This window comes from Gossypium raimondii, chromosome 13 (genome assembly GCF_025698545.1).
Source record: "Gossypium raimondii isolate GPD5lz chromosome 13, ASM2569854v1, whole genome shotgun sequence".
Taxonomy (NCBI): Eukaryota; Viridiplantae; Streptophyta; class Magnoliopsida; order Malvales; family Malvaceae; genus Gossypium; species Gossypium raimondii.
Window position 1 is genome coordinate 39,791,891 of NC_068577.1, and position 72,089 is coordinate 39,863,979.

At 32.6% G+C, this 72,089-nt stretch overlaps 2 protein-coding genes and 1 non-coding gene across 3 annotated transcripts; all 3 read left to right on the plus strand.

The window, feature by feature from the left end:
- Window positions 1–19,888: 19,888 nt before the first annotated feature.
- Window positions 19,889–21,569, plus strand: LOC105783689 (aspartic proteinase CDR1). Its single transcript, XM_052627050.1, has 2 exons — window positions 19,889–20,643; window positions 20,678–21,569. The coding sequence occupies exons 1-2, from the start codon at window positions 19,967–19,969 to the stop codon at window positions 21,291–21,293; spliced, it is 1,293 nt and encodes a 430-aa protein (XP_052483010.1). The 5' UTR covers window positions 19,889–19,966; the 3' UTR covers window positions 21,294–21,569.
- Window positions 21,570–35,126: 13,557 nt separating this feature from the next.
- Window positions 35,127–36,820, plus strand: LOC128031941 (aspartic proteinase CDR1-like). Its single transcript, XM_052627049.1, has one exon. It carries the CDS (start codon window positions 35,336–35,338, stop codon window positions 36,611–36,613), a length of 1,278 nt encoding a protein of 425 aa, XP_052483009.1. The 5' UTR covers window positions 35,127–35,335; the 3' UTR covers window positions 36,614–36,820.
- An 8,234-nt stretch (window positions 36,821–45,054) lies between these two features.
- Window positions 45,055–45,161, plus strand: LOC128036289 (small nucleolar RNA R71). The gene has a single exon (XR_008193087.1). It is a non-coding gene; the product is annotated as a small nucleolar RNA R71 (small nucleolar RNA).
- The last annotated feature ends 26,928 nt before the right edge of the window (window positions 45,162–72,089 follow it).

Here is a 72,089-nt window from a genome sequence, read left to right on the forward strand (position 1 = left end):
CTATTTACTTATGATCATATCAAAGCTGTCCACTCAAGTCATCATCATTAAATTATCTATATCTTGAGGTACTGAACTCTGAATTAAGATCCGCCAAATTTATTTGAAACTAGACTCACATATATTCTTACCGTAAAATTTTCAAAATTTATGGTTTAGCCAATAAGTATATTTTAATCTTTAAAGTCGTCCCTATTCTGTTGTCTGAAAGTTTCGACCCTTCTTCACTAAAAAATTATTATCTCCTCGCATAGGATTCGGATGATGTTTTTGTTTGTTTCTATTGAAAATAGACTCATTTATAATTTTAAACATATAAATTATAACCCAAATTTATTTTTATAAAATTTTACGGATTTTCCAAAATTAGAATAGGGATTCTAAAATCACTCGACCCTATCTCATAAAAATTTAAATATCTCATAATATGAAATTATTTTGCTTAAATCGTTTCTTCTATACAAAACTAGACTCAATAATATTTAATATTATGTTTTATTTAACCTCTAATTCAATTTCCACAATTTTTGGTGAATTTTCAAAGTCAGACTACTGCTGCTGCCCAAAACTATTTTAGTGAAAAATGTTGATAACTAAGTTTATAACACCTTCACTTCCTTTCAATTAAACCCTATACATGTCATATGAACCTTAAGATGTACAATAAAATTTACCGAAGTAATCTAAATAGTGTGCCCTGATGTGTTGATCCGATCCACCAATTTGACATCAATATACAAAGAACATTAAACACACAGGAGTAAGCTTATGTAAGCTTAGTAAGATTTTATATATAACTTTAACTCTTCTAAATTTATTTATTTTCATTTGTATTTCTTTACTTTCCACATTTATCCCATATGCCTAAAACACAAGTCATAATCATATCATTCAACCATGGTCACAAGCGAGTGCATTTAACCAAAGCCTTTTTTTTTCGAATTGATCACATGACAAGTCATTTCATAAAAAAATTGCATAATTTAAACCTTACCACTTTTTCATGAACACCAGCATATTTTCACTTAAATACATACCAATTCAATGCATTATATAAATAATCATATAACCATTCCACCAATGGCTTGGCACTTGCTTATGCATCAAGCAACCACACTGGTTAGCGTACTTGCACATATTATATATAAATTCAACTTTGATAAACTTATTTTCTCGACATGTCACACTTGAGTTTATTACAACAATCATATCATATTTCATTTGTTTCACAAATATCTCAATTCTCATGCTTGCTATATAAATAGCTTTTCACAATTTATTTCACATTTCATTATACAATTGCAATATCCATTCCATAGTCATTTCATGAGTATATAACTCATATATTCCATATATTTGCAATATGTTTCACATTCTATTTTCAATTTACTATTTCATATTCTTAGCCCAAAGTAGACTTTATAGAACACACCGAATATACGGAACAAGTACAGATGTGCATTATTATGAACTAATGAACAGAGAGCACTAAAGTGCTATACAGAGAGCACAGATGTGCTAATCGGAGAGCACTAACATGCTAATAATCAGAGAGCACTGATGTCCTAATAATCAGAGAGTCCGCTAAGGTTCCTTAATGGCATGCCACTAATATTCTAGTAGTTCTAATCTCGTCTACTTGGGCAAATTATATTATGCACATATATCACTTTTACACTTTTCGTAATTCAATATATTTTACTTTTAATAACACATATAACATAATTCAATACTAACATATATTTCTCATTCAATTCAAGTTTCTAAATTCAATTCAATAAAGTTACTTACCTTAATATTTACTTAATTAAACTCAATATCAAATAATAATCAATTTCAATTTCTTGGGTCCATTTATCGCTTACTTTTCTTAATCAATTTAGGGAACGGTTACGAAATTGAGTATTTCGTTTTCACAATGCCATAGTATAACTATGGTCTTGCACATAATCACATATCACACACCAAAGCCATAGCCCAACCATGGTCTTACACGGAAGCATATATCACACCGATGTCATAGCCCAGCATGGTCTTATACAGAAATCGCATATCACATATTGCCATGGTCCAACCATGGTCTTTTCCGTCAATGCATATGAGTCACTAAACGAAAGTACTCAATCCAATGTTTCACTAAATTAGAACTTTTATTCAAACATTCATATTTTCACAATTATCTCAGTTTAATAACATTCATATACAATAACATACCATAGCATTGATGAAATTTTCATAACAACTCATTAAATTTAGCCATATGAACTTACCTGGGCCAATCAGTAATATTTGTAAAAATTTAGGGACTAGTTTGATATTTTCTCTTTTCCGCGTTTATCTTCGGATTCCTGATCTATAATATAAATTTTCCATTAATTAGCATCTAATCCAATACTAATTCACTTTGCAATTTATGCCCTTCAATTTTTGAAACTACACTTTTACCCCAAAATTTATAGTTTTTACAATTTAGTCCCTACTCAATTAACACTTCAATTGAACTAATTTTTCCTCAAATAACACTTTATCTAATCATTTTAGGCTATTATACAGCCTTTTATATTCAAAACTTTAGTTCAAAACTCCAATTCTGACTTTTTCACAATTAAGTCCTAAAAATCATTTTCTATTAAAATCACTTAATAAAATCATAATATAATGAAATTAAATCTTCAAATCTATGATAATTCATAATAAAATTCCAGTAATCCCTCATGGTAACTTTCAAAATCATTCATAGAATAAAAACAAATGAATTCAATAGTTGGACTTAATTGTAAAAGTCACAAAACATGAAAAGTTACAAAGAAAACGCAAAAATTGAACTTACATGATGAAAAATATGAAAAAATAGCTTGAAAAATCTCTCCTATGGCGTTTTGGCTGAAGAAAAATGATGAAATCTCTAGATTTTTCAATTTTGTCTTTGTTTTATATGTTTAATTTGCAAAATTTCCAATTTTGCCCTTGTTTCTCCTTATTTTCTTGCTGATTTTCTTGTCCAAACCGTCTAGACCATGTAATTTGGGCCTAATTGCCTTTTAAATCCATCATTATTAGTCACTTAAGCTATTTAATCACAATTTAACAATTTTTCACTATTTTCAATTTAGTCCTTTTTAATTAATTGACTATCCCAACGTTAAAATTTTCTAGCGAAACTTTAATACTAAATCAATGACACTTCATAAATATTTATAAAAATATTTATGGGTCGGCTTATGAATTTGAGGTCTCGATACCTCGTTTTAGACCTAATTTACCTATTAAATTCTTTTTAAATCACAAAATACACTAATTCAAATATTCTTCTAAATTCACACTTGACCCATAATTATTAATTCATTAAATTTTCAAGCTTACTTGTCGGATTTAGTGATCCCAAATCACTATTTGCAACACTACTGAAAATTGGGTTGTTACATCAGTAGTACCTCATAAGTATCTTAAAACCCACTGATCTGCTTTCCAATATTCTTTACCGGGATTAACCATGTATCTGCTAACTGCGTTGACTGCATATGATAAATCTGGACGTGAACAAACCACAGCATACATGAGAGATCCCACTGCACTAGAGTATGAAACATGTGACATGTACTCAATCTCATCATCTGATTGTGGAGACAAAGCCGTTGAAAGTCAGAAATAGGCTGCTAAAGGAGTATTAACAGGCTTAGCATTCTGCATATTAAATCTGCAAAGAACTTTCTCAATGTACCACTTCTGACTTAGGTACAATTTACTTACTTTTCTATCTCTGAGAATCTCCATACCAAGTATCTTCCTTACTGGTTCCAAATCTTTCATCTCAAATTCTTCACTTAGTTGGGCATTGACCTTTCTTATCTCTCATTTATCTTTCGCTGCTATCAACATGTCATCAACATAAAGGAGTAGATACACAAAAGAACCATCACTGTTTTTCTTAAAGTAAATACAACTGTCAAAGCTACTTCTTTTAAAATCATGAGAAGTCATAAAGGAATCAAACCTCTTATACCACTGTCTTGGTGACTGTTTCAAATCGTAAAGGGACTTTTTCAGCAAGCAAACATAGTCCTCTTTTTCTGAGACTGTAAAACCCTTTGGTTGTTACATGTAAATATCCTCCTCAAGTTCTTCATGCAAAAATGTAGTTTTTACATCTAACTGCTCAAGCTCTAAATCATGCATGGCCACAATACCAAGCAAAGCTTGAATCGAACTATGTTTCACAACTGGGGAGAACACATCTGTGAAGTCCACTCCTGGAATTTAACTGTAACCCTTTGCAACAAGCATTGCTTTATATATGGGTTCTTCAACTCCTAGAGTCCCATCTTTCTTCTTAAACACCCATTTACAACGAACAACCTTTTTACCTTTAGGAAGTTTTACAATATCCCATGTTTTGTTTTTGTGGAGTGATTCCATCTCCTCTTGTATAGCAAACATCCACTTTTCTGAGTCTTCACAACTAACCGCCTCAGAATAATTAGATAGCTCTTGGTTTGCATCTATATCTTCAACCACATTTAAAGCATAAGCAAGTAGATCAGTCTCGGCATACTTCTTTGGAGGTTTAATTTCTCTTCTAGTTCTATTTTTGGGGATAGAGTATTGTGGTGAAGAAGTAACTCTATTTTGAATTTTTGTACTGGCTTCAGTAGTCTACTTTGTTGTAGATTCTGGATTAATCTGATGCTCCACCTATTTTTTATTTTCTTTATTGGAAGAGTCTTTAAAATATAAGTTTGGTAGCATAGCAGTTTCATCAAAAACATCTCTACTAATCACAACTTTTCTAGTTTTAGGACACCATAACTTATACCCTTTTACACCAGCTTTATAACCAAGAAACACATTTAATGGATCTCAGTTCCAATTTTTCATTATCAACATGAGCATACGCAAGACACCTAAAGATCTTTAATTAGAATAGTCAGCAAGATTACCAAACCATACCTCTTGTGGAGTCTTTTTCTCAATGGCAACTGATGGAGATCGATTGATAAAAAAAATGCAGTAGAGGCTACTTTAGCCCAAAATGACTTTGGTAAGTTGGCATTTGACAACATACATCAAATCTTCTTCATGATCGTTCTGTTCATTCGTTCTACAACACCGTTTTGCTGTGGAGTATGACGAACTGTCAAGTGTCTCACGATCCTTTCTAACTTGCACAGTTTAACAAAATTCTAAGCCATTGTCTGTGCGAAGGTATTTTATTTGTTTTCCCATATTTTTTTCCATCATAGTTTTTCAATACTTAAATGCGAAAAACAGATAGCTTTTCTGCTTTAGGAAGAACATTCACACTTTTCTAGAAAAATCATCAATAAAAGTTAGCATATAATTAGCTCAACCTCTCGAAGGCACTCTAGATGGCCCCCTACAGATCAGAATGAATATACTCCAACGTTTCCTTCGTGTTATGGATTCTTCTGGTGAATCAAACTCTCTTTTGCTTCCTAAAAACGCAGTGCTCACAGAACTTCAGTTTGCAAATTCATTTCCCATCAAGAAGTTCTCTTTTACTCAATTTTGCCATGTCATTCTCACTCATATGTCCTAGGCGCATATGCCAAAGTTTAGTAATATCATCATCTGACAAGGAAGATGATGCAACACCTGCATCACCAGTAACAGTAGAACCCTGCAAAACATATGTAACAACTCAGTTTTGACCCTATCGGAATAGTGGTTTCGGGACACAAATTCGAGTTAGAAAAATATTTTAATATTATTTTTAGTGTTTATTATATGTTAAGTTATAGGTGTGAAAGTTTCGTGTGGAAATTTAATCGTTTGAAGGTTCAATTCGATGAAAAGGGTTTAATCGCGTAAAATAAAAGTTAGAGGTTAAATTTTAAAAGCATCTATTTGTTGTTGTCTTTTTAAGTGGGAGGTCTAAAGATGTAATTAGACCAAGATTTAGTTAATGGGTGGTATATGACAACATTGCCCTTAAGTTATATGATTTATAATTTATTTAATTAAGGTTAATTTAGTCATTAAGTAAATTATAATATTATAACTAAAAATAAGTCATAAAAAGATGAATATGTTCATCTTTTTTAGTCGAATATTGGAAAGGAAGAAACCATCCATGGCTTCTTAAGTTTCAGCACTTCCATAGCAAAATTAAGGTATGTTTTGGTTTCAGTTTTTGATAATTTTTATGTTTTTGAGATCGTTGCTTTGTGTACTACAAGACCTATACTTTAATTTTAGAATTTGATGGTGATTTTGAGATATGCCATTGATGAATGCTTGAGCTTTGTGATAGTTGATGATGAAATATGAAAGATATGTAAAGGATTAACATGTTTTGTCTTTGAATGTTTAGTGAAATTAAGTAATTAGGGTTAAAATTGTGAAAATAAATTTTTGAGGGACTAAAATGTGAAATAAATGAAATGTGTGGACTTGTATGAAGCCTATGAATATTCGGCCCTAGCATAGTGTGGGCAAATTTTGTGTATTTTGTGTTTTGTGCAAAAAGGACTAAATTGCAAAAAGTATAAAATGTCAGGGGCAAAATAGTAATTTTTCCATTTATGTATTTTTGGATTTAATTTAATATTTTGATGAATAAAAAGGTTAAATTTGAATATGTTTAGACCAAGAAACGAAGAAAACGGAATTGGATCGGGAGAAAACGAAAGTAGTCGAGTAGTCGATCGTGTCCGCTGGTATCCGAGGTAAGTCTATTAGCTATTTAATGTTATTAAATCGATATATAGGTATGTAAATGTATTGTATTTTGTTGAACTTAAATTTAAAAGCATATTGATTGAAATAAAATAAAGTATGAATGATATACATGTATTATTAAAGTTCGAATATATATATAGGTTTATACTTATATAAACCTTTAAATTTAGTTAAAGTATAAACGGTATATAAGTATATACATGTATAAACTATTAGATTAATCAAAGATATGTATAAGGTATATGTATATATATAAGGTTCGAATGATTATATAAGTATATTTATATATAAACTCTTGGATTTGATTTGTGGTATATGTATGTTATAATTGTATATATAGATTGAATGAGCATGCGAGATATACATATATGTGTTGTGTATTGAATTTAGATATGTCATATATATATATATCTATATATGTATAAGTTCTTGTTTTGAAATTGAGTATGAATTTATATATTTATATGGTATATTCTAATATGTATAAATGTACATGTATAATTTCTTGAATTGAAATTAGGTTTGGAATTATATATGTATACATGAAGTCAAATGTGAACGTATATGCAAATGTATAAATTTTGTATTGAATAAATGGTACGAAATTATTAGCTTAGATTATTTTAATATGTTCGAATGTTAAAGGCACATAGTATATTATAAGTTAAATCTTATGATATTAGTAGTAGAATCAAAAGTATGAGATTATATAAACAAATATGTTTTGGTTGAATTATTGAATTATCAAGTTAGATTTGGTGATGGAGATTTATATATCCATGTGTTTTAAAAATATAAGTAATGAATTTTGAGCTGAATCTCTATGCATGGATTTTATATACTATATATATAGTTTGAAAATAAGATGGTTCAGACTTTACGTCTAGGAGGCTTGATGCCGATGAAATGTTTCAGACTTTATGTCTAGCAGGCTTGATGCCGGTGAATTACTTCAGACTTTATGTTTAGCAGGCTTTGTGCCGGTGAAATGTATCGGGCTTTGTGCCTAGCAGGCTTTATGCCGGTGTTTTATACAAGTCTTTATGTTATAAAAATCTTATGTGAGCAATAGTAAAAGCAAATAATGTGTTAAGAAAGCTAAATTATTCAGGTATGTGTTAGCCATTTGCTTAATTAGTGTTAAGGTAAGTTGATTGTTATAATTTGATAATAGTTTCAAATGAAATATATAGTATGAGTTTACCATTTGAGTATAAGCATGTTTTGGCATAATGATTTATTGAATATTTGGCTTTGCTAAATATTTATGTGTATTTGGCCATATGGTTTGTTTATATGAAAATATAATGTGATTTTTATTAAAGTGTTAGATGGTACAAAATATTAGGATATTTGGTTTATTTTATCTTAATGATGGAATAAGTATTAGTATATATATAAATGAATTTTTGCTTATAACTTACTAAGCTTTAATAGCTTAATGTGTGTTTGTATTTGTTTACTCTATTTTATAGATTTTGGAGTCGCGTTCTGAGCTCGGGATCATCAAGCATAGTCTATCACACTATCATTGTCTTTGGTATTTTATAAATTTTGAATTGAACCTATGGCATGTATAGTCTAGTTAATATGTTTAATTTTGGGATGTGTGAATATGAGCCATGCGAAAATGGCTTATTCATTTTGGTTAAGTTTGGTTTTATGTTTGTGATCTATTTGGTATATATATATATATATATGATGTTTAAGCTTATGCAAAATTTCGGTTATTTATATGGAAGTGTGATGTGTTTAGCATATTTGTCAATAGTTCTATAAATTAGTTATAGTTAAGCCTAATTTGAAAATAATATTTGTATTATATGTAGTATAGTTAGTAAATTGAAATGAAATAAATGTTTGGATAATTTCTTGATTTATGATATTAAATTTTGATCGGTAATGTCTCGTAACTCTAATCCGTCGATGGATTCGGGTCGGGGTGTTACAACATATAACTTGACAGTCTTTCTCTGCCATTTCATCACAATGAGGGAACCTTTGGAAATCTTCAAAACCCCACTTTCAGCTGTTTATTTGTACCCACTTTCAGCTGTTTATTTGTACCCATTTGAATTAAGAGTACTCAACGAAATTAAATTTCTCTTCAATTCTGGAACATGTCGTATGTCACTAAGTCCATCTGTGTAAAAATTGTCTGCATCTTTATCTTCCACAACGCGAATCTAGTGTTGCGATCCAACAGCGGAATTTCATACTTCAAAGACGCCATTACCGTGATTGAGATGAACAACCCGAAAGCTCGGATACCAATTTGTAAAAAATAGAATGTCGGTAATGACAATATATCACAAAGAAAAGAGAAATAAAAATAAAGAACACACAGATTTTTACGTGGAAACCATTTTAGGAAAAAAAACCACGGGCAGAGTAGAAGAAAATTTACTATGTCGAATTTGAATAATTACAAGAGGAGTACACTATGTCTATTTATAGGCTTGTAAAACCATATTCTAATAGGAGTGTAGTAAGATTGAAACACCTTATTCTAATCAATATCAAATAGATGGAGTTTAATAAGGTTTAAAAACCTTATTCTAAAATAAAATAAAAGAAGTATAGTTCTACAGGGATTTTACTTTTATTTTACCACTGTATTTTATTTAAATAAAGATTCAGGTCACTTAATTCTAATATATTTACTAAAATAAATTTTAGTCCAAAGCTCCGCCATAAATTTTGTGACCTCCGCTTTAATAAATTCCCAATGTAGGATGAAGCCGTCAATCTCTTGAAATTGAGACTACCAACTATAATTCCTCTCTTTTCCAACAACTCGACCATGTATTGTTCCCTGATTGGCTGAAAAGAGGTTTATTGATTTGCTTGAAAATGTTTAGAAAATCCTCTAAATACTAAATATTATTTATCTTGAATGGAAAAGACAACAAATTGGCTGGAAAATAAAACTACTAATTTGGCAAAACGAAAGAAACTAAATATTATTCAATTAGTTCAAATATTACCAAAGAAAGGTAAGCAAGAGGCTTATTATTAGTCCAAAATAGTCACTCGGCTTATTAGATAGAATCTCATACTCATTGCGTCAACTTCAGGCCTTGAGATGAGCGTGGGCTTAGGTTGTGTTCTAGTCCATTTAAAAAAGCTCTTTTTGAAGTTTTTCTTGATAAAACTCACATACCTTTTGCAACAGTAATTCATTGCCATGCATACGTCACGATTTTAAAGTTATGAACTAAATTATAGAGTGAACGCCCATGATCAATAAGTTACATATTAAGGGTTTTTTTTTAAAAAATTGTATCAAAAAGAGGTTTTTAAAAGTCTTAAATGAAGCTTTTTTATTTTAAAAAGAATATTTAGACTAATCTAAACTTGGTCCTTGCCCATCCCCTTCAACCATGTTTATTTGTGGGAGCTAATTAATACAAAACCCAAAACTCAAAGTCATAGTGGCTAAGAGAGCATGGACCAAATTGGTTTAGAGTCGATTTTCCTCCAGGTCATAATTAATTAAAAGGGATTTTGAAGTTCTGCACAAGAATTTGCAACCCAGAAAGTATGCCTTGTTCACATTGGAGAATTTCGCCTATATATGGTAACAAATAATAAATATATAGGCTTGGATTATCGAATAGCCTATATCTATATGGTCGATAATGTCTATGGTCTCCAATTTGGATTTGAAAAGCTGAAGATCTGAAGCTTAGCCGTGTATGTCCTGTGGTCAATAACATTCCTCAATTGGTTTTACGTCCCAATCAAAAAGGGGACCTCCCTTTCCTCTGTCTATCCAATAGGTTCGCTAACACATGTATTCTTTTTCTAAAAACCTACTTACACGTCTAGGTCGCAAACGGACAGGTTCGAATCGATTTTTTTTTTCAACCTTTTTTTGAATTTAGGTTTTTTTTTGCTCCGGCCCTTTTAAATTTGAATTTTTTTTTTAAATTTAGACTTAGACCAAGTCAGACTCGATTTTTTTTCAACTTTTTTTTTAATTTAGGTTTTTTTTGCTCCGACCCTTTTAAATTTGATTTTTTTTTTAATTTAGACTTAGACTAAGTCAGACGAGTTCTCTTAGATTTAAATAATTTTCAATTTTTTAAGTTATAAATATTTTAATTTTAATTTTAATAATTCATTTTACTTTTATTTGAAAGTTTTTATTTAAATCACTAGGCAGTTAAGTTTTTCCTTTAGAAAAATAAATCTTACTAGTGAGCATGAAGCGCCGATTCAACGATCAGTATGGTAAATCAGTAGTCATCGACGAGTAGAAAAACATGCTTTAGATCCAAGTTAACCTGACAGTCAATGTCGAAGATTGAATAAGAAAGTTGTTTAGATTTGAGTTCACAAATTCGTGACATTCAAAATTGTTTCCTGAAAAAAAATTTGATTTGTCAAAAAGAATGGGAATCAAAGCTTTTGATTGGTGCAGATGGTGCGAGCAGAGAAGGCTATGCAACAACGATTTTAATAGCCTAGTAACTTAAATAAAAACTTTGAAATTATTCAATATCTATTTTGTAACTTTTAAAAGTTAAATGATCAAAACATAATATTACTATTAATGACCTTAAGTGTAGTTTACCCTTGCAAAATAGGAGTACAATATAATTAAAATTAATTAAAATATAAATATGCAATATATTACAAAATAAAATAATACCAATACATTAATGCTTTAAAATTTAAATAACTTCCAATTATAGATCATTTAAATCTATATTATATATTTTACTTTTAAAATATTTAAGTTTATAGGCATAAAAAGCCCTTAAGAAAAAATTCAAAAATTAAGTTCCTTCAGTAAATAGTTTTTGTCTTTGATCCCATTAATAGTTAAAATCAACTAATGGATCAATTAGATAAAGACACATGGCAACCCCTAATTTAATCTTCCATTTTATAATAATAAATAAATCATAAAAATATTACAAATTTATAAAAGATATTAAAAGTTTATAAAATATATTAAAAATCGTAAAACTAATGAATATTATAAAACTTAGAAAAAGTTATATAATGTTAAAATATATTATTAAAAATTCATTTATTGGTTCATTATTTTTTAAATTAAACCCCTAAAATCATAATGAACAGTGGCATCAAACCAACCGTTGGCTAATGAGAATAGTCGTTATTTCATGTTGACATCTACTAATATTTGCAACCGTTGGATAATGAAATTTTGATTTTCTAGTATCTAATCATACCAAAAATATTTTATAGCTTAGTAAACAATTTTCCACTTTTAGTGTCCAAACTATTATACTGTAATTAAAAAATAGAGATAAAAAGTTTAAAAATAATAAATAATAAATTATCAATAAAAAGTAGAGGTTTCCACAATTGTCGTCTTATTCGTGGAAGATTGAGAACATTTAATCAACATGAAAATGACCCCAACCATATGATGATTATTCCCATTATCCAAGCGTTGGTTTGATGCCACATGTTCATTATGATTTGAAGGGTTTAATTCTCAAAATGATGAATCAATGAATTACTTTTTTATTATTTATCATATTTATAATTTATTAAATTTTTATAAGCTTATATAAAAAATTTATATAAAATTTTAATATTTTGTTAATATTTCACGTGTCCTCGTGTAATTAATTTATCGGGTAATTTTAATAATCATCAGAGACAAAAAAAAAAAACCCATTGATGAAAGGACCTTCTTTTTTTTTTTTTTTGTTAATGGCTAATTTTTTAAGGATTTTTTACACCTATATTTATGATATAAAAAAAAATGAATACAATATCAACGTCCTATTTAATTGGACTGGTATGACGTCTTAAGGCGAGATGGGGCCATTGAAGGAACTTTTGCCTCGATTGCCAAATCGTTTTGTTTTGGTTTTTTGTTGAAAATTTTTATGGGAGAAATGTATGCCTCAAGTGTCAATTTGTTTTTCTTTTAAGATTTTTATAATCTCGGACCGTACAAGATATTCTTTTTAATGCTCGGTCTATCCATGGAAGCAAGTACGTATGAATCTTGATCTCTCGCAATATTATTTAGATAAATTCGCAACCTCATAAACTTAGTGTGTAATAATTTATCAACTATAAAACTTTATTTAAATGAAGTTAATCATAGAAGGAAAAAAAATTAATTAAAATTAAAAAGAGAACAAGTTAAAAGAAATCTATTTGATGTTTGAATTTTTTTTCTCATTAGAGTCTAGAATGTTATATTAAAAACTGTGAAACTGCATCTAGTTTCTAACTTCTATTCTTCCCTGCATTTTAGAGTTTTCATGAAAAAGGTTTACTTGATTTTCACTTTGAGGAACAAAAATAACGGCTGAATTAGGCATACATGCTGAAAAAAATATTTGGTAAAATAGGTTGGTTTTTTTAAAAATTTAAGGAAATAAGTTGAGCGCATCTAACTGAGTGTGCTTTTCTTTCTCTCTCCTCGGTCCTTTTTTAGGATTTTTAAGGCCTTTTGTTTTAAGCTTAGGGTTTTTAGGGTTTAGAGTTTTTAAGATTTAGTTTAAGGTTTAGGGTTTTTTACTATTTCAGGATTGAGGTAAACACTATAAAAGCCTAAAGGTAGATTTGAGTTGTCGGGGATGCGATAATGCTCGGAGACACACACATTTCATTTGTCGTGTCGATATGAGACCATTACCTTAGAAGCTCATCCTATGAAAGTCAAATTTTTGGGTGATGGTGCTTTGTATGGTCACGGGTTGAAGTGTATGTAAAGGACCCAATCGATGACTATTATGCAGTCACGGGTTGGAGTATAACTAGGGGGCCAATTGACTGTTATTATGCGGTCACGAGTTCAAGCTTTTTGGATACTCAGACGTGGTGGCTTATAAACACCATATATAATTGAGGTCATAATCATAAAAAAACGAAGGGAATTTTCAGTGTAATTAGTATAATTTTTTTCTCCATCTAAACCGAAGGCAGTATCTTTAACCTTCATTCTTAACTGAAGCTCAACACCAAGGTGGATGCAAGGGGACTGTCAAGCGGAGAACGGATTTTTTGACGGAGTAGAGGTAAAACTCATGTCAGCGCGGCAGTGGTTGTACTTATTAATGAGTTGTTTAATAACGACAACCGTTATTGACCTGAAAGGAGCTTCACCTTTACTCCACCATCATAGCTGCTCCGCCCCTGGGAGTCCCCTTGCATCCAACTCGGTCTTGGGCTTCAAATAAGAAGGAATGTTAAAGATACTAGTTACGATGGAAATGGAGAAAAAGAATAAGCTAATTATATCGGGAAGCCCCTCAGTTTTTCCCTATGATTATGCCCTCAAACTTATGTATGGGATTTATAAGGCATCATCTTTGGGTATCCAAAAAGCTTGAACTTGTAACTGCATAACGACTGTCAACTAGCCTTCCAATTATACTCCAACTTGTGACTGCATAACGGTTGTCAACCTGTAACACCCCCTAACCCTTATCCGTCGCCAGAACAGGGCCACGAAGCATTACTAGACTTTTCAGATCAAATATGAACATTATATAATCATCTAGCATACACATCATAATTTAATCATATTGTCCCTTTTATGAGTCTTCGAGGCTCAAAACATGTGTTAGAAACAAATCGAGACTAAATCGTGTACTCCAGGAATTTTTTCCGAAAACATCAAAAAATTTCAAAGACACAGGGGACACATGCCCATGTGTTAGCTGTGTGTCTCACACGGTCCAGTCACACGCCAGTGTGTCCGGCCGTGTGGACTCAAAATGAACCTTAAACATCAAGTTTACCCTTCCCTGCAACCTTGAACACCAAGCAACTGAAAAACCAATCGTTCAATCACTTTAAAACACAATTTCATACCTTTAAAACATGTCAAAAGAATCATCCTAGTTCCCTAACTAATGTACCCTCATAGGTACTTCACATATATTATCAAAAAAATCAAATAAAACACCATTTAAGTCAATTCCAAATTCATACCAATTTCAACCCAAATTTGCCCATATCACTCACTTATGCATCAACTTAAACATTCCATATTAAACCTCAACTTAACACGTATAATCATGTATATAAGTAACCAATATCATCTTATAACATCATTTACATTCACTTCCCAAAATGACAAGTATAAGACATCCTAGGTACATGCCGACACAAAAAGAAATATACATCACCATGTTTTGAGTTCGGAATCGTTGATGGATGCTGAATCGGCAATCTGACTTTAACTTAACCTGCGCACGGAAAACAAACCGTACGTTGAGTATAAACTCATTAGTATTTCTATAATCCGAATGATTAAAAGTAAAATAATATAATATACAATAACTATAGTCATACAATTATTCAATTCATAAATAAGATATTTATAACACATTCAATTTTTATCATTTGCTATCCCAGATAGCTTTTCACAATATGAACACAAATTATTTGAACAACAATATTGTTCATTCATATTCAATTCATAAATACACAAATCATGTGTCTCCAACCATATTTCAAATCACCACTCAATATAAATCATAACACTATTTTATTCAATAACCCCTATTAACATGACACGGACTCGGACGAATACACGGATCCAACCAAAACACACCTGTTTGGCACCGAGTGCCTCATTGGATAATTCAAAGCAATAAGTTGACACCCAGTGTCTCATTGGCCATGCCGAAGTAAATTGGTACCTATTACCTCATCAAATTTATCCGAAGTAATAATTTGACACCCAGTGTCTCATCGACTCGAAGTCGAAGCATCCCTAAACTCTTCCAATCCTATGGCATGCCATCTATATCTGACTTAGCCCGATACAGTTAATAGGGTTTCAATTCACTTTTCAAATACAACCAATATTCATTTCAATTCAAATAATCAATATATATACCAATTCAATCAATATAAATTTAATAAATTCATCACATACTAAATCAATCCAATTCAATTGCAAAACACAATAATTCTCACCTCAATACTTACCATATACATTAAATTGAATTATAACAATTAACAACTAAATTTAGATTTTCAAGCTACTCCTCGTCGACTTTATCTTTTCCTTTCTTAGTCGAAGTTTCCGGTATAGCGTTAGCTACAAAAATTAAAACAATTAACGTTCATCAATACAATACAATATCACATTTAATAATTCAATTTTTATTCAACTTTTGTCTAAATTCCAATTTAGTCCCTAAACCAAGACTAACTTTATTTCTTCAAAACTAATTCCATATTTTCATTCAATTTCCACTTTAGGCTAAATTCAACTATCTAATTTCACTCAAATCCCTAAATTTAGAAAATTTTCAAGTTAGTCCCTAATACTCAAAACTTATAATTTTTTACAATTCAATCCTTTTTCATTTCTAACTTAAAATTATATCAATTTAATCCCAAATACTTCAATTATTCAACATGAACAACATTTAAAAATTTAATATTTTCTAAAATTTCAACATAGGTTAAGTAGTATTTAATACTAGGATTCTAAAACATAAAAATTACAAGAAAATGGTCTAAATTGACTTACCAATTAAGCTTTGAACCCTTGAAAACTTTAGTTTTTTTTCTCCTTTTCTTTTTGTTTCGTTCTACTTTGTTCTTCTTTTCTTTCATTTATTTTATGTTTTAATTATTATAACAATATAATTTAATGATATAATAATATTTACTTAAATAATAAGTAAGTAATAATTATTATAAATGTATGTATTTAAATGTTACACATGTCATTATCAATACCTTGTTTATTTGAGGTTTAATTGCTTATTTAGTCCCTCCACTTTTCTCTAATCTATAATTTAACTTTCTCCCTATATGCAATCTAATCCTTGCACCTAATTACTCTTAAATTAAGCAAATTCACCTAATCAAAATCTAATTAAGTAAGTAATAAATATTTTTATTAAATATTTATGAATCCGTTTTTTGAAAACGGAGACCCGAAAATACACTTTTCGATACCCATGACTATCGGGTCGTTACACAACTGGGACCCCTACTTAGACTTCGACCTGTGACCGTATAAAACACTACCACCCCAGAACTTGACTTCCATAGGATGAGTTTCTAAGGTAATGGTCTCATCCCGTCATGACATATGAAATGTGTGTCTCGGAGCACTATCGCATCACCAATGACTTAAAAATACCTTAAAACTAGCACACTCTCTACCTCAAATAGAAATAAATATTTTCAGCAAAAAATTTAAACACTGAAGCCAGAGGAAAACTGAGAGAGAGAAATTTTGTAATGGGGAGGGATGGTGGCCGAGAGAGATGATGGAGTAAGAGGGAGAGCCCCCCCTTTATAGGTACGGGGGAGAGGTGAGATTGAAAGAAAAAAATAATGCGTGTTTGAAAACACGTCTTCTAATACGCATTTTCATTGAATAATAACTTCAATTCAGCAGAAAACTTATCCATGATTCTCGGGGCGCAGGGCATTTTCCAACCATTTCATCTCTATCCAGACACCTGGAAACTTGTTCAGCACCTGTCTGAAAAATTCCTCACAAACGTCTTCCTTATCGGGATTGACCACTGCCCTCATAACGATCGACCCATCTATTTATAAACTGAATTGTAAAGTTACGTTCTCGAGTGTGATTGTACACTCACCGCGTGGAAGATGAATGTGCGTGTGTTGGGTCTCCATTTTTCCACCAACACGCTAATAAGTGTGGGATCCTATTTACAGCCCCCGAGCATATGAGACGCATGTATGAATCTCGCATCTTGTAAATGACAACGAATTGCATTTGGTGCACTCTTTGATAAATTGTGTATGAACCTCTCCAAAACTTGATCATCCGCCTATTTATATCAACAAAATAATTTAAAAAGTTTTAAAATTTTAAAACTTTAAAATTAACTTAATTAGAATTAATAAAAAAATTCTTTACCATTATCAATTGTGCGATGGAAATGTGCTTGTTGTCGAAACGAATAAAAAAACTTGTTATTCATAAAAAACTAATCAAAATGAATAAATTTACGAAATAATAAAGTAAAACTAGAATATTTTTATACAAATTTATCGGAAAGTTTGGAAATAATCTTGAGAGAATAGAGAGAATGGAGAGAATTGGGTTTGAGTGAAAAGAGTGGAAAATGGCCTGGGTATATGTAGGAAAAAAAGTTACCATTGGGCCATTTATAATTTTACCGTTGGCTGAATTTGAAATTTGACCGTTGGGAATTTACTATTGAAAGAAAGCGCATGCAGCTGGACACATTTTTCTGTCAACTAAGAGGAAAATGCATCTAGTTAGGCGCGTTTTCTAACCAACTGTGCAGAAAGTGCACTTAGCTAGACGCGCTTTCACACATTTTCTCCAAAAGTTGCCTATTTCTCTAAATATAAAAAAATGATATATTTGGCCAAATATTTTTATTTTTGTCATATAACCCTAATTTAACCCAAAAATAACACTCTAAAAAAATAAGGAGGTAATTAAGCTAATTATGAAAAACATAAAATAAATATTATTTTTAAATATTTTGTTTTTAAAGATTTTTTCATAATTTTTAGAATTATAATTTTATTTTATTATTTTTATAATTTTAAACCATTTGTTAATGTGACATATAAGACATAATAATATGTCGGCAATGAAGAGTTGAAAGCCAAATTTATAAAAAAAAATATACGAGTCAATTTAAATAAATGTATAAAGATTGTGAACTAAATTTATTATTATATTTATTTTTATTTAGAACAACAAAATAAGCCTTAAAGGACATAATTTTAGTGGAAAGGCTATTTTGCTGTTTTATCTGATATTTGAAGACTAGTATGTTCTTTTCTTCAATGGAGAGAATAAACTGCAATATAAGATATAATATAGGGGCTGCTATAATAATTTTACCAAAAGGTGAGATTGGAACTAATAAAAAAAGGAAAATATTTGATTCATCATGTGTGAATAATAACATGACACCTCATCATTAAATAAAACAAAAATAGTAGACTTATAAATAAATACTAATAAATTCATAACATGATTAAATATTAATTAATTATAAATGAATGTTACAACCCTAAACTCTAAACTCAAAATACTAGGCCCAAACTCAATACCCTAAACCTTTAAACATAGTACCCTTAAATTCAAGATCCTAAATTTGAGAATAATTAATATTTATTTATAATCGTTATAATAGATGTCTAATTATGTTTAAATAAATTTATTAGTATTTATTTATAAATCTTTCATATTTTTATTTAATTTAATGATAGGATGTTATGTTATTAATTATTGATGACGTATGAAACTTATACGTCATAATACATTAGATTTATACGTATTAAATATATAGATAATGTGTCAATAAAACTTTTAAAGTTATTTTTTTTAATTACATGTCCTAATCAATATTTACACAGTACCATAGAGCGTCACTTTTTCAATGAGGAGGAGTGAAGAGTAGTCTTCGCAATCGCCGGAAAATTTCCATGCCCACGGGATTTAAATTAAATCACTATGCTAGATCCAAAATATCATTTTCAGCTAATTTAATTAATTGAAAAATTATTCTAACGTCACTATCTTAATTTTTTTGGAATCTAATAATAAAACTACTTTTTCATAAACATGACAAAATTATAAAAATATCAAAATAAAATTAGATTGATTTTATTTTGGTTTAAACTATGAGCCTATTAAACTTAAAGAAAAATCCGCTACTTGCTTCCTCTTCTTATGTATAACATTTTTTACTTCAAATGATTTTGATTGTTACTTCAATTTACTTTTTAAAAATAAGTTACTTTTCTGATTTCATTTTCAATCTCTCTTTCCCTTTTAAGTATATTGATCGAAAGCTTTAATTGTTTTATTGTAATTTGTTTATAATTAAAGAATGAGGTATTATTCTTTTAATATGTTTCCTCTCTTTTATATATGCATAGTTGTATTATATGTAAAATAAATTTGAAATAAATTTATTGTCAAATAAAATTAAAAATCAAAATGAATATTTATTTTATATTTAAGTTAATAATAAAGTTATTACGAAATATTAAATAAATGAATTTCGTCTTTACAATAATAATCATCATTCCATAGTTAATATAATATTTCAAATGTATATTAAATATTGTAAATTATATTTCACTGAAATGATAATTCTTTGTTTTTCTCTTTGAAAGTAACAGGAAATTGCTGCAACGATTTCAGACTACCAATACAAGCATATATAAAATGCTATAAATACATCCTCAAACAAACCAATTTATTCATCATATCATCTATTCATAATCCTTTGATTTGTATTTTCTTTTTTCTTTTTTTCTTTTTGGCGAAATGATGCATAATCCACTTTTTCTTGTGCTTACTGCAATATTCTCCAGCCTGGTGGTTCAGCCAGTAATGGGAGCAAAGGGTTTCAGTGTGGAGCTTATTCATCGTGATTCGCCAATATCTCCTTTCTATAATGCTTCTCTCTCCTCATCACAGATCCTAAGAAAAAATGCCCTCCATTCCATGGACCGTCTCAAACACTTCCAATCCTTGATTAATCAAAGCGCCATCCAATCTGCAGTGACTCCAAATGGAGGTATTTATCTGATGAAACTCTCCTTTGGAACCCCACCAGTTGACTACATGGCCGTTGCAGACACTGGAAGCGACCTTATATGGATACAATGTGTTCCATGTCTTCAATCTCAATGTTATCCACAAGGTTCTCCTCCTTTCGATCCTCAAGCATCTTCCACCTACAAAAAGATTCCTTGCGATTCCGATAGTTGCCAAGCTCTTCCCCGGTATCAGTGCTCCAACGACGTTAATGACTGTCAATACTCGTATAGCTATGGAGACAAGTCATTTACGAAAGGAATCCTCAGCACCGATACCTTGACTTTTGACGACTCCAATGGTCAAAAAACAGCTTTCCCAACATCCATTTTCGGTTGTGGGCACAACAATCAAGGTAAATTCAGAAGCCCAAGTGCTGGTCTTGTTGGCCTGGGAGGAGGGCCAACAAGACCAGCACTTGGGCTTCTGAATTTACCTTTTGTCACTTGTTTCTCAAATAAGCACTCAAATTGATCACAGATTTTCCTACTGCTTGGTTCCTCTCTCTGCGAGTTCCAGTAGTAAACTGCTGTTCGGCCAAGAAGCAATAATTTCTCGTCCTGGGGCCGTTTCCACTCCATTGGTATCCAAAACCCCTCAAACCTACTACTACCTTAGTCTTGAAGGTGTTAGCATTGGAGACAAGACCGCACAGGCAGGTTCGAGCCAAGGGAATATCATAATCGATTCTGGAACAACACTCACATACCTAGAATCGAGCTTCTATAGCAGCTTAGAGACCATAGTGAAAGACGCCATTGGAGCAGATCCAGTGCAATCTCCTTCAGAATCATTTAGCTTGTGTTACGGGTCAGAGACTAACATCAACGTCCCGGAAATGGTGTTCCATTTTAGTGGTGCCGACCTTCGTTTGCAACCTGTCAACACGTTTGCTAAATTCGATGACAACTTGGTTTGTATGCTGATAGCTCCAACTCCAAGTGACCTTCCCTTATCTATATTTGGAAACTTTGCACAAATCAATCTACAGGTGGAGTACGATCTTGAGAAGTGGACTGTGTCCTTTGTTCCCACAGATTGTACCAACCAATAAATTTGTTAGTTTCCAATTGCATGCATGGCGGCGGCCACGGACTAGAATAAATATCACTAAATAAAAATCCCAAACCCCGCTCAGCTTTTTAAATTCCTCACTACCTTATATACTTTTCTTGCTTAATTGTAATATCCATGTCAGTCCACCGGTGACATGAAAACATCTTGCAAGATGATATTATGGCTAATTAGTACTGAAACTAAAAGTTTCTGGCTGCTGCAAAATTTAATTGCTGAATTTTTGCTTCAGATGAAAGACAACAGTTTACAGGCATATATGAGACATTACCAACATCTTATCTTTTTATTTTTTGGGATGCCCTGGAAACAAATACTAACCTTTTCCTGGTTAAACTTACATGTTATTTATGCATTGTATAAGATGCTTTTGAGCACTTCTATAATCTTGTTAAAGTCTTTTAACAAAAATAAATGAAAGAAATAAAAAGGAAATTTCCTTTTGTAACTAATAAAATCTAGTCTCTTTGACACGTTCGGGCCCAACTTAGCGAATTCAATGGAGCTTGACGATGGGCCTGGCTAATCAATTTCTATTCAAGCTACCCAGCAAGATTAGTTATTCGTTTATTGATAAATAACATAAATTTGCCACTTATGAAGATGATATAATTATATATATAAAAGGCTAAACTCTAAAATTGTTCAAAGTGATGGGTTCAAATAGCTTTTTAAAATATATATTTAATATTTTGATATATAAAAAAATTCATATTAAAATTTAAAGGGTAAACTACAAAAATAGTCATCCAACTATAAAAATTTCATTTTGGCATCCAAAATAAAATGTTTGTAATTTAAGCACTTATGTTACATAATTTGATCATTTTGATCATTCCCATTAAAATCACAAATGACAAGTTTAGGGGCAGTTAAACAAATCGATATAATAAAAATTTAGCCATCAACTTTTATTTATTGTATCAATTTAGTCATAATTTTAAAAATTAAATCTCAAAATTTACAAATAATCTCAATTTGATTGTAATTCTAAAAATTTCAAAGAAACAAGTTATTTATTTGTATCCATTTTCATTGCCGCAGTATAGTTTGGAGGGTTACGAAAGAATGCTCAAATAAAGAATTAAAAAGAAGAAAAACAATGGAAATTTTTATTACAATTTTACATCATTTGACCAACATTGTTATGTAATGGTAACCAACTTTGTTCAAATATCATTAAACTAATGATATTTTTTTCTCAGAAATCTTAACCAAAAATCTAAATGGTTTTGACGTCAAGCTTCTTCAGTTCCACCTTAGGAACAATAACAATGGTAACCCCATTTTCCATGGAAGATTTAACTTGATCCATCTTCGCATTCTTAGGCAACTTGAATCATCTTGAGAACTTGCCACTGCTCCGCTCCACGCGACGCTACATCTCGTTCCGTTAGTATAACTAATTAACAGTTAGTTAGTTATCAGTTGTTAATAGTTAGTTAGATGGTTAGTCTGATATAAGCCTACTACTATAAATATGAGTACTGTAAGTATGTTAATATGTGTTCAATAATAAAAATACTTCTTTTGAATATCATAACATGGTATCAGATTTTCTTTCTTTTTGGTAGATCCTTGAGGGCCTGTGTTCTTATGGCTTTTCCTACTAGTCCGTCTCCTGTGCATTCTGATACGCCTGGAATGGCTTCTCATATCTCTGAAGCTGCTGTTGACAGTTGATTTGTTGCTGCCAAGAAGATTAATATTTTGTTTGATGATACTAATTACCTGCTATGGCGTCAGCAGGTGATTTTGGCTGTTAAAACTCACAATCTACAACAGTTTCTTGATTCCAGTACGACTCCCCCTCCTCGACAGGTTCTGAGTGAAGATGGAAGTCTTCAGGATAATCTTGCGTTTTCAAGATTTCAACAGCAATATTTTGCTTTAGCTTATTGGCTGTTGTCATCTGTCAGTGCAGCTGTTTTACCGCATCTCATTGGATTGGAGTCTTGTGCCAAAATATGGAGTGCAATTGTTGCTTTGTACGATAGCAAAACCACCTCTCGATTGATGTCTTATCGTAGAGCTCTCCATTCTCAGCGGAAAGGTGAGTTGTCCATGAAAGATTTCTTGATGAAAATTAAAAGCTATTGTGATAGTCTTGCTAGCTGTGGTGAGGTAATTAGTGATCAAGAGTATATCACTGCCATTCTTAATGGTTTACCACCGGATTATGAAGCAGTTATTGCTATTATTACTGCTAGTCAAGTGCCTTACAGTATACAAGGAGTAACCACGATCTTGCTTGATGCTGAAGCCAGACAAAACGTTATTGTGCGTGAAACTCCTAGCTCTGCTAATCTTGTATCTCATCAAGAGTCAACCTCGATGCCTGAGACTGTCAATGCACCTACCTATCGTCCCTCATCAAATGGTAGAAGTAGAGGGCGTGGTCGCTCATTTGGATCCCGTGTACAGTGTCAACTATGTGGTAAATCAGGCCATCTTGTTGATCGGTGCTATCATCGATTTGATGCGTCGTATAAAAATATTGGTTCTAGACCTCCTATGGTTCCTCAAGCAAATCTTAGTGTGTTTGGACATGGTGCTACAACTACATCATGGCCAACACCTGTACCTGCTGCTTATGGCCCTAGTCAAAGTCCATCACCGAGTTGGTTGTGTCCACCTGTCTTAACTAACAAATGGAATAACCCGTTTGATGCATTTGCTTTATTACATGCTGGTATGTCTCCCAGTGTGTCTTCTACTACAGCTTTAATGTCGCAAGCCTATGTTGCAAATCCTGCAACGGTTGCAGATAATAGTGGTATCCCGACTCTGGGGCTACACATCATCTGGTGAACTCAGCATCATCCTTAGGTGAACCTTTGGCTTACAACGGTCCAGGTAAAGTGTATGTGGGCAATGGTACTGCTCTACCAGTTCTTTCTATGGGTCAGTCCACATTGTCTACTTCATCTCGACCTTTATATATGAAGTCGTTGTTACATGTGCCTGGTATTACTAAGAATTTGCTATCTGTTTCTAAATTCACAAAGGATAATCAAGTAATGGTTGAGTTTTATCCTACTCAGTGTCAGGTTCGTGATCTCAAGACAAAGCAAGTTCTCCTAAGTGGTTCAGTGCATGACGGGCTATACAAGTTGCATTTAAAGGGTTCGGGTGCACCAATGACAGCTGATGGTTCTTCTCAATGTTTTACTGCTAGTACAATGGTCCCGTTAACTGTGTGGCATTCTAGATTAGGTCATCCATGTGATGTAACTCTCAAGAAGGCCTTAAATCATTGTAACATACAATTTAAAACTAATAAAAATGTTTCTTGTTGTGTTACGTGTCACTTGGGCAAAGAGCGTAAGCAGCCTTTTTCTCAATCCTTGACTGATTATACTACTATTTTATAGCTCATTGTGGCAGATGTCTGGGGGCCAGCTCCGGTTGTGTCCAATGGATTTCGATATTATGTCGCATTTACTGATGCTTACTCCAGGCATACCTGGCTATATTTCTTGCAGAAAAAGTCTGATGTTCTTACAGTATTCCCACTATTTCATCGCCAGGCTGGACGTGTCTTGGGGTGTAAACTTCAAATTTTACAGACAGATGGTGGAGGTGAGTTTCGTGCCTTGAAGCAGTATGTGTCTCAGCAAGGAATTGTCCAGCGGTTTACCTGCCCGTATACCTTACAACAAAATGGTCTTGTTGAGCATAATCATCGACAGATTATTGAAGTTGGGTTGTCCATGTTGGCACATGCAGCTATGCCAGTCACATACTGGAATGATGCATTCAGTAGTGCGGTTTATTTGATTAACAAGTTGCCTACGTCTCCCTTGGGCATTTCACCCTATGAAAAACTGTTTCAGACTAAACCAAACTACTTGTTCCTTAGAGTATTTGGTTGTCTCTGTTTTCCCAGTCTTCGGTCATTTAACACGTCCAAGCTGTAGTATCGGTCAACGCCGTGCACGTTCTTAGGATATTCTCCAAGTTAGAAAGGGTACCGTTGTCAGGTTGCTGATGGAAGAATTTATGTCTCTCGACATGTCACATTTCATGAGCATGAGTTTCCTTTTTCAACTCTCAACTGTAAATTGACAGGAGCTATACCTAATGCCACTCAAAAGAGTTCTAAGCTTCTCGTGGTACAACCGAATTCAACAGGTCGAGGAACCAGTGGGGACCGTACTCTTAGGCAAAGTCCGGATGTCTAGGTGGCTTGTGATCAAGGTGTCTCGACTTCTAGTCAAAGTCAGAACGTACAATTGGCTTGTAATCAAGGTGTCTCAACTGCTAGTCAAAGTTAGGCAGTACAAGTGTCACGTGAACAGGCTGAGTCAAGTTCGTATGATTCAAATTCATCTAGATCTACTCGAAGGCACGTGTCTACTGAACTTCAGAATCTCCCAGTCAACACTCATGCAATGACTACTCGTAGCAAAGTTAGAATTTTTAAACCGAAGGTCTACTTGAGCAAGGTTGATGGCTTGGTGAATGACTCACCAACTGATATTCATGATGCTATGTAATATGATTGTTGGAGAGGAGCTGTTCAAAATGAGTTGCAGGCTCTTATTCGCAACAAGACATGGGAACTTTGCCATATGCCTGCTAATAGGAAAATCATAGGGTGTAAGTGGCTGTTTAAAGTGAAGCATAAAACTGATGGGACGATTGAGAGATATAAGGCTAGACTGGTGGCAAAGGGGTTTTCTCAACATGCAGGTTTTGATTTTAGAGACACGTTTAGTCCGGTGGTTAAGGCGACTACTATACGAACAGTTCTTGCAATGGCAGTTATAAAGCGCTGGTCCTTAAGGCAAGTTGATGTGAACAATGCCTTTCTCAATGGCATTTTGACAGAAGAGATCTATATGGCGTAACCACCAGGATTTGAAGTTGTCAGTGCAAATGGTCAGAAGCTGGTCTGCCATTTGACTAAGGCTTTGTATGGTCTTAAGCAAGCTCCTCGAGCATGGTTTCAGACTTTGAAACAATACCTTGTGAATCAACTTGGTTTTCGAGCATTACAAGCTTACTCTTCTTTATTCATTCGAGGGTCTGCTGATAATCTTGTGTTGCTTATGGTATACATGGATGATATAGTGGTGACTGGTAGTTCAGTTGCTGAAATTGACAAGGTGGTATGTAAATTGCATAAAAAGTTTGCTCTTAAAGATATGGGTAGGCTCAATTATTTTTTGGGTATAGAGGTTCACCACACAAGTCAAGGCTTATGTCTGACTTAGAAGAAATATGCTGCAGAAATTCTTACTAAAACAGACATGTTGGGTGCGTCATCTACACCTACTCCTATGGTGAGTTCTTCGAAACTTGTTGCTTCAAATGGTGAATCATTGTTTGCTGATATTCATTTGTATCGCAGCACAGTTGGTATGCTTCAATATTTGTGTGTTACACGGCCTAATATAGCCTTCTCGGTTAACAAGTTAAGTCAGTACATGAATGCTCCGAGTAAGGTTCATTGGAAGGCTGTTAAGCGAGTTCTACAGTATCTTATAGGTACTATGAGTCATGGGTTGTGCTTCAAACCATGGCAGTTTCAGTTAGTCTGCTATTCTGATACCGACTAGGCCGCCTCTATTGATGATAGAAGGTCTACTTCTGGGTATGTAGTTTACTTGGGACAAAATCCGGTTGCCTGGTGCTCCAAGAAGCAAGCAGTGGTCTCCAGGTCTTCATCTGAAGCTGAGTATCGAAGCTTGGCAAATTGTGTGTCAGAGTTACTTTGGGTTAAACAGCTGTTAGATGAGATTGGCATGGAAGTCTGTCAGGTACCAGTTGTGTGGTGTGATAATACTTCTACCGTTAGCATGGCTGCAAATCCAACTCACCATGCTCGAATAAAACATGTGGAGATTGATCACCACTTCATTCGAGAAAAAGTTCTGGATGGTACTTTTCAGGTTCGTTTTGTTCCATCAGCAAGTCAAATTGCTGATGTTCTCACCAAGGCTGTTCCACCGAAGAAGTTTGCTGAGTTTCGACAAAGTCTGCAAGTTTGTACTACTAATGAATGTTTTTCAAACAAAGAGAACTAGGAGAATGTTAGTAAACTAATTAACAGTTAGTTATCAGTTGTTAATAGTTAGTTAGATGGTTAGTCTGATATAAGCCTACTACTATAAATATGAGTACTGTAAGTATGTTGATATGTGTTCAATAATAAAAATACTTCTTTTGAATATCATAACACGTTCTTCTTTTCCTTCCCCACATTCCTTTCGATGCTTATTTGAAGCTCCTTTTCATATTCAATTTCCTCTTTCTTAAGTTTAGGAAGATTGGCTTTGAGCACATGGGCATCTGACTGTTAAGGGATAAAATGTTGTTTTAAATTTTAGTATTTTTTGTTGCGCTTTAATTTAAAACGTTGAGTTTTATTTTACTTTAGTTAAACGGGGAGTTTTGGTGAAGGAAGTAAAAATGACGTATTTTTTCATAAGGGTTGTTGTAACCGTTTTAATGAAACAATGAGCTTAGAGGGACAACTTTCCATAATTGAATTGACAACTTTGTACCATGCTCCTCTCTCTTTCTCTGAGTCGTTATATTTTCAAAATGAGCAATGAAAAGCATGCATAATATGATTTTGGACTGAAGTTTTGCCCTATTTTCTCTTCTCTAAACTATTCTCTGTTTCATTCTCTCTTTCTTCGATACAACTAGGATTCTATCTCGTAACAAGGTATCAGAGCTTGACGACCTCATGAACAGGGATGAGATTACCACACATTTGCAAAAGGATGTTACTAGTATTCAACATGATATGCTCAAGCCTCAAACAGAGGTTTCTCAATGGGATAATCGTTTGGAAAATCGACTGACAAAGTTTAAAGAAGAGTTGCGAGGAGAGTTCAAGTCAGAGGTTCAACCCTTATTTGAACAGTATTTAGGTGCACTCGTGAGTTTTTTGGGAGCTAGTTATTTAGCAGATAAGGGGAAATGGGTTTTGGGAGGAGTTCCACCAGATTTTCCTCCTAAGGAGTCAATGACCATACCTCTTCTCGTGGACGCAGGTGACTTCATTGGACCCTAGAGAATAGGTGTGATGGATACAGTAGCTAGACCCTACAAATTGGAGTGTCCATGGCTCGACAGCACAGATTTCAGGGGATAGTAGGCTAAAATGGAACAATATTTCGAAACAGATGAGATTCCACCGAACACTCGTGTCACAACAGTGATGCTTCACCTAGAAGGTAAGGCTCTTGACTAGCATCATTTTTTTGCCAAAGACAGGGTGGGTTTCATATGCTTACTTGGGAATCCTATGCACAAAACTTGAAGGAAAGGTTTGGATTTGGTGTTTATCAGAACCCGATGACAGATTTGGTAACTTTAAGACAAGTAGGGACTATAGATCAATACCATGATGCCTTCATTATCCTGTTAAATCAACTTTAATTACCCTAACAGTATGCACTAAGCATTTTTATAAGTAACCTTAAGGTAGAAATCAGCTAATACCTGTAACTTTTTAAACCTAAATGTATAGTGGAATGATTTTTTATTGCAAGGCAAGTCGAGAATATTCTTAGCAGCCCCACGAAGAAGAGATTATTGTCTGGATAGAACACATCTTCTAAAGCTGTCCTGTTACCAGTTTCAGGATCCAACTTCTCTAAGGGACCTGTTATTGTTAGTTTAGCAACTCATTATAGTGGTTGTACAGCCCAGTTATTGCCCGGGCCCAATTAGTAGAGCCCAAACGGCCCAATAAGCCCAACAGGCCCAGAACCCAGTCAGACTAGGGTTTCAGAAAATGGAAACCCTAGCCAAGCCTAGTGTCGCGCCCATCCCTCTGCTATCACCGCTCGCCTTGTCCCATCGCCACCCACCGCTACTAGCTTCATCAACACCTGCAAGAACGACAGGAAAGAAAGCAGGAGCACGCAATAGATAGTGCAGGACAGCAAAATACAATCAAATACAATGTAAATTGGCTATAAAAGCCAAACAATATCTCTTTACTTTTTTTTTATTTTACAGCGTTTTGAATTCAAAAAAGGAAAAACAGATAAAAAAGGTTGACTCCAGTTTATTCTTCTCTGTCCTTGTGTTCTTATTTACTTTAATTTTTATTTATTGTTTATTTTTTTCTGCAATTGTTCAACAAAGAAAACAGAATTGAAAAGGAAAGGAGTAAATACCTTACCGCTTTGACGAGCTGGTGTCGGAACCCCGCCTTTGCCGTCATCGGAGTCGAGCAAAAAGGGGCGTTTCATCCCTTTTCCTTTTGGTCTCACGGTTGAGAAGGCTTAGCCTTCAGGGATGCCGCAAAAGGGGAGGCCTAGGGGCCGTTCTCGCGCAACCCCGGCCATTGGCCATGGGGGCAGAGATGGTGGCCTGAGCTTAAGGGGCCGAGAGAGGCGCAGGGAGGAGAGCATTCGGGCTCTCTGTTTCCTTTTTATGTTTCTTTCATTTTTGCTTTTTTGTTTTGTTTAAAAAAATGAAGTGGAGGCTATCAGATTAGGTTTTTTTGGTCCTTATGTGATGTCTGAAACGATGCCGTTTGGAGTCTGATCAGTGGCTCCAAAACGGCGCCGTATTGAGCTCGACCCGCGCGTCGACCCGATGGACCCCAAGGATCCGCATGTTTTGGACTGAGGGTCTATTTACCCTTTCAGTCCTGCTGCTTCTGTGCTTCCCTCCAATCTGGTCCCTGCTTTAGTTTTTTCTTTTTTACTTTTCTCCCCTGGGATTTTGCTTTGCTTTTTAATTTAGTCCCTTTTTTTATTGTTTTTTTATTTTTTGAAAGTAATTAGTTTTATTACCATTATTATTATTATCATTATTGCTTTTATTTTTATTATTTGCCTTTATTGTTTACTCATTTACACTGTTTTTAGATTATGTTATATGTGTACATACCTATATACATACTTACACTTTAATACATTCTATAGTTTATATATATACATTCATATTTTTATAGTATGTGTACACATATAACTTTCAAGTTTACTTACATATGTATATCTACTTAGATATATATTATTTGTACTTTATACTTTAACATACGAATACACATATTTTATTTTTATGAATATATATACATATTTACCTTTTATTATTTTATGTATATAGCTGCATGTCTATATATATATATATATATATATATATATATATATATATATATATATTTTTTTAATTTTCATAAATATATACTTATATACTTTATATCTTATTTATTTATATATCCTTGTATACATATACTTTTATATACTTTATAATGCATACATGCACATAATATATATGTACGTTTTTATTTTTATAAAAAATATATACATATACCTACCTTTATATTTTATATATTTCATAACTTTATACATATACATAAATGTACACATACATATTTACATATATTTTCACGTACATAGATTTTTACATTTTCATAATTTTATGCACACACATATATCTTTTACTTTTTTATTCTTATTCATTTATTTATTTATTTCATTTTCATTATTGATTTGAATGAATGCTTTAATTTTATTTGCTTGTATACATTGCTATTTAGTATGTTATTGATTTATACTTTGTATTTATCTTATTTTTGTTGCAATTGTTCGTATTATTTTTGCACTATTGTATTCAATATCGTCTTGTTATGAGTATTAACATCGTGTTTTATTATTTCATGTTAGATTAATTCATTTCAATGCATAAATTACGATATTTGAATAAGCAAAATCTCGTGTTTAGATTTGAGAATGTCGTACCCTAACTTATTGGGTCTCGATTTTCACAATAAATCTAAATACACGAATCTTTTCAAACTCAAGTTTTAAATGATCTCGGGATTAAAAAAAGAATCGCATCCTAACTTACTGGTTGTGATCTCGCTTTCAAATCCGAGATAGCTAAAAATACTTTTTAAATAAGCATTTTTTTTGTATTGGGAATTCGAGATATTGTGTCCTAACTTACTGGATACGATTCTCTTTCTCGATTAACGTAAAATATGCTTCTTTTCCCAAAATTTTTAATGTTTAATACAAGGGATCGTATTTTTTAAAATTTTTCAAAGTTTTCAATTCTCGACATCAAGACATTAATTAATCTACTAGGTACCAATTTTTGGGCGTTACGAGGGTGCTAATCCTTCCTCGTACGTAACCGACTCCCGAACTCATTTTTCTAAATTTCGTAGACCAAAACCGTTGTTTTTATAAAATTAAGTTATTTATTAAAAACAACCATTTTTCGAGGTGGCCCGATCACACCTCACCAAAAAATGATTGGTGGTGGCTCCCGTTTTTGTTTTCATTTTTCAAAACCCAAGACGACCCCGTTTTTCATCCAAAAAATGGTGTCAACAGTGGTTTTGGTGGGTTAGGGGCCAAGTCAGCAATTGCTAATTCAGGAACTTAGAACAACAATTTTGGAGGATCAAGGAACCATCATAGAGGGCCTCCTAGATCCCTCTCTTCAACTGAAACCCAAGATAGGAAAAAGAATTATCTTTGCTTTTGGTGTAATGCTAAGTATAATGTGGGACATAAGTGCATTAAGTTCCAGCTTTATTAGTTAATGTTGGATCCATGCACAGAGGAAATAGAGGAAGAGTGTAGCTTGAACCAAGAAGAGGTCATCAGGTCTGAGGAAACACCAGTTGATAACGTTGTACCCACCGAGCCGGTATTATCCTTCCATGCACTTCAGGGTTTGTGAGGTGTCCAAACTATGATGGTGGCTACCAATGTTGAGAACACCAAGGTTATTCTCCTTGTTGATTTAGGAAGCGCCTATAATTTTATAAGTGCTAAACTTGTAAGTAAGTTGGCTCTACTGATTTCTCTTAAGGATAAATTGAAGGTAACTATTGCTAATGGGGTTATCTTGTCAACCAGTGAGGTTTGTAATGAATTATTGTGGTTTACATTTACTGCTAGCTTCCAGACCGATTTCCTAGTAGTACCATTAGGGGGTTGTGATTTAGTCTTAGGGGTATAATGGCTCTAGACCTTGGGACCCATCACTTGGGAATTTAGTTCCCTGACAATGAAATTTATTTACAATGGTTAGCAGTGTTTATTGGAAGGAATACAACCAAGTCGCATCTAGTTACTGGGAGACAATCAATCTACCAAATGTTTGACTATGTTGGGGAAAAGACAGGGCTTATATGCTATGGTTATCACAGACACGGTACAGGCTAGTTTGATGGCAACTAATGCTAGTTTCAACCAAGAGCTCTAGACTATATTGCAAACCTATGATGATGTTTTTCAAGAACCAAAATGTCTCCCACCTTCTCGGCTACAAGACCATAAAATACCCTTGAAAGATGAATCAGTTGTGGTTAAAATAAGACCATATAGGTACCCTGCCATTCAAAAAATAGAAATGGAAAGGTTGGTCCATGAAATGTTTCAAACATGGATCATTAGGGACTCCAACAACTTCTTTGCATCCCCTATAGTCATGGTTAAAAAAAATGGAGGATGGCGACTGTGTGTGGGTTATTGACAATTAAACCAGTTAACAATTAAAGATAAATTTCCTATTCCTGTAATAGAAGAGCTCTTGATGAACTTAGGTAGGCTAGGATTTTTTCCAAGCTAGACTTTCATTTCAGTTACCACCAAATTCGAATGTAGGAGCCTGACATCCATAAAATAGCCTTTTTAATGCACGATGGACACTATGAATTTTTAGTCATGCCTTTCAGCTTGAAAAATGCCCCCTCCATGTTCCAAGATTTGATGAATTCAATTTTTAAACCTCGACTAAGGAATTTTGTACTTGTTTTCTTTGATGACATCATTATTTTTTCCTCTTCTTGGCAAGATCATTTGAGACATCTCATGATAGTTTTTGAGGTTTTAATAAACCAATAGTTATATGCCAAATAAAGTAAATGTCATTTTGGGGCTACTCGAATTGAATACTTGGGGCATGTTATATCTCAAGGGAAGATGGCAATGGACCAAAACAAGGTTACTAGCATTATGAATTGGCTGACTCCTCAGTGTGTTAAAGAACTCAGGAGGTTCCTTGGTCTTTCAGGGTATTACTGAAGATTCATTAAAGACTATGGCACGATAGAAAGACCACTCACTGACTTGCTGGAGAAAGGGGAATGGAATTGGATTCCACAAGTTGACAATGCCTTCACCACTTTAAAAATAACCCTTAGATCTACTCCCGTCCTTGCCCTACCGAATTTCCAGCTTGTTTTTTATTTGGACACCGATGTCAGTAACTCTGGAGTAGGAGCAGTTTTACAACAAGAAGGACACCTTATAGCTTTATTTAGCAAGGCCCTCGGAATAAAGCACCAATCCTTGTCGATTTATGAAAAGAAAATGTTAGCGGCTCTTTTGGCAGTCAAAAAATGGAATCACTACTTGGTTGGTCGTTGTTTTTGCATCTGAATCGACCACCAAAGCTTGCAATTCCTAGCTGACCAGCAGGTTGTTACTCATTTTCAAAAGAAATGGGTCTCCAAAATGCTTGGTTACAACTTTCATGTGTTATACAGGAAGGGTAGCACCAACATAGTAGCCGATGCTCGTTTGAGACAGCGTATGGGGGCTGAAGGATAGTGTTTACAATTGAAAGGTAGCTCGATAATATCTAGCTTATTAGCTTGGGTGCAAGAAGCTTGGATACATGACCCTCGTATTAACAATATTTGTTTGGAGCTACAAGCCCAACCCCCCTCCCATCCAAAGTACAATTGGGATGGTCGTTTTTTAAGAAGAAATGGGAAACTTGTGATTGGCAAGGATCAAGAGCTTCAAAAAGCCCTATTATTTTTTATTTTTATGAGAGTTCCACAGAGGGCATTCGGGCATCCATTCTACGAGACAACGACTTGCAAGTATGGTTTATTGGAAAGGGATGCATACGGTTATTAAACATTGGGTAGAGAATGCCTTGTTTGCCAATGGAACAAGTATGATACCTCTGCTCATCCTGGGTTACTTCAACCACTCCCAATTCCTACTCATGCTTGGTCCAGAGTGAGCATGGATTTCATCGAGGGATTACCCCCTTCTAAGGGAAAGAATTCCATTCTCATAATAGTGGATAGACTCATTAAATATGCCCATTTTGTAGGACTCTCTTATCCCTTTACATTTGTTACAATAGCCCAAGCCTATCTTGACCATGTTTATGAGCTCCACGGGATAGCGCTAAAATTTTAACAGTTCATTTAGCTTTCTCGTCCAAAAAATAATAAATTAATTAAATTTAAAAAAATTAAGATCAAAATTTTAAAAAATAAATTTATCTTTACGGAAAACATATATTTTGTAATTTGGTGAATGGAATGCGGCATTCACACCCACTATTGTCCATAATTTTCAGTGGGAACAAAAGCATGGAAACAATGAGAACAGACACCCTTTCTTTTTACATTGATTAAGACTCCCCTTTTCTTCTCTTTTATCTTTCTTTATTTTCTATGATTGAAGTGAGAAAAGAATAGCAGAAAAAAGGCTATGGAAAGAAACCTATTGGATGAAGACAACAAGTGATTTTGAAAGTAGAAACGCGTATTACAAAACAGAAAACATCATATCAATGAGAACATACACCCATTATTTTTCGGATTGATTAAGACCTTCCCACAAGAAGTTTTGTCTGGAGGGGGCCTGGCACAAAAGAAGGTTGGGGTTAAACACTGAGACTTAACTCAGTTAATTAAGATTACAATGCAATCATCCTTAATAATTCCTCCTCTATTAAACAAAACACTGAGTCACTGAGACGAAGTAATGAGTAGTAAGCCCAAACACCGCAACTTTTATGTAGATAGATTGAAAATCACTAATTTCTATTTCTCCTTCTTGGATAGCAAATGGAAATTGCTGCAATGATTAACACACTTCCACATATATAATCTACCTTAACTTCTTCGCTACGCTAAACTATTTCCAATCTATAAATACAAGCACATCCATAGTGCTATTGCCTATAAGTACATCCTCCTCAATACCAATTATTCATCACCTCATCTACATCTTATAATCCTTCTTTTTAAATACTCGTCTTTAAAAACAAAAATTGTGAAACATGCATAATCCACTTTTTCTTGTGCTTACTGTAATATTCTCCAGCCTGGTGGTTCAGCCAGTAATGGGAGCAAAGGGTTTCAGTGTGGAGCTTATTCATCGTGATTCGCCAATATCTCCTTTCTATAATGCTTCTCTCACCTCATCACAGATCCTAAGAAAAAATGCCCTCCATTCCCTGGACCGTCTCAGACACTTCCAATCCATGATTGATCAAAGCGCCATCCAATCTGCAGTGACTCCAAATGGGGGTATTTATCTGATGAAACTCTCCTTTGGAACCCCGCCAGTTGACTACATGGCCGTTGCAGACACTGGAAGCGACCTTATATGGATACAATGTGTTCCATGTCTTCAACCTCAATGTTATCCACAAGGTTCTCCTCCTTTCGATCCTCAAGCATCTTCCACCTACAAAAAGATTCCTTGCGATTCCGATAGTTGCCAAGCTCTTCCCCGGTATCAGTGCTCCAACGACGTTAATGACTGTCAATACTCGTATAGCTATGGAGACAAGTCATTTACGAAAGGAATCCTCAGCACCGATACCTTGACTTTTGACGACTCCAATGGTCAAAAAACAGCTTTCCCAACATCCATTTTCGGTTGTGGGCACAACAATCAAGGTAAATTCAGAAGCCCAAGTTCTGGTCTTGTTGGCCTGGGAGGAGGGCCATTGTCACTTGTTTCTCAAATAAGCACTCAAATTGATAACAGATTTTCCTACTGCTTGGTTCCTCGCTCTGCGAGTTCCAGTAGTAAACTGTTGTTCGGCCAAGAAGCAATAATTTCTCGTCCTGGGGCTGTTTCCACTCCATTGGTAACCAAAACCCCTCAAACCTTCTACTACCTTAGTCTTGAAGGTGTTAGCATTGGAGACAAGACCGCACAGGCAGGTTCGAGCCAAGGGAATATCATAATCGATTCTGGAACAACACTCACATACCTAGAATCGAGTTTTTATAGCAGCTTAGAGACTATAGTGAAAGACGCCATTGGAGTAGATCCAGTGAAAGATCCTTCAGGAACATTTAGCTTGTGTTATGGGGCAAAGACTAATATCAACGTCCCGGAAATGGTGTTCCATTTCAGTGGTGCTGACCTTCGCTTGCAACCTGAAAACACATTTCGGAACAATGATGGCTTGCTTTGTATGCTGATAGTCCCAAGTGACTCCTTATCTATATTTGGAAACTATGCACAAATGAATTTCCAGGTGGAGTATGATCTTCGGAAGAGAACTGTCTCCTTTGCTCCCACAGTTTGTACCAAACAATAAATTTGTTAGCTTCCAATTGCATGCGGCCATGGACACTACATAACAATCCCAGCGTCGCTGCTAGCTTTTTAAATTCCTCACTAACTTTTATAGTTTTCTAGCTTAATTGTAAGATCCATGTTAGTCCACCGGTGACATGAAAACTACTTGCAAGATGCATATTGTGGTTAATTAGCACTAAAAATAAAAATTTATGACTGCTCCAAATTTCATTGCCAAATTATTTCTTCAGAAGAAAAACTACAGAGGCATATATTACATTACCAACATCTGATTTGGGGGGGGGGGTTAAAATTACATGTAATTTATGCATTTTATAAGAAGATGCTCTCCAGCACTTTTATTATCTTGTTAGTCTAAACAAAAATAAACGGGGAAATTAGAAAACAATTCCCTTTGTAACTTTGATAAACAAACTGAAAATTAATATTTTCATTTTTAAGGAAGAAAATTAATATTTTATTAATCTATCTTTTAAACACATTTAATAATCCATTATGGAAATTAGTAAATAGAATCTTTCCTAAAAAAAGTGTGACAAAGGTAAGTAATAGAGAATACATTTCATTATTGTTTATTTTATTTTAATTTTGAAGATTATATTATTCAAATAATTTATTTATATTCAATATTAAATTTTAAATAATATACTAAATAAATTTATAATTTAAATTTAATAATTAATATTTTAAGATTTGATTTTTAAATATTTAATCTTTTAATTTATCGAGCAAAACCTAACGAAATAAATAAAATGTAGTCTCTTGACCCGTTGTGTTCGGGCTAAACTTAACGTAGTTGGACTCTGGCTACTCTTATCTCAATTCAAGAATCAAGCAACCCACCAAGATTACTTTATTCGTTTATTAATAAATAACATAAATTACAAGTACTTTACCATTAGACCTGCTGAGTCAATATTTCATATTTTAAAATCATTTAACTTGAGCTTCGACTTTTTGGATTTTTATAGATTTTAGTTAAATAATGTTTAGGTGGAGGATTTGTAGAAAGTAGGTTTTATTTGGTAATTGGTTGATAGTTGATAGTTGATAGTTGATAGTTGATTATGGTAACTGGTTTGATCAATTGATTTTATTAGCTATTTATTTAAAAGTATTTGGTAAAACTTAGCGGATAGCTCAAAGTTAATATGTGTAGAACGACAAATAATGACATGACACATTTTATTATTAAGTATTTATTTATTTATAATACTTTAGTCTTTATTTGGTAAAATTATTGAAATAAAACATTATTACCAATGAATTAAAATATCCATTATGAAAATTAATTAGTGAAAATTTTTGAAAATTTAAATAAACAAATTTCTTAAGTTCTTTATTTGCAAATGTTAATTTTGTAGAAATTGATAAATATTAATAGTGCATCAATATAATTGTAAACTATATTCATAGTGATAATTATGTCATGTTCTTAGTATGTAAATTAGTGATAATTACATCCCACTTTAAATAAATTTGTCAAGTAGCATATTTCAATTAATATAAAGTTATATAAGAAATCATTTTACACGAGTAGATTAAAAATAAATTAATAGTACATAAATATTCAAGAAATAGATACATATGGCAAATGGAGTAATTTTTGAGCAAGTATAGTCAGTTATGTCATTTCACATATCTCATTTTCAATTAGCTGTAAAAAAAGTTGTCCATCCATGCGTTTTTTATTTTAGAGGTTTTAGCTCAACAAGCTTTTACAAACCTTTATTCACCAAACACTACAATTAAAGGGCTTGACTACTAACCGCCTCCGGACATACCAACGTCCAGAGTAGAAATCCTGCACAAATGATGTGGAAAATGATATCTGCAAGTATACGGGTCAAGTTGTAATATAGTTACAACGGAGTAAGTGAGTACTCTGAGGATCGTACCCAAGGGAGGCGAGCACTAAATTAATTCTAATTTTAACCTAAATAGATCTAATTAATACTTTAACCAGATTATAGTACGAAAAATTAAGAGAATAGTTTTTTTTTGTTTATAATAATAATAAAAGAAATAAAGGAAAATTAAATGAATTGCAAGCAAGAAACCAATTAAAGAAATATATATATCAAATCTGGGCATGGGTGATTAGCTTGCTTAGGTAATCTTAATCAATTGTCGTCTCGGTTTTTCTTATTCAATCAACTAGTCAATACCCCAGCAGGATTTTCCAATATGTCCATTGAAATACTGAGTCGATAAGGACTACTTATCTTTTGACCTTACAGTCCATGCAGGTTCAGGGTTAAGGTGTTCACAGATAGGTCATACCAATTTTGGGTTAATTCCCCACCTTGATGACTTCCTAAAGTTTTCAGGCCTAGGGTTTAGGTTCTTCTTGTCCTGAACAGCTAATTTGTTAATAAATCTCTACAAAACAATTAATTATTCATACCTCTACTCGTTAATCCCCCACAAGAGGATTAGTTCCTCATGGATCTAATAAATAATATGAACTTGAATTAAAGAATGAACATAAAGAATGATTTCAAGTATAGAGTTTAGAATAAGCCTAACTGTGTTGAATTAAAGCGCAGAATCCTCACAGAGTTTAAGAATAGTTTCAGAATTTGATTTCTTCTCAAAAACAAATAACAAGAATGGAAATAAAGTCTAACCCCTAAAAGAAAAGGAAAACTAAAGAGAAAATTATACAAAGGAAAAAGGTGTTTTTAACATGTGCTAGTTGAGCCTATTTATAGACTTAGAATGGTCGTCGTCCTTAACCCTAGGTTAGTTGACGTTCCCCATCTTAAAGTTGGATTGTGTAGACCAAAATGCCCCTCGCTCATATTAATTTCCCGTACAGACGCGATGTCACGACATACCAGGTCCTGTGTCGGACATCAAGGGCAATATGTTTAGTTTCAGGGTATCTTGAGGGGTATGTTGTGACATCGAAGGCAATCTTGGACTTCTTTAGTTCTGCTCCCTATGTTGCAACATCTAATGCTTCGTGTTCCAACCTAGCAACCAATATTGAGTTATTATGCCTTGTAATGGTCTCCTGCACACTCATAAGTGTATTAGCGTACCTTTAAGCCTCTTTCGACCTCTAAGGTAAATAAAAGACTTGAATAACACATTTTATTACACTTAACTAAACTTTACTAAAAAGTAATTAAAACATAACTAAAATGCTTATGTTCAAGCTCCTAAAGTACAAAAACTAGTTTAATTTGCTACACCGAATTACGACAGATCAAACTTCCCCCATTTAAGTCATTACTTATCCTCAAAAAACACAAGCAAAAACTATAAAATGAAAAGACGACCCTTGAGCAAGTATGATATAAGTGTTAGCTTTGGAGCACATGAATAGGTATTTCATATTCATATATAATCTTGGCATGAGATATAACTGATTTACCACTTTTGGAACCAAACACGTAACTTCAGTATGTTATAAAGCATATAAGCATTAAAGGTCTCAAATGTAGGAATCTATCAATAAATTATACAAATAATTTGATTATCTTAGCGTAATACAAATAATTATAGAAGCAATTATTCAGTATGATTTTGAATTGTGAATAAATATCCTCAGCTCACATAGGACTTTTTAGCTTGTAACGTTCTGAGGCTTAGGACATGTATGGATTTCAAGAATAGTAAGCATCAAATAGCTTCAAGCACAAAAACAGTTTGGCATATCATATTGTCCCCTATTGTCCCCTATTCTCCCCATTGGTAACCCTTTCCTTCACACCGCTTTATGTCTTCTTCTCTCACCTTCCTTATTTCTCCACATAGGAAGCCACAACATAATATAAAAATCATGGTTAGCTCACGAGTTTTTGTGCACTAATGAATGAGTTTTTCTACTTTTGTGACTTTGTCACATTTTATTTTTCTAACACATCTCACTCACAAATGCTATTTCTTTTCAAGTACTTTTTCCACTCGTTTTGATTTTTTTTCTTTTGTTGCACATTTGAGCTAACCTATAATCACCATATCATATTGATCCCTCCTATTTCACTCTATTTTTACAAAATCCACCATAATGTATCTACTTAACCCTCAATACATATGGCCAGACATCTACAATCATGCAGTTCAGGACCAACGGGAAAAGGATAAGTACAAATTTATATTTTGGATCGAGTTTTGTATTAAAGTTCCTTAAGAAGTGTTTTCTGGCTCAAAATAGGTACTAAGGATAAATAACAGGGTTTACCTTTTGGTTCTGGATGTAATCCAAACAATGCCTTAGGTCATCCCTAGGTATCTCAATATTCACAACTCTAATAAACTAAACAATCACAAATACACAATTTGTCATTCATACTAGCATTCTCGTTTCCTTGTATGCTCCATATCATTTGGTACATTCAATTGCTTTAATGCCTATTTACAATGTAATATATAAAACTTAGTAGTCTAATAATAAAAAAATTTAAAATCACTTATTCTCATGTCAAATTTATTTCCAAAAACATGCAACCTATGTACATGCTCCTAACCAATCACTTGTATTTCTACAAGCTCAAGCACACAAATGACAAGAAAAATGAAAAAAAAAGCATAAAAATTTAAAATAAAAAATTTCTATGCTACCCCCACACTTTAGATAACACATTGTCCTCAATGTGTAACCCCTAATGAGATAAGGAAAGAAGTTATCTGATTGATCGTTATAGTTCTATAAGTTATTGGTGGATACTTCCTCCTTTGGTCGTTTAAAGCTTTAATTGTTGCGCCTCCTTCATGCTGGGTTCCTACATAGAAAATTAAAACAAAATAAAAAACAACTAATAATCTACTATTAATCCTACTCCTACAAAATTAAATTAAAATCATCGAAAAATTAATACAATCTTTAAAAACAAACTTAAACAAGGTTTAATCATCCTCCTCCTCAAAATCTATTTCATCATCTCCTTCCTCTTCACTTTCATGTGCCTCTTCTTTCTGCTTTGGTTGCGTTGGCCCAAACATGTCTGGCATATAATTAGGTATCCTAATATTGTTCTGCTGTGCAAACTTCTAAAAAATTGGGCTCAACTCTTGCATCCAATGTATCATCCAATCCAGTTTTGGATGACTGCTCTCTCCAACTTATTGTTGAGCAGTTGATTTTGCTTTCTTTTGAGACGAAGTCGAAGTTGTTGTTGCCTCTTGTTGGCATTTTTTCCACTCTTTTATCTAATTTTCCCGAAGTTCAACGTATTGTGTAAATAGAGTGTCACTGATGATGCTTCAGGATAACTTCATTGATTGTTTTATGGATGCCATTGGAACACCTACTTTTTGGCATAATGTCGTCACTAAATGGGGGAAGAAAACTCCCACTTTTTGGCCACTAACACATCTCTTCATATTTTGGTAAACCCATTTCCCGATGCATATTTGTTTTTTCTACAAAATAGCATAAAGAAAAACTACTCGAAAAGTATTGATATTAGACACATTTAAAGCATGAACAACTCGTGTGCATGAAAATTGGATCCACATTTTAGTTTCAAGAAACATTATATCTTGATGAAAAGAGGTTGAGATATTGGTACCTAGGCAATATTTTCATTCACCCATTCCTTTAGCCAAAAAGTTTATAATGTTATTCATATCTATGTCCCGAAAGTACTCTAAATTAGTTTCATTAATAAAATCTTTTTCATAGTTTGGTGCATTATAAAAGTTACAAATAATTCGAGGGGTTACTCGCACTTCTTTCCTTCACACATGTACTATTTCCCACATATGGCCTTCAGCATTTCTAAACTATTTGTCCCGTAAAAATGCATAAAATTCTTGAATAACAAGAACCACAACAATGTCTTTTGGGATTGTCCAAAAACATTCCCACCTATGATATCTAACCAAAGGACATATTTCCTTACAAAGAATCATGGACGAATCAAATCCCTTCTCTTAAATAAAGGTTTTTCCTTGAAGTTAAACAAAGTATTTTCTAACATTTAAGTTTAAAAAACTAAAGGGGTTTAGAACTATTGATGATTCTAGTTCATTAGTTCTCCAGACCTTTCTAGGAGGCATGATGTTTAACCTCACTAACTAATGAAATATCAAGCAAATAAGTTCAATAGAACATTAAAAATTGAGTTAGGAACTCTTAACCTCATATGAGTTGTTAGATTCCACGTCTCGTTCGGTTATTTGTTTGTTCCTAAAGATGTTCCCGTACTTTTCCTGCACCGAGCAAGATTGAAAGAAGAAATTTCTCAAACAAATCCAATAAAAAAAAGAAAATTAGAGTTTTAGGGTTTAAAGGATTTAAGAGGTTTTAAAATATTAAAAGAGTTAATAGATGTTTAAATAAGGGGATAATATGTATTTAGGTTATAAAATAGGTGTTTTGAGGGTTAAATATCGGGTAAAGAGAGGTTTAAGCCGCCGGATTGCATGAACAGGTCAAGTTAATCCTACAGAAAATTGTAGCGCTACAGCGATATAGGAGTTCCATGTCATGACATCCCTGGCAGTTTACTATTATTGCCATATCGGAGTTCAATATCGCGACACACTCTAGATTTTTAAATTCTTGGGTATACTGGCTTTGGTGTCGTGACGCACGAAGTCTGTGTCATGACATCAAAGTGATTTCCTTCATTCCGTCAAATTTTCCTTTGGTGTTACGACATGGGGCTATTGTGTTGGGACACTGGTTCTATTTTCACCCAAAATTCCAATTTCTAAAGTGTTACGGTCTTTTATAAAACATAAAATTAATAAAACTTAAAACCTAAACTAAACAGTTAATTAATTATACAATAATTTACAAAAAAAATTAAAAATCCATTCAAATAATTTAAGTTTTGTTGTTGAATTCATCCAACAATATTATTGATTCACAAATGGACGATTCTTTAGTTTTATTAGTATTAGTCCATCGTTCGTCGTACCACTCCACAGTTGCCGCTTGTCTCTTTCCCTACACTTATTTTTTTGAACTGCACACATTAAAGGAAATACGTCCCTTAACTTGGCATTATCAGAAATATATAATTTATCATAATGCACTTCTGAAATTTTTCTACTTTCCTTGCTTAATTGGTGACCACACTTAAAAGTTTCAATCTTACCATTGATTTTCATGGTTAATTATTTTTTCTCTAAATCAATATTGGACCTAAAAGTAGCTAAGAAGGGTCTACCTAGAAAGATGAGTATTTCTCGATCTTCTTCAAAATCTAGAACCACGTAGTTTGTCGAGATGATAAAGCTACGCACTTTGACTAACACATCTTCTAGTACTTCTTTCGGATATGCTGAGGATCTTTTGGCCAACTGTAGTGTTATTTGGGTATTTTTTAGGTCCGCTAACCCGAGTTTTTCAAAAATAGATAGAGGCACTACAGGAAGTGTTTATACTAATTTGTTTACCTACATTAATTTTCCTATGCCTAGGCATAATTTCCTTTAAAAACTTGGCGTACTTAGGAACATTCTCAATTAATTCGATCAAGGGCAAGTTAACGTTTAAAGTTTTGAACAAGTTCAGAAAACTTACAAACTCGTCTTCATCCATCTTTTATTTTTCCTCTAGTCTTGAAGGGAATGATATTTTTGCAACGACAGAATTTTTTGGTTGTTTCCACCTCTGGCTTAATTGTCAGCACAACTACTTCCTCTAGTTTTTGTTCGTTGTCAGCTTCTAGGGGTCTCTCTTGAAGATTTTTAGTATTCTCCATATTTGCCTCTTGAGTTGGGTTTTCTAGGCTATTTAATATTTTACCTGATTGCTTTCACGTGCTCATTACCTTCTCTACGAGGATTATTTTCGTTATTATTAGGAATACCTATGCCAATTTGCCTTTTTATATCCCTCATTGTGCTCATCAATTGGCTTATTTGATCTTCAAGTTTAGTCAATATTTTCGTTAAATTGGTGCACTCAGATTACACTTGTTTTACATCTGTTCTCATTGATTGCATCTTCCCTTTGATTCTATTCAGGTATTGACCACATACAGTATGGTCATTTGGGTTGATAATGTTTTTATTTTGGTTAAAACTACTACCCCCTCATTGGTTTCCCTCCCCATCTCAAGTTCGGGTGATCTCTTCATCTGGGATTATATGTATTTGAATAGGGATTTCTACCCCTATTTTCGATATAGTTTACATCCTTGGTAGGATTATTAATATAATGAAAGAGTGGTTTGTCTCCTCCATAGATATCTGGTGCACCCTTTTCAGCCTTTATTCGGTTGATTCTGTCTAGTAATTGCTAGTATCTGTCATCTTCCTGGACAGCCTTCACCGTAGATGGTCTTTGGCCATATGTATCATGTATGACGCTCAGTTGACCAATGACAAGAATTCATTGCTATACTTTCTATTAGCTCGTACGCATCTTTGTTCGTTCTATTCATCAAGGCTCCTTCTGTTGTTCCATCTAATCTAGGTCTCGAATGCATATCCAACCCATTGTAAAAGGTTTGCAATCATAACCACTCAGGTAATCTGTGATGTGGGTACTTCCGAATCAATATCTTGAAATGCTCCCATGCTTCACGAAGGCTTTCTCCTTCTAACTGTTTGAACATCAAAATTTCCCTTATTAGTTGGACCATTTTTCTGATAGGGAAGAACTTTTGTAGGATTTTCCCTACAAATTCATCTCATGTCATGATCGATCCTAGTGTCTTCGAATCTAGCCAATAAAAGACGTTATCAATTAATGAAAAGGGGAATAACCTAAGACGAATAACACCATTAATGACCCCATTGTATTTGAAGGTATCACAAATCTGGAGGAACCGTTTTAAATGCTGGATCGGATCTTTTGTCATTGTTGCACAAAACTGTAAATTATTTTGGATCATCTATATCATAGTTGGCTTAATCTCGAAATTGTTGGCCATGATAGCTAGCCTTGTAATGCTCCTTTGAACCATATCCAGATTTGGTAACGCATAATCTCTCAGAGTCCTCTCGTTACGTGCCATGTTTAAGTTTATGGGTAGTTGTGGTGGTAGTAGTGGATCTTCTCGAAGCTAACAACAAATTCTCCTGTGGTACGTTGCCTACAGCAGGTGGTGGTGGATCTTGCATTTGCTGCTATTGTTTTTACTGTCGACAATTTTTGTGGATTATTCCCTCTAGATCTGTGATTGGCTCCATAGGTGCTCCCCTACTATGAGTCATACGCTAAACCCAAAAGGAGAATATTAGTAGAAAGAAAGAAAAGTAAATTCATAACTATAACCTAAAAACTTCTTAATTATTCTATTAAAATGCAAAAATTAAAACTAATATAGTGACGTTGCCTCCTCGGCAACGATGCCAACAACTTGACCACCCCTGGACGTATCAACGTCCAGAGTAGAAATCATGAACAAAAGATGTGGAAAACGGTATTCACAAGTATATGGGTTAGGTTGTTATATAGTTACAACGAAGTAAATGAGTACTCCGAGGATCATACCCAAGGGAGGCCAGCACTAAATTGATTCTAATTTTAACCTAAATAGATCTAATTAATACTTTAATCAGATTATAAGACGAAGAATTAAAAGAAGATTTTTTTTGGTTTATAATAATAAAATAAATAAAGGAAAATTAAATGAATGAAAAGCAAGAAATCGATTAAAGAAATATATATATCAAATCTGGGCATGGGTGATTAGCTCGCTTCAGTAATCTTAATCAACTGTCGTCTCGGGTTTTCTTATTCAATCAACTAGTCAGTACCCTAGCAGAATCTTCTGATACGTTTATTGAAATACTAGGTTGGCAAGGACTACTTAACTTTCGACCTCACAGTCCAAACCGATTCAAGGTTAAGGTGCTCACAAATAGGCTATACCAATTTTGGGTCAATTCCCGCTTTGATGACTTCCTAGGGTTGTCAGGCCTAGGATTTAGGTTCTTCCTGTCCTAAACAGTTGATCCATTAAAAAATCCTTACAAAAAAGTTACTTATTCATACATTCACTAGCTAATCCCTCATAGGAGGATTAGTTCCTCATGGATCTAATAGACAATATGAACTTGAATAAAAGAATGAACATAAAGACCGATTTCAAGTATATAGTTTAGAAGAAGCCTAATTGTATTGAAATAAAGCCCATAATTCTCACAAAGTTTGAAAATAGTTTCAGAATCTGATTTCTTCCCGAAAATAAAGAACAAGAATGGAAATAAAGTCTAACCCATAAAAGAAAAGAAAAACTAAAATCTAAAACTAAAGAGGAAATTATACAAAGGAAAAATGTGTTTTTAAAATGTGTTACCTGAGCCTATTTATAGACTTAGGATGGTCGTTGTTCTTAACCCTAGGTCATTACGTTCCTAAGCTTAAAGTTGGATTGTGCAGACCAAAACACCCCTAGCTCGTATTAATTTCCTGTTTAGAAGTGGTGTCGCGACACACTAGGTCCTGTGTCACAATATCGAGGGCAATATGTTTAGCTTCAGGGTATCTTCAGGGGTATGTCAAAACATCCTCAGGCTGTGCCGCGACATCGAAGGCAGTTTTGGACTTCTTCAGTTATGATCCCTATGTTGCGACATCTAATGCTTCGTATTGCAACCTAGCGACCAATATTAAGTTATTATGCTTTCTAATAGTCTCTTGCACACTCACAAAGTGTATTAGCGCACCTTTAGGCCTCTTTAGGCCCCTAAGGTCAATAAAAGACTCAAATAACAAATTTTATTACACTTAACTAAACTTTGCTGAAAATTAATTAAAACATAACTAAAATGCTTATGTTCAAGCTCTTAAAGTGCGAAAACTAATTTAATCTGCTACACTGAATTACGATAGGTCAACTACCCAATCCTCCATTTGTGCCCAAATCAGCTAAAAAGGCCTAAAACTTTGTTTACTAAACATCGCCTAAGTAATTTTAAAGAGAGGTTTGAGAAATTCAATTTCCTTTTTTAAATTTCATGTTTTTCAAAATTACTCATAATTTTATTTGATGTAATACACATTATCTCACTATATGATAAAAACTTCAAAGTTTAATTTTATTTATTTCTAATATATATTTTAATTTTTTGTCAAAATTATTTATAACTTTTTACAAATATAAGGATATTATATTGAATATTTTAATATAATTATTCTTATTTTAATTATTTTTAATTTATAAAATTCTAGTAACTTAAATTTTCCTAAATCAATTATTTATCCAAAAAAAACCCCAATTACAAGTGCTAACATTTTAAAAGCTAGCATTTTGAATTGATAAATTCTAAAATGTTAGTATTTTTAAATCTTAAAATTTAAATTTTTTTATTCAAACGCACTCTTAAAGCCCGAACTTGTTAGGGTATTTGAAATTTAGATTTTTTTTAGTAGATTGAAGTTATTTAAAGTTGGTTGTAGATTTAAGTTTGGATTGTGAGAGTTCAAAGTTATTGACATTTTAAAGCTAAATAAGTTGAATTGAATTTAAGTTTAAATTCATTGAGTAAAATTTTAAATTTGAGTCAGAATTTACAAGTGTAGTATTTATAATAAAATTATTATTATTTTCAAGACATCTACTCATCCTTTATTCAAATACCATGAAGAATGTGAAAAAACTTACATCTCAGTTGATCCAATTAATCTCTCCTAGTGGGAGTAAGTATTTGCCGTGGTTGGTAGGGTACTATTTTTATAATATAAAATAATTAAAATATTGATTTTAAAATTAATAAATTACTGAACTCAGATCTTAAATTTATTGAATAATATTTTTCAAAATAATTGCCAAAATCAATTAGAACAAATTATGAGTTTTTTGGATATTTATTGAAGCGAAATCTATTGAAGGATAGATGTTGATCATGATGTTTAAAACTACTTTGTACCGAGATAAAAATATAGAAAAGATCCTTATCATCTCATATAATTCCCGTGATTAAAGTAAATTACAAATTTATTAAAGCACAAATACTTCTTACCATAAATTTTTTTTATAATTAAAATATTTGCTATATCTATTCTACTGTCTATAAATATAATATTTTTCCAACCATTATTTAATTCCACAAATGACTTTGATTGTAGTGTTAGAAGTGAATGCTTTCCTGAGCAACTTTTCTTCAAGGAAACTAATTAATTGATGCAATCAGAAAAGTAGAAGTTGTTGGGATGATTGCGGGACATATTTTGGCATGCAAAGCATAGTACATTTAGCTTTCCGTCTTAAAAGTTGAATGGGTCAAATTCAATTTTAACTAGATATGAAATGGTATATAAGCTAAACTAAATATGATTTAAACAATCGATTTAGCTAGGATACTTCATACCAAATAATGAATTTTAAAATGCTCCAACATATGATATGAAAATTAATTACTTTAACCCATGCATGAATGTTCCAAAATCTACATAAAAATAATTATTAATGTGCCAAATTTATATAAATATATAATACCTTGAATACATTATGAAAAAAAGTGATATATAAAATATAAAATTATTTTAATAATGTTAATTCGACTTGGCAATTCCGGATCAACTTAACTATATAAAATAAATAATAAAAGAAATAGGTAAAAATATCATGAAGGTCCGTTAAAAAATTCTATCTATTTCTACCGTTAAGTGATGACATAGTTAACAAAGCAAGTAGGCAGAGACATGTGACATGTGACATGCCACATGTACATCATGCTGAAGTGGAATTTTGTCACTTTAACAATTTTTTAAAAACTTAAAAAAACCAAATAAATAAGTTTTTAATAATAATTTTTAAAACCATGTCTAGGACAACCATCTTCATGTTCATCCTCGACGTGGTTTTTAAAATAATTAATATATATATAGAAAATTATTTAAAAATATTGAGAATTATAAAAAATAAAATTAATAAAAATGATTTAAAGTTACAATAAATATTTGAATTGCAAATTAATAATTATCATCAAGTTTCCATTTATTTAAATATTTAATAATTATTATTAATTTTAGAGTTGTGTGATCCAAATTCCTGTTAAAGAAATAAAATACAGTGGCAAAATAGGGAGATATGTGGGGGCGAAGATTTTTCAAGTAGAATCCGTATATAACTATCATTCTTCTTGGATTTTTCCCAAAAAGATTTTTATATAAAATATGTATGTTCTTTTTATTTTTATTTTATTTTTACTTTGTGATCATTATATATTGCCGTTATCTACGTTGAAATTTTTCAATTAAGAATTACTATAAATATATAAATATTTGAAGTGTAAAATTTGTTTTAAGCATTTGTTTGTCCAACATCTTGTCCACTGCTAAGCGTATCAATTTGAAAAATTATGTTACAAATTTGGACAACAAAACATTTAAAGGAATATAGTCACTGAACAAAAATAAAAGTTACAGATTTTATTATTTTGGATTTCTGGTTTGTTTAGGACAATTTTAATTTTGGCTATTTATTTTAAATTAATATTAATTTTAAATATAATTTTATTAATTTTAATAATTTCAGTATAATTCTTAATAATTTATAAATAATTTTTGTATTTTAAATACTTTTTATAAATATTACATCTAGGATTAACCTGAACAAACATTTGTCTAAGTTTAAATTGACGTGGTTTTTTAAATAATTTTTTATTTTTTAAATATTTGCTAACGTGAAAAAAATGTCACATCAACACGAGGTACATATGGCATGCCATGTGTCATTGTCTACTTGCTTCCTTAATCAAATCATCTCATAATGATAGAAATAAATAGAATTTTAAACAGAAGGGTGTAACGCCCTTAAAGCCACTATGATATAAGTGATACTATATCAGGAATATGCATAGTAACTTTCTCGAGTAAATGAAATGTGACATATCAATGATAGTAGAGAAGGTTTTTGGATACTAGAAAAAGTTGAAACAAGTGATATATTGTGAAATACTAATTCAGGGCGTAGACTAAATTGTAAAGTGAAGAAAAGTGAAGGGTCAAATTGTAAAATTTAAAATATAATTAGATTAAATTGAATTAGTTAAAAACTAAAAACTCAGAGTTACATTTTATCAAAAGTGAGAAATGGCTCAAAAGTGAATATCAAATATCATAAAGGGCAAAAAATTATTACCTGAAGATATTTTTGATAAATTTATCAAAATGTCATGAGACATGTGAATTAAATTTTAGCTATTGGATGTACTTGATGAAGTGGGAATCAATGTGGACCCTAGGGTTAAAGATAATTATATTTATAAAATTATGAAAACTTGACATGATATTAGTTATTGGATCTTGATGAAAAGTGAGATGAAACAATGATCATTTGATTGAAATTATTATATTAAACTATTTTTATTAGATAATTATTAATGGAAATATGAAGAGCTTTCATTATTAATGGAAGTATGAAATTATTATATAAAGATATTTTCTTCATATTTCATGCACCAAACGTCCAAGCAAGGGAGGAAGAAAGAAAATTTGGTTTTATTCAATTTGGTCATTTTCCATCAAATATAAAATCTCTACCCAAAACCTTTGATTTTTAAGTAAAATTTCAAGTAAAATCATGTTATCAACAAAATCAAAAGCTTAGTTTCATGAAGAAATTCATGGGTTTGTGGATGTAAGTGAGAGAAAGTAAGAAAATTTGAGAAATAAATGTTACAGGGTAAGAATTCAAGTGTTCTCTTATAGATTTTGTATTTTGTTGAAGTAAAAACAAGAGATAGTGCTGCTTGATATGAGTTTTGATTATGGTCATCTTGTGTTCATGAAGAGAAAAAGAAAGAAAGTGATTGTCACACCCCAAAATATAGGGGGTTAATTGAAATAATTAATTAAGAAATGAATTAGGCTTGATGGTTAAATAGTTAGTGCACTTGTTAAAGGTCTTAGGATCAAGCCACTCTTTTCTCATTTCTTTTCCTTTTATTTTCAACAAACTAGGATGAAAACCACTCTAAAATATATATTGTTAGAAGTAAAACTTAATAAGAAATACGTCTTCGGCCTAATGGTTAACACACTAACACTCTCTTTATTGACTAAAGTTTGAACCATTCCATCCCCAAAAATCCATTTTATTTTTCGGCAGTAAGGATAAATTACATTTGAAAACCCTAAGTATTTAGTACCTTTTTTCCTAATTACATTTGAGTTTTTGCTTTCTTTTCCAATCCAAATAGAATTTTTCTTTCTTCTCCCTATTTCTTCTCCCTTTTCTTTTTTATCCTCTTCTTTGCATCATATTTTCTTCTTATTGCTAAAATTATTTTTGTTTCCCAAATCAAAATCTATTCTCGTTCAAGTCATTTTTCTTACCGGTTGTCGATCTCGCCATTGATAGCACTCGTTTCTTTTCATTAAAGGTTCAGTAAGTAAATTCATTTTAATTAGTAGACTCGTAAATTCCACAATAGCATCAATCCATGTTAATATTTCAATTCAATTACTCAATCTTTCTGGTTCTTGCCAAATCTTTCGATAATCTTGATGAATCTTGAAATCAATTGTTAAATTGTGTATAAATTTCGTTTGAAGGACCCGTTTTAGGTGTGTTGGACCAAAATCAAGCGTAAAGAACGTCAATTGGACTCTCGGTGAAATGTGTGTTCTTTTACAAGTGAATTGGAACAAATTGTATCTAGGAATAAGGCCACACGGTCTCCCACACGAGCGTGTGGGCCACATGCTGGAAACCCAAGGCTAGTTTGAATCTCACACGGCCAAGAACCCTCCACATGGCCTGCCACACAGTCGTGTCTCCCTTGTAGGTTAATTTTTACAATTACCACACGACCATAATTTGTTACACGGCTTGGTCACACGACTGTGTAGCCCCTCCATATAGCCTATAGCCTTTCACATGGCCTAACTACACGGTCGTGTGACCCTTGCTTTTCAGTTTTGCTCAAAAATTTATGGTTTTGTTCATTTTAGTCCCTAAACTATTTTTAGGGTTTTATTTCTCTCAATTGAACCCCTAATAATATGAGCATTGGAATTCATGATCTAAATGATTGAATTGTTATTGTATATGCATGATATGTAAATAATATATGCCTGTTGCATCTGCATTACTGAATGTATGATCAATATGCCTTATGTTACTGTTAAACCGAACACATGATAATCATGTCTTTTGCAACTGAATTAATTTGTTACAAACATACTGATGGGTGTCGAATCCACCAATATAAACTTACACCTAATTTTGCAATTTTAAGCAGTATAGGGAGTAGGGTCGATCCCTCAGAGACTGGGTTTACTACAAATTATTGCTCTCTTGACCAGATTTATGTCGGGGCAGTTGTCGTGCCCAAGAAATTTGGGGGGAGGATAAAATCGAAAACTTGGAACCTGAAATAAATAAATAAAATGCATAAAAAGTAAAAGCTGAAAATAAATAATAAAAAGCAGTTAAATAAATCTAAAGAAAAATTAATTAAAATAAACTCAGCTTTAGGTACGGATTTTTCCTCGTCTTTGAATCGATCCTCGAAATTAGATGAACTCCTCTTTTCCAATAAGCTAGTTATAGCTACCAAGGACGCCTCGGACACCAACTCTTCCTTGTGTAAATTAGTTATGGAACGTCCAATAACTAACCCTTACCGATCGAACAACCACGAAACGTTCGTGATTTAGAACTCCGGCAGCGTTGCGTTTTAGAAGAGCCTAGCTCGAACCAATGCCCTCAACCGCGTGGAACATTTAAATTCGGTTACTACTTCCCTTGACGGAACCAAACAGCAATCTCCACTTGGCACGCGAATGTGTTCACAGAAAACCAATTAGAAACGTTCCTTTCGGAATTCCAACTGTACGTCTAACCACACTAAATCAAACGACGTCTTTTTTGACTTAATGTTGATCTGACTTTGTGAGTTGACAAAATCATACTCTTAATCCGGAGAAATAATAAGTACTGGAATTTAGGAGTTAATTTGCTCGGGTGCGTAACTCACGGGTTTTGATGAGGCTAATTTCGGCCTAAAGCTGAAATGGATACTTAATAAAAAAACTTGGTAATTAAAAACTTGATTAATGACTTGATTCAAGACTTGATGATAAAATGAACAAAGTAGTCCACTATTTATACTAGTGGCGTTGCTAAATTAAGAGACAACTAGTATAGAAAATCAAGGAATAAAATATTAAAAATCCCTACATAATCTCCCACTAAGTCAAAAAAAATTTCAGCTAATTAATCTTGGAAAAATTCCGCTTTGGTCCTCCTTTGCTTCTTTCTTCAATCTAGCCCAATTGTCTCCTTTTTCTTCTATTTAGGCCCAAATTGCACCCCTGCACAAAATTCAACAAAAACATGGAAAAATTAGAGGTGCACTCTCATAAATTAACCAATTTAATTACCTAGAATATGTAACTTTAGCATTTAATCACATACTATTTACTGCTGTATTGATCTATTATAAGGATATTAATTGCTACGGTGTTTATTTGTTATAATCACATTAATTGCGTCCGTATTGATCTGTTATAAGCATTTTGAATTACTATCGTATCGATCTGTTATATGCATATTAATTGGTACCGTATTGATCTGTTATAAGCATGTCAAATTGCATTGCATAGAGTGGGAGGATATGTACGAAGGAAGCATTAGCAATTTATCTGCAAATTTGCTAGGAAAACCACAACCATCGGTAGTCTATCTACAAATTTGTTATGTATCCACAACGAGACGAAGATTCTATCTTCGAGATTTTACTGTGTATCCATAGCCAAAGGTAGATTTTATCTGCGAGATTGTGTTGTTCATCTACAGCCAATTGCAAATTTTATCTTCGATATTTTGCTATGCATCCACAACCATGTACCAGTTCTCATCTACAAATTATATTGTGTGTCCATAGCAATTGACAGTTTATCTACAAACCATTGGTGGCTAAACCACCACCCGGTGTGTAGGCTGTTGGAGTTCAGGGGAACTCCCATTGTAGTGTGTAGTGAAGTTGTGTAGGATTTTTCATTGATATACTAAAATTGCATTGCCATTCATAAACGCATGCATACTGTAACAACCCGTTTCTCAATGGTTTTGAAACAGTAGTTTTGGGGCCACAAATCTGACGAGTGAGTCCGTAAATATTATTTAATATTTATGAGTTAAATATTGTATTATATTTTATTTTGATATGGTAAATTATGTTATTTGAATGAATAACTAGTTTAAGTGGTGTGTCCCTAAAGTCAAATGGGTTTAGAAAATGAGGTATCAGGACCTCGTTTCTATAAATCGAGCTTGTAATTTTTTTTATATATCTACAGAGTGTTATCAGGATAATATTAAATTTTGGTTAAGAAATTTTAATTTTTAAATAGTTAATTGAGTGAAAAGGGTTAAACTGTAAAAGATGCAAAAGTTAAATTCTATATGTTAAAGGAGTCACGTGGCTATGAAATTTTAAATTAAAGGATTTAGTGGGTAATTATACCATGTATATTGATAGTGGACAATGCTTGGCGTGGTTTTTGTCATTTTAAGGTTATTATTATAAGGGTCAAATGGTAATTAATTAATAAATTAAGTTAAAATAAAGATAAAAAGAATGTCATTTCTCCAAGTAATGTGAGCAGCTGAATTTCCATGGATAAGGAACCAAAGCATTCGACCATGCTTGATTCTTCATTCATGGTGAGTAATTTTTACCCAATTTATAATAATTTTTATATTTTTGAGCTCGTATTAATTTATCTAGCTAACTCGGAGGTCAAATTGCAAAATTGTTAAATGTTATAAATTGTGTCGTGGATGAATTTAATATGTTTTTGAAGTTTTATGGTAGATTGTTGAGTTTGGTTGTTAAATGGATATATTTTGTTAAGTATTTTTTATGATTTTAAGGTTTAGGGACTTATTTATTAAAATGGTATAATTCAAGGAAAATATTGTAAATTTTTATAAATATGGGTTGTTATAAAGTTGGTAAAAATCGGCTAGCATGATTTATGGTTAACAATGGTGAAATTGTAACTTTCAGATTTAGGGACTAAATTGCATAAAAAGTAAATTTTGATGGAAATTTCATTAATTTTTTATTTAGGGTTATAAGTTAAATTGATTATTTTAAATGTTGAAATGAGGTTAATTGGATAAAAATATTTATCTAGATCAAGAAACAACTCGAACGGACACAAATCGCGAAAAAGTCAAAGTAACGGAATAGTTGTCTGATTGTATTAGAAGTTGTTATGAGTTTAGGTAAGTTTGTATATTGAATCATTCATGAATGGTAAAATTTTTAATTGATATTTAATAATTAAGGTAAGTGGATTTTGGATTGATTATTATGTATTACATGGTTAATTGAATTTAATGATTGTAGTGAGTTAGTGATGAATTTAAGAACATGTAAATTTCATGAATGGTTATATGAGATATTATATTGAAAGGGAATTAAAGTTAAGTATGAAAAATGTGAATTTTATGGAAAAATATTGAAATGCTAATTTGAAAATAAAGGTCACATATAAGGATATTGAAAGAGACCTGTTTGAACCTTGTGAGCACTTAGGATACAATTGACATGTCATTAGGGATTATATGTTTCGGGTGTTGGTCCTGGATGTCCTACCGATGGCTGAGGTCCTACATTTGTTGTGGATTCTCCACAGCTCATGTGAGCAGTATCGTGTAGCTAACATCTCGACCCACAGCTTGTGTAAGCATTATTGAAAAGATTATGGTTATACGGAAAGGTGTTCCCAAGTATCCGATGTAATTCTATATGGCTCAACGGGTAAGTAAAGGTTAATGGAAAGGCATGTATAAAAACTTAATGTTACTAATGTTCATATGAAGTGGAAAGATGGATATGCACATATGAAATGTAAAGGATGAGAATTTATCATGTGATGAATGAAATATGCATAGAATTCATTTCTTAAATTATATTATGTTTCATAGATGTTATGTTACTCATTATCTATTAACAATGTGGATTCAAAAGAGAAGAATGTGTAATGGATGATATGTAAAGCCTAAATGCTTATTACATATATGCCATGATTTACTTGAAACTTATATGTAATAATATACTTACTAACCTTGTGAGGTGGTGTGTATAGGAATGGAAGATTGGCATATGACATGATGAAAGTATGTTGGTTGTTTAATTTAATATGTTTCATAAGTTTAAGTTTCCTTTATACGAGCTTACTAAGCACTAGTTACTTATATAGTTGTTTTCTTTGTCTGTAGATCATAGAAAAGCTCAATTGGTTGGAATCTCATCGGAGCATCGTCACACTATCCATTCGCCATATTGGTAGTTTTGGTTGTTTCAGATAATGGTTACAAATGGCATGTAATAGGGTTAAAGAAGTTATTTTAGTGATTTGGCTTGTTTAAGTTGTGCTAAGCTTGTTGTGGTTAATGATGTTAAAAGATGGCATGTGAATAATAGATACAAGTATGAGTGGATTAACCTTATGCATGCTCCATGGATAGTAGGTATTATATGGTATAATAGCATGTCTTCGAATGGCTATTGAGCATGATTGACATAGGTTTAAACTAGAATTTTAAGATTTTGAATGAGTTTAAGATCATGTGTGTGAAACGTGGTGCCTTTGAATGGCACATCGGTTAGGTATATGTTAAATGGTTCTTGACATGTTTTGGGTGATTTTGAATGTGATTTAAGCATATAAAACTAGTTATGGATGGTATTGCTGAATGGGTAAGAAATTATGTTTGAAATGGCTTGTTTTATGGGCAATTTGTGCTACACACGGCCTGGGACACAGGTTGTCACACGGCCATGTGCCACACATGGTTACCTCACATGGCCTTGTGTCATTTATATTTTAGATACAGGTTTTACACGGTCTGAGACACGGCCTATGACATGGTCATGCCTCCCAAAACAAACTCGAACAAGGCCTGGCACATAGCCTGCGACGTGGTTGAGTGACCCAACTTTGAAGATACACATGGGCTAATACACGATCGTGTATCCCTACTTCGAATGTTCACACAATCTGGGTTATGTCACACAGCTTGCGACATGGCCGTGTGACCCAACTTCAAATATATACATGGGCTGGGACAAAGCCATGTGTCCCTACTTCGAATGTTCACACGGCCTGGAAACATGGCTGTGTGACCCTTGTTTCACAATTTTTTCATATTTTGCTTGAAATTTCTGATTTGCTTCGAATAAGTCCCTAATTGTTTCCAAACTGTTTTTAGGACCAATTAAGCTCGATTTAAGGCCCGTAAAAGTATTTTTATTATATTTAGATTACGCTATGGAATATAAATATGTGAAATGCATGTTGATTTATGTTTCAATGTTTAATGTTCTGTTGTGCACTATAATGCTTTGTAACCCTGATTCGGTATCGAAGATGGGTTAGGGGTGTTACATATACATAATCTATGAATTCTAAAATATTACATTGATGGTTGATTCATAAAACTGATACATTAGATTGATAAAGGACTGTATTCATTCTATGTGTTGTTATATAGTATGTCTTATCGACTATTTGCATTGATTATCTTGTGATTGAACTCACACTGAGCTTCATAGCTCACTCCCTTTTTATTTCCACCTCTATAGATAACCCACCAGGTTAGGACGCGGGCAAGACATCTGGAGGGTATCGGCTCGGTTTTATGTTTATTAAAATATTTTAGATTTATTATTTGATTTTTTATTTAGAGACTGTATTATTTTAATTTCAATTTGTGGCATGGGACATAGGATTTGGGTTTAAATAGCATGCATGACATTTAATTTAATCTAATGTTGAAATATGGTTTTTAATTCTTCATGCATAAAATCTGATTTTTTATTAAATTAAAACTAAGATGAATATCACTTTTTCACTACTAAGTTTTTTTTAAAAGTAGTCATTGTTACATAGGAAAGTTAAACTGAATCGATTTTTCGATTACTCGTGAACTTTTCTGAAAATAAACTAAGTTTTCTATTATAAAAGAAAAATGTTTAATATGACTATTTTATAAACTCTGATAAATCTACTAGGATGTTTCGGTGGACGATGTAATCTCCCGAATTTGGGCTTAACGTCTAGGCCAGGTTGGGGAGGTTATAGTGACAAAGGAAGAAAAGTGAAGCGAAGGAAGTGAAATCTAGCCAAAAATAGGTAAGTACTCTTATGGATTCTATTTACTTTTCTAATGATTACATTAAAATATGTGATCAATTAAGTGTAGTGAATGTGAATTTAATTAAAAATAATATTAGTGTAAAAATAATAATGAGAATGAAATGTTGTAAGTATAAGGATTAAGTGAGTAAATTGATATATTAATTGACTTGAGAAGTGAAATCATAAGTAAATTTAATGTGTATATAATATATTAGAAAGTGGGACTAAATTTAATATTATTCAAAAGTGTAGTGAAATTTTAAATAAGTAATCTTAAAATAGAAATTTACTATGTGATAAGTGAATTAAATAATAAGAAAAGAAATTAGTGAATTGAAATATAGTAAGTGATATTAAACAAGGAATAATTGTTAACGCAAGTGATCATGAGTGAATTCAATGAATAAAATATAAAGTGTATAAGTTGTGAAAGTTGATAAGTGAATAAAATAGTGAAAGTGATAAGCAGTATGTGGAGTTAGTGAAATAATATTTTGTGATTAGATTTAAGTGATAAATTATGTGAATTATTTGTGTGAAAGTGTGTGATATAGTCATAAGTGCTATATGAAAGTGTATATTTGAATGTGAATCTTAATTGTGATAGAATTAGAAAGAAATAATCACAAGAGAATAAAATAGTGTGAAGCCCTAGTAAACAAAGTAGAACTAGTAGGATATAATTAGCATGTCATAGGAATGCCATAGTGCGCTTAAGTGTGATTGGCACTTCAGGGCTTAAGTGTGATCTACACTTCAATGCATAAGTGTGATTAGCACTCAGTGCTCTAGTGTGATTCGGCATATTCTTGATTCTCCATTGTTTACTAACGGCTAAGTGAAGTAAGCAAAGAGTTTATACTTAAGGTATGTTACTTTAACTGAACATTTGATACATCAATAATGATGTGATTAAGATAAGATATAAAAGGAATTAGTGTATTTAAATGAAATTTATATTCATTACTAAGATAATTATAGAATTCATATGAGTACTTACTAAGCTTATAGGAGCTTAACGCGTTGCTTTCAAATGTGTAGATTGGAGAAAGAGATCAAGTGGAAAGAGTTTGAGCATGGCTTTTCGAATCACATCTCGTCAACAAAACAAGGTTTGTGAAGTATGAATTTTAAATTATGGACATTAGTGATGCATGTACATAGGTACTCTTTGGATTGAAAGTATTAAATAGGTAGTGCATTGGCTAAAAGTTGTATAATGATTAACTGGAAATGTTTTGATCTTTTGTGGCACATTAATTGGAGATTGAACATAGATGAATAATATAATGTTTTGTATGAAAATTTGGAGTATTTTAACAAAAAAATAGTATTAACAATTGGACTTGAATTTTGAAATCTAAAAGTAGAATGACTAAATTCTTGAAAATACAAGTACAAGAAGTAAATTCTTAATTTTCAAAAAGTCCAGGACTATAGGCATATTTTAAACTAACATAAGATATCACGATGTAAATGAATGAAAATAATATTTATGTAAATTAAGGGATAAACATTAAAACTATACATGAACTTTGATCCAATGTGCAATGCCCTACATGCACTTTGATTTTATGTGATTTTATACATGAAGTTTTGATTTAATTTAATTTTTACAGTTCACTTCAATTGAATCAAAATCAAAGTTTCATGTATACATATGAACCACAATTTAAGTTTCATGTGTATAATTGTACCAAATCAAAGTTCATGTCTCAAATTGCACATTGGACCAAAGTTCATGTATAAATTTTATATTTATCCCTATAAATTAATAATTTTATCACACATGTATGCGTGTGGAAACCACCTGTTTAGAACATAGGTGTGTGCTTGAAAATAACATCCAATAAATAATTAAACATATTGCTTGAAACTTTTAATAATGACACTAGTAGTTCTACTACAGATGTACGTGTGTGGAAACCACGTATTTGGAAAATAAGTGTGTGTTTAAAAATAACATGTAATAAAATGTGTGGTTTGAAACTAATAATAACAATAACACATATGTAATTTGTACAAAATTAGAATAAAATAAATTACTTTAAATTGTGAGTAAAAATAAATTTCAATAGGTCAATATATATTATTAAAATATTAAATCAACTCTAATTGCTTTGTAGCTTCTAATGTCAATTTTCTATAGCACGTTAAAAAGTCATCATGTTAGGTAACATTATTTAAGATGTTATCAAAATGCCAAAATGTTATCATATTGGTGAAAGAAAATTTTAACATTAAAATAGTTATAAAAGATATATTTAACAAATGAATCATAAGTAGAGTGGTAATTTATTTATTTATTTTAAACTTTCATCAATCTTGAGTTGGTATCGAGTTGACTTGCACTAACTCAATCAACAACATCATCAATAAGAAAATTGTACACCCTTTATGTGAGCGAAAACTGACAAAAATTAGAGTAAATATACATTTTTGTACTTAAACTTCGCTTCAAGGTTCAAATTGGTACCTAAGGTTTTTTTTTATCCAATTAGGTACTTGAACTTGGCTTTAAGGTTCAATCTAGTGCCTAAAGTTTATTTTGGTCCAATTAGGTACTTGAACTTAGTTTCTTAGTTCAAATTGGTATATAAACTTGGCTTTTCTTGTCCTATTTAGTACTTGCAGTAAATGACTTATTTAAACCAATTTGAACTATGAAGCCAAGTTCAGGTACCTAATTTGACAAAAAATAGTTTAGATACAAATTGAACCTTGAGGCCAATTATAGGTACCTACTTGGACCAAAAAAAAAACTTAGATGCCAATTTGAACCTTGGAGCAAAGTTTAGGCACCAAAATGTATAAATACCCTAAAAATTATTAAAATGGAAAAATCGAATTAATAAAATTTGTTTTAAAAATAGGAAATAAAAGGAATTATTTGGTGGTTAAAAAGTATATTTAGCTCTCCATTTAATTTGTTGTCCTTTTTAACCCATAAACTTGTATTATTTGTCATATTACTCCAAAATGGATAGAAAAGTTAAAGTTTGTTAACTTTGCTAATGTGGCATACACGTAGATATGTCATGTTAGCAATTAATTAATTTTAAAATTAAAAAATAAATACTTATTTTATATATATTATAATTATTAAAATAATTTTTATATTTTTGAATTTTTAAATTCCAAAAATTAACTAAATGTTGATAATATTTATGGATGAGGTAAAGTTTATTAATTTAAATTCTTCCAAGCTGTTGTTTTTCAAGTCTAAAATATCAATCAACATGCGACCAACTTTTGGATGGGATTAAGGTAGTTAAGATAAATGGAAGTAGGTAATAAGTTTGCAAGAGCCTAAGTTGTAAAGAGGGAAACTCAAACACATATCAATTAAAAGATCAAGCCCATTTGAAGTTCATGAAGATCACTTGAAGCCTTGGTTGTTTTATTTTCGGCCTAATTTGTCAATGACCCAATTAAGAATTTTATTTTTTAAGATTAAGTTAATTTGTTTTCTTGTAAAATTGGTCCATGCACAACTTCCATAAAGCTAGCCAAATTCACTTAGTCTTTTGTTTCCTCTTTTAAGTTTCTTAGGAAGAAAGAGTTATCTTTCATAGTTGCCCATATTTTTAAACCACATTTCAGAGAGTTTTTTTTATCTTAGCCATCCACATTTTCTAGGCTAGTTTTTAGGGATTTCTCTCTCACTTTTTCAGCTCCCTTATTGTATAAAAATGGGAAGCCACCCACCATAGAGGGCACCTAACTTTGATTTGAATAAAAGTACTATTTGAGTTATTCTCCTTTGTAAGAACTATTTTCTTGTTTCTTTTAGAAAAGTTTTCAACTCAAGCTTCTTCAAGATTGTTGGTGGGAGTTATTCACGTTTCAGTTTGCCAAGTTATCTAGCTTGGAGGGTCGATTAAAGCCATCAGTGGAGTTTATTGAAGCTTGTTCATTAAGGGATCCATTAGATATCTTTTTTACGCATCTCACCATCTTCATTTTTATCATCCTTTCATCTTTCATCTTTCATCCCTCTTTATTTATTCTTTTTTTTTATTCTTGAATTGTTCCTAACTTACTTATCTTTTAATTTCAACTTTGGCCTAACCTTCTTGGAGAACAAGATTCAATTTTTCTCTTTCAAAAATCCATTACACATTGGTCAAATCCATCTTCTCTTATTTCAATCTCTTTCTTTTCAAATATATTTTACTTTCATTCTTTCTAAATTTTTGTTAGTTTAATCTTTAGATTCGATTTCTAAACATTTTGAGCAACTTAAAATCGATTCATCTGTTGCCTTCTATCAGCTAACGTGACAATCCATGTGTATGCCACGTCAATAAAGTTGGCTAAAGTTAACTTTTTCATCTATTTTGGGTGATTTGACAAACAACGAAAGGGCTAAAAAAGGAGAAAAATTAAATGGTGGCTAAATTTACTTTTTTTTTTGTAAAATTGAAGGGCCAAATAAGTCATTTTGCCTTCTTATTATTTTTTCCTTTGTCCTCCTCATCCTTCCCTTTTTTTCTTCTTTTGTTCTTCTCATCTCTAATATTTTAACAGCTTCAAAACTTTCTGTAGAAAAAAAAGCTTAAAAATCTATTACTAATAAGCAAAAGCCGCAATATGATGCGTAATGTTAAAAGAATATAGAAAAGAAAAGAGAAAGGAATAAAGAATGTAACAAGCCACACCCGACCCGATCATCGGATCTGGGTATGGAGCGTTACAATTTAAAACCATCTGGACTGACTAAACCGTTTGAAAAAAATCAAACAACCTAGTTATGAGGATTTCCGCATACTGGAATGATGTCCCAAAATATTGACTAATTTATATAAAATAAATTGAAATAATTTAAAACAGTAATATGCCACTTATAGTTAGGGTATGTGTAAACATCATTTGGTGAAAACTCTATAAGCAATCGCAGGTTCGAATAAAATCGTAAACGAGTTAACACTCGAGTAGGAGTTAAAATTTCGTTTCTAAATGGCTAATATCAATTGAAATAGTTTGACATGTAGCCCATCAAAATTAATCATGATAATCCAGAAATACAAAACAACAATTTTAGATACAAGTTTTGTTTCAAGCTTAAACTGGAGAAACTAACAGACATCCTAATTCCTTAGCGATTTCATGTTACACCCAAGACAAGAGAATGGCTCACAAATAGGTCACAAATTTGGTTGAATCCCTGCAATGAAATGTCTAACCTACAAGCTTGGAAATAATAAGAAAAAATCTCAAATAAGTTTATAAGAACTTAGTGAGTTCCAAGGAAATATAACCCCACAATAGGGTTTAACAGACATCACTAGACTAGGACTTAGACCGACAAATGGCTCGCCACTTCTGGCGGATACAATTTTCCTTTTTTTTCTAAAGTATCCAGTGATTGATATTTCTGTAAATAGACACAGCTTAACTGACACAAGGTAGAACTTCTTTATTTGTATGACACCTCTGCGAATTGTCTCTTTATGACCTTTTATCATACTTTTTACATTTCATGCAATGTTCACACTTTTTTAACACAATATACACCTAGTAAGCAGTATAGTCCCTTCCTTGTAGTAGCTTCTAATCCTAGTTCTGAAGAACCAATATTCATGCATCTTCATACCACTCCGTAGATTCCTAAGACCAGTCATAACCTCTGTACCTCCATTATTCCTCCTTGTGATTCGAACACACAAGTGTTTCCCCATAAGGCTGGGTATTCACCAGTTATGGTTTGCTCCAAAGTGCAATAACAGAGGCAAAACATAATGTGCTATAGCTTCTTTTCATCATCATACGTAACAACCCTCCAATACCTCCTTACACTATTTCAGAGATGAAGCTTGTGCACCAAGTAAAGAGTATTTTAACCAATGCAAATGCAAGACTTCTGTCTCTGAATTTTTTGTTGTAACCATACATGTATCAACTCCTTACTACGTCCCTTTTTACATGCATACCTGAACCAAAGTTTAAAGCTACTTCCCTGGATATGCAACGGGAAAGTTTAGACATAATAATTCAAATAATTGACTCAAGGTACAAAAGAACTGAGTGCCTCCAAACGTACTAATGTCTAGAGTATGAATACTGCTACAAAATATATGAAATTTGAGGCGGTATCAGTAAGTATATGGGTGAGGTTGTAATATAGTTTGTTTACAATGAAATACTTGGCAAGTATTTCAAGGATCGTACCCAATGGAGGCTAGTACAAAATTAATTCTAACCTAAACGCCAATAGATCTAATTAATACTTTAAGTAAACTATACTACGAATACGCATAAATAAAGGGTTTTTTAAAATATTTTTATAATAATAATAAATAAATAAATAACAAGAGATTAGCTCAAATCTGATTATGGGTGATTAGCTCGCTTCGGTAATCCTTATCAACTATCGCTTCAGGTTCCTCGTCAATCAACTAGTCACTGTCCCAGCAAGATCTTCCGATCTTCCACTAAAATAATGAGTCGGCAAGGACTACTTATCTTCTGATCTCACAGTCCAGACTGACTCAGGGAGAAAGTGTTCACGGTTAGACCATAACAATTTTGGGTTAATTCTCACCTTGATGACTTTCTAAGGTTGTCAGGCCTAGGGTTTAGGTTCTACCTTTCACAAATAGTTGATCCATTGAGTAACCCTATAAAATAGTTAATAGATCATACCTCCACTCGCTAATCCCCTATAGAGGGATTAGTTCCTCATGGAATCAACAAACATCATAAACTTGATCTTGAATATATGCAAAAATAATAAAACAAGAGTAGAGTTTAGAGAATCCTGTTTGTATTTGATATTTGAAGTGCTGAAATCCTCAAATGTTTGATTGCGTCTACAAATCAAGTTCTCCTAAGAACACTAATGAAAAGAACTGAAAAGAAGTCTAAACCTTAAGAGAAAGAAAAATAAACTGAAAACTAAATGTTATAAAGGAAAGTAATAATATCAAAAGTTGTCTATAACAAGTGTTAAATGAGTCCATTTATAGATTTAGGGCTGTTGTCATCCTCAACCCTAGGTCAGCTGATGTTCTCGTGTTAAACATTTGATTGTGCATACCAAAATGCCCCTAGCTCGTAAGTGCTTCCCATACAGGACCGATGTTGTGACACCTTAGTGCTTGTGTCTCGACATCAAGGGCAGTATACTCATATTCAAGGTATCTTCAGGGGTGTGTCGCGACATCCTCAAGCCGTGTCACGACATCGAAAACAGTCTTGGAATTCTTCTATATTTGCTTTCTATGTTGTGACATCAAACTCTTCGTGTTGCAACACAACGATCAGTATCGAGTTAGCACTCCTTCTAATGGTTTTCTACACACTCACAAAGTATATTAGCTCACCCTTAGGCCTTATTCGGACCCTAAGGTTAATAAAAGACTCAAATTACACTTTTTATTGAATGTAGATGAAATTATGAAAACTAGCTAAAGCATAACAAAAGTGTTTGTATTCAAACTCCTCAAATGTGAAAACTAGTTTAATTTGCTACATCGAATTATGATAGATCAAATTCCTCCACAATTAAGTCATTGCTTGTCCTCAAGCAATGTAAACATATAATTAAAATAACGAAAAATAAGGTATGAAAATAAAAAGAAAAAAAGTTAGTTATAACTAAAAGTAAACCAAATGACAAAACCTAAATAAAAAAAATGGACTTGGTTTCTTTATTTAAACAAGCTAGAATTAGCGAAGATGGATGTAAATAAGAACCTCACACCTAGACTCCCCTACACTTAACTTTTTGCTTGTCCTCAAGCAAACCAAGTCTAAACACGTAGCATGCAATAAGAAGATGTCCCTTGGATTTTATTAGTACTAAGAACATGATTGTCAAATATTAAAGGTATAACAATTCTTATCACACAAGCAACTTAATCTTGATAGTTTGATGCCTTGAAAATGTTTAAAGCAAATCAAGATTAGTTTAAAATGTTAAATTACTAACAAATTAGAAGTAATTCCCATGACCAAATATTTAACAATATCACCATTAACATAAATTACACAGATATGTAGTAGACACAATCATATGGATCAAAAAAATTATTCATTGAGTATAATTGTTAGCAATTTCTGAATATTATGCATAGCGAACGATTAAGTCACATTGGCCTTCTAGGCTTGTAATGTTTTGAGGCTTAGGACGACATGAGTTCAAAGAAAGATATGGCTCAAAATGGTTCAAACACTAGAAATAGTTAGACACATGACATTGTTCCCTCTCTTCCCCCTTAATGTCTCATCCAAGCTCACTGGTTTTTGTCTCTCTCTCACCTGCCTTATCTCTCCATGTAAGAAGATAAAATATAATACTAGCAGCTAGGTCAGCTTAACGACTTTTGGTGCACTGATGATTAAGTTTTCGCTCACTTTTGAGACTTTTTGTTTTGTCACTTGACTTTATACTCTTTTCTTAGTCATAGTGTTTTTGTTTCTATTCTATACTTTTCCACTCATTTTTACTTTTGACTTTTTTTCTTTTTCGCTCATTTTCGCCCTACCTATAATCATTGTATCACATTGTTTCTTCCTTTTTCGCTCTCTTTTTTTAAACCACCGTAATGTATCTACCTAAACCCTCAATACTATGGCCTGACATCTATTTCGTAATGTATTAAGGGACCAAGGATAAGGAAAATTTCAAGTTTTATGTGTGGTATTTGGGTTTCAGTTTTGTTGGTTCATCAAAAAAGAGTTATTAGACTCAAATAAAGAGACTAAGGATTCATAGCATTATGGTATGATGATTTGAGAACTGGTTATTCAAACAATGCCTTAGGTCATCCCTAAGCATCCCATCATACACAATTTCTTCCATGCTTCAAATTAAATCGAATGAATAATAATCAATTCAAGCATTCATGTCTCTACGACTATCTATAAAATTTATATCTCATATGGCATCATCAAACATTCTTACTTACGTACTTCGAATCTATTATGCAATTTAACTAGGTAACCTAATCAATTTCCCTTAAAATCATCAAATTATCTCATACTAATAAAAAAAATCCATGCTTGACAAAAATCATTACATGTTTCATTATTTTCAACCACTATTCACATTGTTAATATAATCCAAGCACCATGCAACAAAACAATAGCATTTTTTTTCTTTTAAAAATAATCAACTAAAGCAAAGTACACACTTAAACAAAAACACACAAACTAATCCTATACACTTCCTCCAACACTTTAGAACATACAATGCCTTTAACGAAAAATAGTGTAAACAAGAAAACTTCCCTGAGTAGGTCAAATCCTTGTTGTTATGATAATATCGAGATTTGTGTGCTCTAAGCTGAGGAAAATGTACCTAAAAAAATACTACGACAATAAATATGAAATAAAAATAATAGAAGAAGTGTTGAAAATGGATGACAGAATGTCTAAAAATATTAGGATGAACTTAGGCTTTTAATGTTGCAATGTGCGTTCTATCTAGGATTTTGTGACATTAGGGTCGATGTCACAACATTGAGCCCAGTTTCTAGCTTCTTTGTTTTTTTTTTTTCGATTTTGTCCCACTATTGTATCTACACAAAAAAAAAACTTGAACATAAAGAACATTAATACTAAAAACTAAAAATAATGAGAAACAACAAAACAAAAATAAAACAAAATGTAGAAATTCTTTAGAAACTGGGATGATTTGTATCACCACCATAGAAGAATTTTCAGTTGGTTCTCGACACTTTGATTCGACGTTTATTTCTCTGTTGATTTATATGAACCAGCCTCTTTGGTCGATTCCAATGATTTTGTCTTATATTTGACTGGCACGACATCCACATTACAAGTTATTTGGTAACAAATCCAAGCCAACCCCAAATCATTTTCCGGGGTATTATTTCCTTAAGCTTCTTTCCTTTTATGTCGTGTGAAGTTTTGGTCTCTCGAGCTTTATTGCTATTTTCGGATGAGAATGGGTCAAACTTATCGACTTCTTCGGCTGACACCTTCTCTGCTACGACCAAAGAGTGTATTGGCTCTATTACACTTTCATACAATATTGGTTTAAGCTTTGTGTTAGTGGTTAGTTCATCTTCCACTTCTACCTTTACGATTAGTTTTGTTATTATGTCAATTAGATCAAAGATCATTTCAACTATGTTCAACTCATCCCCATGATCTTCAGTTACAAACTTCGGTTGAATCTCACCATAGTTCTCATCATGGTCATCAATAATACAAGGGTTCTCTTGAACCAAGTTGTGAGTGTCAGAGATGTCCTTTTTCTTGGAAGGAAGTGCTTCGAATATTTCTTGCATCATTTTAATCATTTGCGCCATCATATCTGACATGTGTGACAATATCTCAAAGTTGTCCATCCTAGTGGTTTCACATGAAGGCATCTCATATGAGTCACAGGGAGGCTTTTTTGAATGTTTGGGCATATTGTGATCTTCTTCAAGTGCCTCATTTAAATTACCAATGAACTGATATGGATGTTCAACTATATCAGTACCTTCTCCATTACTCCACTGGTTCGTTGAAGCTTCATTTTCGCATTGGCTCATTTCAATCATAAACAATTTATTTTCCATGAACTCCCATTCTTCATATACTTCCTCGTCGTATATTTCGTCCTCAAATCTCATCTTATCATTGAACCACATGTAATCAATTTCATCCATGTTTGAATGATTTTCTCATATTAGTCCCTATGGATCAGTAACTGTTTAAACAAATATCACTCTCTTCTGAGGCATATACTGAAATTAACAAAGAAAAATAAAGAAGTTAGTAAACTAAGTTAATAATATTAAAAACACAAATCGTATCTATAATTTAAAATTTTCCTAATAATTCTATTAAAACGTAAAAATTAAAATCAATTTAGTAATGTTTCCTCCCCAACAATGGCGCCAACAACTTGACCGCCTCCGGACGTACTAACGTCCAAAGTGTGAATACTACTACAAAATATATGGAATTTCAGGCGGTGTCCACAAGTATATGGGTCAGGTTGCAATATAGTTTGTTTACAACGAAACACTTTGCAAGTGTTTCGAGGATCGTACCCAAGCGAGGCTAGTATTAAAGTAATTCTAACCTAAGCGTCAATAGATCTAATTAGTACTTTAAATAAGCTATATTAAGAATACACATAAATAAATAAGGTTTTTTTAGGATTTTTATAATAATAATAAAGATATAAATAACAAGAGATTGAACAGTAGAATTAATCAAATCTGATTATGGATGATTAGCTCACTTCTGTAATCCTCATCAACTATTGCTTCGGGTTCCTCTTCAATCAACTAGTCGTTATCCCAACAGGATCTTCTGATCTTCCACTAAAATAACAAGTCGGCAAGGACTACTTATCTTCTGACCTCATAGTCCAGACTGGCTCATGGTGAAGGTGTTCACGGTTGGACCATACCAATTTTGGGTTAATTCCTACCTTGATGACTTCCTAGGGTTCTCAGGCCTAGGGTTTAGGTTCTTTCTTTCCCAAATAGTTGATCCGTTGAGTAATCCTTTAAAACATTTAATAGATCATACCTTTACTCGCTAATCCCCTATAGAGGGATTAGTTTCCTATGGAATCAATAAACTTTATAAATATGGTATTGGATATATGCATAAAGAATAAAATAATAGTAGAGTTTAAAGAATCCTATTTGTATTTGATATATGAAATACTGAAATCCTCAAACTTTTGCCTGCATCTCCAAATCAAGTTCTCCGAATAACACTAATGAAAAGAACTGAAAAGAAGTCTAAACCCTAAGAGAAAGAAAAATAAACTAAAAACTAAATTCTACAAAGGAAACTAATAATATCAAAAGTTGTCCATAACAAGTGTTAAATGAGCCTATTTATAGATTTAGGGTTGTCATCGTCCTCAATCCTAGGTTAGCTGACATTCTCGTGTTATACATCTAATTGTGCAAACCAAAACACCCCTAGCTCGTAAATGTTTCCCATATAGGACTGATGTCGCGAAACCCTAGTGCCTGTGTCGGGACATCGAGGGCAATATGATCATATTCAGGGTATCTTCAGGGGTGTGTCACGACATCCTCAGGTCATGTCGCGACATTGAAAGCAGCCTTCTAATGGTCTCCTGCACACTCACAAAGTATATTAGCTCACCCTTAAGCCTCATTCGGCCCCTAAGGTCAGCAAAAGTCTCAAATTACACTTTTTATTAAATGTAAATGAAATTATGAAAACTCGACTAAAACATAACAAAAGTGCTTTTATTTAAGCTCTTCAAATACGAAAACTAGTTTAATCTACTACACCGAATTACGACAGAACAGGAACTCACCATAAATATTCACTTAGAGCTTTCTACTCAATGAGATCTTTCCCTTTAGCACTAAGACCTTCTCTTGAATCTTTGGCTAAAACAATCGAATAACTGCTTTAAATATAAGAACAACCAAAACTTATTGAAATAACATGAATCGATAAACATGCAAACAGTTCTTAGACAAAATTTTCTTCCTATCTAGTATTTAGATGGAAACTCTATTAAACAATTCTTACAACAATTCCTTTCTATTTGATAAAACTTAAAGAAGGATTCAATAACTTACCAACAGACAACTTAAAGAAAAAAGCTTCAAGCCTAATAAACATCTCTTCCATTAATGGTGAAAAACACTTATGGGTTTTCTTTGATGATAACGAAGGCAAGCAGAGAAGATGAAAATGAAAATCTTTGCTTCACTACCGAGTTGTCCTATTTATAGCTATCTCTAGCCCAAATCCCACTCAGAGTTGATCTCTAATTAGTAGTCCTACACATATATTTCCACTAATTAATCATATCCTACAAGACTCACCAAGTGTCTTGGTCATTGACTCGATACCCCAATTAGGATGCCAAATGACTTAAACGTGTCTTATTGACCACTATTCCTAAAACTCAAATTATTTATAGTAACAAAAACATGGGTGGCAAACTTGTTAGCTAGAGAGTCAACCAAATAAGGATCTCGCTACAACAAGGAACTCGCTAATTGAAAAATAAGATTCTGCAAACTCAATGAAGCTAAGCGAAATGCTTCGTCGGGAAGTTTGCCAACGTTAACCTATCTAAGTCTCACGACTTAGGCGGTCTCGCCAGCGCAATCTCCCAAACAATACCATCTCGCCAAATGAGGGTGTGAAAGAGAAGAAAGAGAGATGATGAAGTAGAGAGATTAATTTCTTTAATAAAATTTTCATATCTAGTTTTTCCTTATGCAATTGTTTATAATGGCAAAGAATGGGCAATTACACAACCTACTATATGGTTGTTACTTAATAGTTGCAACCAACTCTGAAAATGCACTATTTTTATTAATCCTTAAAACATATAAAAATGAATTGTTTCATTAAACTCTCAGCCCTAAACGCAGTGTTCAAATAATTGATTTTAACTAACTATTTTATTCCATAACAATTTACCCCTTTAGGAAAACATCCTTGTCCTCAAGGATTGAAATGTGGAAATTTCCTT

Excerpts from the sequence above, each read along its gene's own strand:
- LOC128031941 (XM_052627049.1), top strand. The coding sequence starts at position 35,336 with ATGCATAATCCACTTTTTCTTGTGCTTACTGTAATATTCTCCAGCCTG.
- LOC105783689 (XM_052627050.1), top strand. The coding sequence starts at position 19,967 with ATGATGCATAATCCACTTTTTCTTGTGCTTACTGCAATATTCTCCAGC. Across the intron at positions 20,644-20,677 it reads GTTGGCCTGGGAGGAGGGCC|TTTGTCACTTGTTTCTCAAA; the intron begins AACAAGACCAGC and ends CTGAATTTACCT.